The sequence below is a fragment of the Hippoglossus stenolepis genome, chromosome 10 (genome assembly GCF_022539355.2).
Source record: "Hippoglossus stenolepis isolate QCI-W04-F060 chromosome 10, HSTE1.2, whole genome shotgun sequence".
Classification (NCBI taxonomy): Eukaryota; Metazoa; Chordata; class Actinopteri; order Pleuronectiformes; family Pleuronectidae; genus Hippoglossus; species Hippoglossus stenolepis.
The window spans coordinates 19,904,179-19,973,926 of NC_061492.1; the positions used below are offsets into that span (position 1 = coordinate 19,904,179).

General features: G+C 41.9%; 3 protein-coding genes and 1 non-coding gene across 9 annotated transcripts in view; 2 read left to right on the forward strand and 2 right to left on the reverse strand.

Annotated features, from left to right (window-relative positions):
* Positions 1-825, forward strand: part of spdya (speedy/RINGO cell cycle regulator family member A) — a 7,740-nt gene extending 6,915 nt beyond the window's left edge. For all 6 annotated transcript variants that reach the window (XM_035168879.2, XM_035168882.2, XM_035168878.2 and 3 more), the window contains one exon: positions 252-825. In XM_035168879.2, the coding sequence (XP_035024770.2) occupies positions 252-313 (62 nt within the window). In that variant the 3' untranslated portion in view covers positions 314-825. The remainder of the gene's footprint in view (positions 1-251) is intronic.
* A 4-nt stretch (positions 826-829) lies between these two features.
* Positions 830-4,667, reverse strand: trmt61b (tRNA methyltransferase 61B). The gene is made up of 8 exons (XM_047341766.1): positions 4,513-4,667; positions 3,578-4,411; positions 3,356-3,458; positions 2,602-2,792; positions 2,403-2,494; positions 1,241-1,449; positions 1,072-1,155; positions 830-977 (listed from the first exon to the last, which is right to left on the reverse strand). The coding sequence occupies exons 2-8, from the start codon at positions 4,340-4,342 to the stop codon at positions 943-945; spliced, it is 1,479 nt and encodes a 492-aa protein (XP_047197722.1). The 5' UTR covers positions 4,343-4,411; positions 4,513-4,667; the 3' UTR covers positions 830-942.
* A 2,185-nt stretch (positions 4,668-6,852) lies between these two features.
* wdr43 (WD repeat domain 43) lies at positions 6,853-24,688 on the forward strand. The gene is made up of 18 exons (XM_035168142.2): positions 6,853-7,108; positions 7,936-8,070; positions 10,407-10,528; positions 14,298-14,418; positions 14,642-14,760; positions 14,883-14,985; positions 15,281-15,345; positions 15,812-15,971; positions 16,817-16,903; positions 17,050-17,175; positions 17,465-17,614; positions 17,918-18,004; positions 18,132-18,163; positions 19,578-19,641; positions 20,459-20,572; positions 21,929-21,998; positions 23,346-23,404; positions 23,686-24,688. The coding sequence occupies exons 1-18, from the start codon at positions 6,902-6,904 to the stop codon at positions 23,833-23,835; spliced, it is 1,971 nt and encodes a 656-aa protein (XP_035024033.1). The 5' UTR covers positions 6,853-6,901; the 3' UTR covers positions 23,836-24,688.
* Positions 24,689-58,140: 33,452 nt separating this feature from the next.
* On the reverse strand, positions 58,141-58,214 carry trnai-aau. Its single transcript has one exon. It is a non-coding gene; the product is annotated as a tRNA-Ile (tRNA).
* Positions 58,215-69,748: the final 11,534 nt, after the last annotated feature.

The window sequence follows — 69,748 nt, forward strand, 5'->3', positions numbered from 1 at the left end:
ATAGATCCCTCCAAGTTCAGTGAAATTCAGTATTGTCACCAGGTGTGAATCCAGTGACTCAAACACATTTAGGGTGTCGCTGAACAGGAGATTTGTAGCATAAATAAATGTGAAGCTGACAACTGCAGCAGTGACGTGATAGTCATGTCAACATGGAGCAGAATCTCAAACGACTTGTTGAGTCCATGCCACAAAGAACTGAGGCTGCGTGGTGTTCCTAACTACATGCGTCTGTCTTCCCTCTCCGTCAGGGGATGAGTCTTCCTGTGGATCTACTCTCGACACCTCTATGAACTGGATCAGTGAGGAGTAGAGCGTCGCCCCCGCCGCAGTTTTACTACGTCCCTCTTTATACCAACGAAGAAGTTGGGTGAATTATCTTCACTCCTCTTTAAGACTTAAGTAAAGGCCTGAATCACAAGTGTAACTTACCAGTTTGTGCTGAGTTCATCACAACTGCTCAGTACAAAGTTGACAGTTCAAGTAATAATAAGAGCCAGTGTAATTCCAGTCGTCATATTCTGCATTACTTGCAGTCAGATTAATGTAATACGCCAAAGAGTATTATTGTAAAGGTTTGTTCAACCTGCACTGAGTTTCTGCTATTTATTTATATTTATATACATATATATTTATTTGTTATTTATTTACCAAAGCACTTTTTTGGACAACCAGATTGGGGGGCTTTTGAATGAATTGAAGTTTCGCCACACAATGTCGCTCACTGTACTGGAATTCTGTTGGGTGTGTGTTTTGTGATGTTTGTGTTTCGCTTAAATGATACAACACTGTCTGTTGAGTTTTCAATAAAAGGTTGAACTGGAATGAGTCTTTTTGAGATTTGTTACTAACACATACACTGATGTCGCAACATTTGTTTTATTTTACAGATTATTTACAGTAGGGATAGAATATTAAATCATTCTCATCCAGGACTCCCAGCTACTGACCACACTTCCTCAGTTTCACCAGGAACGCTGAAAATAGAAAAGTAGACAATGATCATTTATGTGCGTCATCATCATTTATAACTCTTTACATTGGGACTGTGGAAGTGTAATAACATCTGACCTGTGTGGCTTAATTGTACAGGGTGAGGTCTGGCGATGTAAGGAACACTCCCGAAGGCTGGACGTCCACCTGTGGTCAACTCTTCTGTAACATCAGTTAAATGTCCAATTTAGGAAATGTTAAAAAACATCAGGGTCCACATCAAAATGCTGTGTTTTCTTAAAGTCACCTTTGTCAGTTTCATCTGTCGTCTCCTCGTCCTCCTCCTCACTGGGCTCTTCATCCAGGGGAGGAGGTTTCCTGGTGCAGAACTGGCCGTTTTTCTGCAGGGCCGGGGCCACCAGCCAGTGTCGCACTGGAACCTCCATGATGTGTTCACACAGCAAAGGGAGGTGCATACAGCGGAGGCCCTCCAGCAGGTCAATAACCTGTGTTATACTGGGTTACAGGGGAAAAGTCAGGAAACAGGTAAATGTTCTTCTGTTCCTGCAGATGTGAGACAATTAGCAACAAAAATGAACTATAATGTGTTGATTTGGCTTTAATTTTAAACAGGAAGCAAAGAAATGTATATTAATAATAAAACACACTTACACCTGTGCTACTAGACACTTGTAGAAAGTTATACTGTTTAAATCTGTTTCAAACTAAACTATGTTTATATCTGTACGGACTGAATATGTATTAAGATTATAAGGGAATGGTTTGTAGAGGACATTCAACTTAAATTGAAAAGTGGGAGACTCCTTTGGTTATTTCTTTTAAAAAGAAATCAATGCGATCACTCTTATGAACCTGGGCCTAGATTCCACATTCTTTAAAAGAGCAAAGCACAGAGGACATATAATATTGGATCAATAGAATCGCATAATGTGACGTCCATGTACTTTACTTTCTTGTTCATATTTCTACTCTGACAGCTAGAGTTCAAATCTACCTATAAAATAAGGTGGATTTTTACTGTTCATTTCCCAAAAGTAGAGCAGATAAAATTAGCTTCACTCCATGTACATTAGGATTTTTTTTGTTTGCCTTTTTAAAAGTCTGTACTTTCACATGTCATGGAGTATGATGAGTGTGGCACTGCTACTTTTAACCCAATCATATTAAAACTTCTTCAATCACTGGTAACTAGAGAAAATAATATAAGCAACAGTTAACCATAAAAACACACTGAAGAATCACTCTGTACACAAGTACATGATGTGTGGTATCAATCTACTCTGCTAACTCACAGGAGGAAAGATATTAAGTGTATTTCTTAAGATATTAAACGGTTTCTTAAAGGAACTTTGTATAAACTACATCGCGCAAGACGTGACTGCCTCGTGTCTTCCACCTTTTTTAGGCTCTATTCTTAGACCTGAAGAAAGACATGATGAGATACACACTTGGCGAGGTAGATGGCACATACAGCTCCAGGGTACAGATGTGGAATCACAGTGGGTAAAACCAGGTGAGGGTTCATCAGGTCCAGAGCCACCTGCAACAGACATAATCCATCAGCTGAGTGAGCCGGTGTCATTTAATGTAAATCCCACAGTTCATGCAATGCTCTATAGTTGATTACAATACTGTAAACATTCTGACCCCGTGGAATGCCTGACCAGCGAGCAGCGAGGAGGCCGTGCAGAGGTCAGCGGTGTGAAACCGGACGTTGTCGGGCCACTCCTCCCCCCGACGCAGGCTCCATGACGTCCTCCAGCGTTTGTAGTTTGTTACGGCTCTCTTATGGTGGTCCTCCCTGACCTCCACACTCAGCACGCTGCCCTTAGACCCAACTGGGGAAAACGAGAGCAAAGTGTGATCAAATCCATTCTGCACACTCCACACAGACATAGAATATGCTCCACATCCAGCAGCTTGACTGACAGAACTATGATAACCTTTTACTGGATGTGACAGTTAGTCAGCAGGAAACCGGAACTAGAGATAATGGGACATTTCACCTCAACCACTTGCCTTCATCACATATACTAAGTGATAAATTGTAATAAAAAAAACCTGCTTTTGAATAGAGCACGAAAATGATTTTAATAGTTTGTACTGAGGATTCTTTCTTCAATACAGGCACCTGGAAAAGCCTGAGAATAAGAACAATATTCTGACATTTATCGTGATAATCACCGATATAATATCAGTACACTATTTTTGGCCGCATCTCCCAGCCCTAACGTTACTTGTTTTTTAAAAATAATTCCTTTAATCCAACACAAGTTTCTCTTTCAGGAAACAGCAAAAACATCCTGGAAACATGAAACTTTCACTGTCATGCGTCAACCTCTTAAGGTGCTTCCACTTTAATGGTGGACAGACAAAAACAGATGGTTTAGCGAACACAGACCTGCTCTGGACAGAAACAGAGACATGGCCCCGGATCCAGAGCCTGACTCCAGCACACTGTCTCCCTCTGTGACGTCCATCATCAGCAGCATGGTGGATGCGTCCTGGTGGAAACAAGAAAGTTCAAATATTCCAGTGTCTTTGAGAGGAGCATTTTATTCGTGCAAACCCTGAAAACACAGACAAAATGGGACGTGCATTTTGAGAAAGACAACAAAAATACCTTTGGGTAGGCGATGGCAGGCCCCCTCCTCATATACAGCACATAATCCTCCAGGCTGGCACGCCGAATGAGGAAGGGAACGCCCAGGCTCGACTTCAGGAACAGACCCGCAGGCTGCCCGACCATGTCATCGTGCGGGATAAACCCCCAGCTGCTGTGCAGGCGAGTCCCAGTCTGAAGAGTGAACATCTTCCTGAACTCCACCCACCCTTTCTTGTAATACTCAGCGACGAGCAGCTCCCCAGACACAAGCATCTTCTCCCCTGGGAGAGAGGCTGGCGTGCACCTCTCTGAAGGGTTTGGTTCTGCAGCGGCACCAGATGCATGATGGTCATCTGATCCATCCTCTCTAGGTGCCGTCTCAGGATGTCCACTCTGCTCTTGTGGGCGGTGTGTGAGTGACGCCGGTGTGTTGGGGTTGTCCTCAGCTCCCTCCTGGTTCTGCTCTCTGAGCTGCGTCACCTCCGGGCTCAGAGCATCCTGAGGCAGCAGGCTGCTGATCCTCTCCAGAGGGGACAGGGGTCTCCTCCTGCCCAGCAGCGCTTGTCTGGGTGTCGGCTTGGTGCTCGGGCCTGAAGGGTCTGAGTCCTCGCTCCCCTTATCGTTATGTTTCACAGAACCAGTTGAAAAAGTTCTAATCCCACTTCTACTTTGAGTGAGTTTAACCAGTGAGTCCCTGTGTGTGACAAGTCTCTGACTGCCTGTGCAAACTCTCACCAGTCTGTGCACAAACAGAAATCCAGCACTGGGCATGTGTAGAGTCATAACTCCGGATTATAACAGAATGTATAACAGTAAAGGAAATGTCCTGAGATCCCGTTCAGAGAAATAAACCTAGAAAGCAGCTGCCGTTATTATAATCGAGATATATTTCACATTAATAATGATTCTGATTCTGATTCTGATAAACAGCTCCACTAAATACAAGAGCTTACCATGAAGAAAGTTCACCGACTCCTCTCACAGTGTGGTCGTGCACCTCTCATGGGTCTGCAGCTCAGCTGAACCCGGCAGCTTGCACAGACCACAAACTGTGTGGTACAGGCAGAAGGTCACCATGCTGGAAAACACACGCGATCCACGTCATCACTGAGCGACAGCTGTAGTGCATTGAGTCTACCAGCAGAGGGAGGTATTACAACTATGTTATACACAATGGATTAAATAGATTATATCGCCTGTATAAGATATCAATATATATGTGTTTGCAAGCAGAATATATTAATATAATTCTATATAGGCTATGTAATAATAATAATATTTTTTACAGCACGTTTTAAACCACCAACAGGAAAAACAACTTTAAGCTAAAATTAAATTAAATATCAAAATTTAAATTTATATATATAATGTTGAAACATTGTATATATATATATATATAATGTTGAAAAATTGTATTTGTCTACAGGTGTTTGGTTGACTCGTTTAAGATGTTATTCCCCGACTTATGCCAGTTTATGTTCATATTTAATGTATTTAAAGAACGTCTTAATATTTGAATTCTTCCATTTTTGGGGAATTTGAGGGAATAGGGAAAAAGGTGTATCTGCTACTGTGGGTGATATGAGCCTCAGTGTATTATTAAACACATTGTAGCTGGCACTGTCTGTTTCTGCTGCGTTTGTGACGACAGCTGGTAATACATGGTTCAGCAGCAGCACTAGAGCCACAGAACAATGTATTCAGATAATTCAAATGAAAAACACATCTATTACTCTCCATGAAACTGTTTGTTTTAAAGATGCCTGTTAACAGAAGCCCTACAATTTTTGAGGTATAAAACAACCTCAAATATCTCAATGAAAACATTTCTTCCGCTAGAAGAAATTTGACTTACTCCATAATTTGCATTTTACAATAATCATTCAGCTTCTGGTGTGTAAAATAAAAATATAAAGTTATTTTGACACCCAACGAGACTTAGCCAAGCCAAGTCTTAAAGGCAGAGAACAAAGTGAAATATCAGGGTCACATCATCAGGGATGATTTACATGATGATAATGTGTCAGTGCTGTAAACTGTATACACAAGCCAACATGCTGTCGCACAAGTTTTCTATGTGTACCTATGATGTTGAAATAGCCCTTTTTAGAGCCTACTGAACTCCCCTTTACACAGCACACTTGTGTTGTTTAGTCGTGCTAAACTAAAAAAGCTTCAGGTGGCACATGATGTCATGATGCATTCATTTATTTTGCCCAACCTTCCAACATGGCCAAGTGCAAGCCACATGTCCCCACCGTACATGCTCTGCTGAGGAATGTTAGGCATCATTTTATGGTTACATTAACTGACTCTAAAAATGTGATTATAAGGGTCTTAACTGAGACAACACTGAATGACACACATACTCTTTGGAAGCACTGGAATGAGAGTCTGTATGTGTTTAATCCCTAAGTAGGCAACTTGTTAAGTGTGATGTTGGTAATTGTGTGCTATACTTTAAAATGTATTTATTTTATTTTATTTTTGTACTCATAGCACTGGACCAAAGTATGTGTTTAATCCCTGTGCACAGATAAAGAGTTACGATTGTACTCAATATTTTATTTTTACACTGATATGGACCTAAGAGTCTGAAATGAAGCATGACTAACTGACTGACTAACCCACTCACTGACTAACTAACTAATCAACTAACTAAGTCACGACCTAACTCACTCACTCACTAACTAACTATCCCACTCACTAATTAACTAACTAATGCACCCACTCATTAACTCAATAACCAGCTCACTAACTAACGAATTCACCCACTAATTAACTAACTAACTCACTCACTCACCCACCCACTCACTAACAAACAAACTAATTCCCCCACTTACTAACACATCCCCTCACTCACCCACCCACTCAGTAACCAACAAACTAACTCACTCACTCACTAACTTAACCCATATAAAACAGGTTTGAAGCTATGGTTTGAAGTTGTTGTTGCTGCTGCGTTCACTTGCTGTCAAAAGTCGAGTGTACATTCAATGTGCACCTTTACAATCCATTGAGAAGTGATTTAGATGTAAATACGCTGGAGTCGTGACGCCTATTCAAAGAATTAATGAATGATTGAGTCCTGTCCGTGGTTATTGTGTAATGTCTCATATTACTTTTGTACATATCGTTTTCACCCGTTTTTAAGTGTAATATTTACCCATATTTACCGCCAGATCCGGTTGTTACGAGGGACAATGAAGCGGCTCGTTGTGCTGCAGCAGCCAATGGGAGCGGGCCTGCGCTGACGCGCTGATGCGCTAGTGCGCATGTGCACACGGAGCCGCACGTGGTTCGGTGTAAACGCGACACGCAGACGCACGCAGCGCTTCAGAAATGGCGGCCGACGCTGGCATTTCTCCGCTGCAGCTACCTTGTGCTTTTTCGCCCAAATCGCGGCAGTATCTAGCTCTGTGTGCCCAAGATGGCAGACTGCGCATCTGGAGCACGGACAGTAAAACGCTCCACCAAGAATACGTGCCTTCAGCCCACCTGAGTGCCACTTGTACCTGCATAGCCTGGGGACCATGCCGGACAGCCAAGGTATGTGAGGCGGAGGGCTGCCCCGCTGTTAGCATCAGGGGCTAGTGAGGCCTCTGGATCTGTGTGAGCGGTTTCTGGTTAAAACGTTCGCATGTTGAAGCCACAAAGATGTCGCTGTTTTTAGAGAACGTGCACACGAGGTCTGAACCCCCGTGCTGTGTGTCGGTACGGGCGCATCCATGTGTCTGACACACTCGGAGATAGCGGCGGAGCCACGTTAGCCGCTAGCTAGCTCAAACCAGCTGCGCAGGACGCACATGTTGCTCCCACATGGTAAACCGAGAAATCACGGACAACGTCCCACCTTTAGTTTTCTGGATGAACTACCTGTACTGACTGTTTAGTACAATCACGTTAATCGGAAAATGTGTTTCCTATTGTCTCAAGGCCGTAAGTACTAAGAATAAAGAAGTTCTTTAAGTTAGCATTAGCTCGCTAGGGGTTCAGCAGCGTGTGCCTCCATGACACCCGAGGAAAGAAAGGCTCAGAAAGTTTCACCTCGGTTTATCTCCTGTCAGATTGTAAACATCAGTCAGGGGGTTCAGCTTGTAAGTCAAATGAAAATATAACCTTGCGTGTAGTACTGTTTGCGATCTGTTAATCTTTTATATTAATAGTCCGCACGATTATCTAACCATTTGACTCTGACTTTGATTCAAAGACAGTTTTTGCCTTTATCGGCTGCCAATGTGTTGGATTAGAATTCAAACCAGTTCCTCTTAATATGATCAGAATTGTAATTAAGCCTCCAATTGTACAAACCTGTGAATACAGATGTCATAATTATTCATTTTAAGAGGGTGTCATCACTATGTGTCTTGTTTCAGGAGGGCCCAACGAGGAAGAAGAGGAAATCGGAGGCTGGGCATGTGGAGGAGAAGGCAGACTTGTTGGCGATGGGCACAGCAGCCGGTACAGTGCTTATCTACAGTGCAACGAAGGGAGCACTGCACTGTACCCTGGTGAGTTACACTGATTTGTGTGATATCTTATACTATGTCCCACAGAGGTGAAATAAAAGGAAGATAATACACGGCAAAGTAATTTTTTTCTGAGTGTAATGTGTTCATAGTTATCAGAGAACCTGTAAATTACAAATGTATTTGTATGTTGGACAAAGAATCCTGAAGCTGAAATTCATCCACACTATTTTCACTGAGCTGAAGATACAACATGCATCCTAACTTTAAGTAGCTTAAAACATTCGACTGTTGTAGAAACTGCCATACATGATCATTTTTGAGGCTGTAGTTACTGTTCGGGCTGTAACTAATATTAATTGGGGTTTCCAGCGGGTGAGGATTCAATATTGGGGGCTGCAAAGATGTTAACTGCAGTTTCCTGGTGATCTCCCAAACGTTTCTAGATTTCTCAACTTTTAGAAGTCGTGCACAGATAAAGTTTTTCAAACGTGTGACTTTTTTGACATGTTGCGACTGATGTCACTGTCCCACTGTCAATTATGGTAATATTAGGTGACAGCTGGCTCGTTTTAGCTTATACACCAGCCTGTATTTTTTATTGAACTTTATTTAATAGATATTACTGAATCATCCACACATCTAACCCATCTTCAAAACAAATGGACCAGGAAATTGAAACTGGTAAAAAAAAATATACTGAATAAAGCAGTTTCACGTTATAAATCATTTTCTTTGATGCTGTTCGATGGACACGGGGCATCAAGAGGAGCTGCCGGCAGTTAGCGGAGCTGCTCAGCTTATTCTCATTGCGTTGCCTGATTTTTGGTTCTGATTCCTTTAGTTTTCTTCACTCAGGAGGTTTTTATTTTGATCCAAATTATCCACAGAGGTCTCCTCCGCTTCAAAACAAACGGACCAGGTAATTAAAAGTCAAAAAATGATGATAAAAGCACTTTCAGGTTTTGGAAAAGTCAGGAAGGGCTGTGAGATGAGCTGTTGGTTCGGTTTGTTTTTTTATGATCCAGACGTACGTTGACTAAAATCCTTTATCCGAGTAAAAGTTATCAAACAGTGACGTGACTTGAAACTGTTGCAAAGTAGTCTGATGGAGACGTTAGAATGTTCAGCCGACAGCACGGGCATATAAAAAAACTGATGGTAGGTCTGGGCGATAATACGATTAAGATAATTATCTCAATATAACTTTTCCTCAATAGAAATATAAGACATGGTCAATACAACGTCGATAGAACTCATCCATCCATGAGAATATTGCGGCTCTGACCCAATCATGTGGCTGGATTAGAGATACATCCACATCAGGTTAGGTTGACACACACAGCACTGTGTGTAGGACTAGCAGACGCACACGTGTTAATGTTTGGGCTACTAAATAGAGGTGAACGACTCTGTATCGATGCAGAGACAGAATATTATCGATTTATGTTTTCCGCTACGTTCATTCAGGACAGGCGCACATTAAAGGTCCACTTGTCATGTCTCAGAGTCTCTGTTGGAGTCTGCTTCCTCCTCACTGCCCCGCTGACCTGTGCTCACTTTACACTACAACAATAAACACTGTACAGTACTGGTGTTTACTTTGTGCTTTGTTTTATTCGCTCTAGAGTTAATGAGACACGTGTTTAAACCTACTGCCCAACACGAGACATAACGTGACGCGAACAGACAGGACATCAGGGTAAAGTGAGCACAACGATATAGAGTCCTGATCCGAACACCGATAACTAAATACATGTGATTATCAGTTTGTGTGTGAAGAGGGACAGAGACGTGCGCACACACACACACACACACACACACTTCTGCAGACAGAAGACGTTCCTCCCGCAGATTATGACGCAACACTGTTTTAACTTCATGTTGCAGAAGAAGCAACGCCCCGAACATAAATAGGAATTCTGCCGTTTTTTTTAAGATAATTTGTACGTCTTGACTGATTAGAAAACATCAGAGGAGCAGAGTTACTTGTTGAACTGCGCAGAGTAATGCGCCTCAGTGCAGTGGCGCTGATTTGATTTATATCGCGTTATCTATTGATATCGACTATGAAAAAAATGATAGGGATATATTTTTTCCCGTATCGCCCAGCCCTATTTGAAAGTATTAAAAGTAGGTAAACACTGTAATATAATAACAACAATAGTCAGCAGCAGGACAAACTACAGCCTCTAAAATGTCCATAAATTGCCGTCAACACCTCAGACACGCAGTAACTTACATTAACAAATTTCCCGGGCCAAACCGTGGACTGCTCTGCAATAACTAGGTGATACATTACCAATACTTGAAGCCTTTACTGTTGAATAATAGGACAATTTGTTTTACCACTGCTAACTCTGATCTGTCTCTGCCAGGATGGAGGCCATAGTGGAGGGGTGAATTGTGTCCATTGGCACCCTGAAGACAACTTATTATACAGCGGCTCAGATGATTCAAACATTATCGAGTGGGATCTGCAGACGGGCAAGATGCGAAGGTCAGTATCAACCTGATTTGTTTTTTTTGTTTTTTTTAATCGGCATGGAAGAGAATAGGGGTGTCTCCTGATTACATCTGGATTGTTTTTAATAACTGACCAAATAACACATCAATCTTGAGTCACATTGTTTTGCTTAAAATCTAAATGGGGAATGTTGTTTCATTTGTTTTTAAAGAGTAACATCTGGTCTCTAGAGAGAGCTTAGACTGTACTATAGAGCCAGAGGACATTACAAGAAAAAGAATCATCAGTTTTTTTTGTGTAAAGTCTTCAGTCCAGTCTGCCACAGACTGTGAAGACATTTTGTATGACATTCTTCAAGTGAATACTGTTTCCAGAAACGGGCATCATCTCTCACAACTATTTCACATTTCATTGTCTCCAGCAGCATCTCAACAGCATCTTAGGAATTGCCAAAGACATGAGGCTTGATAGTTTACAGATTAACCATACATTTTATTACAAATAGCTATAAATGCATAAAATGAAACCAAATCTATGGAACTTGAATTAAATATTAACATTTTCTTGCATAAAAGTTTCCATGTCTGCAAAAATAGACATTGAAACCTATGTCTGTGAAAGGCTCATATCTACAGACTTTTATTAGCCAACCGATAAATCAGTCATGCTCTAGATAACAGCCAAGCTTCGTTTTAGTTTTCATAGAATTACCATCAGTTGGTAACTTTCAGTTTTTTACCACTCTACAAATCCTTTTGTTAGTTGAGCTCAATAGACTGTTTGGTGGCTGCAGGGAATGTTTGCTCTCCCACCTGATTTTGGCTGAGCCGTTTGCTTTACGTTTTCCACTCAATTTCAGCTTAGCAAATGTACAACGTGTTAGAAACTGCCGGCTGTTTTGTATGTGTTTCTGCTGCCCTGCAGTTCACTCATTCATAACACAGCTGTAGGTTGAACGTTGTGAAAATAAACCTGTTCGACATCGATGAATATCAGACATTCTGAAGTCATCGATAATTTGTCTCGTGAAAAGTGTGAGCTCATCAAGTTCAACAAACGTGTCATTTCTGAAAAGAGAAATCTCAAGCGGCCTCTCCTCACCAGTAAAAAATAACGTTCTCTTCAACTATTGGAAATTTCAGTTCTTTTGTCGGGGGCCATCAAGATTTTAGATGATCACAAGATATTTGATTCACATTTCAGCTGCTATTTTCCTACAGATATACATGGTAAACAACTTTTAAACACGTATATTTACCTTTTCATGTCAGACTGTTAGGTTTACAAAGGTGAAGGGTCACATATTCTTAAAGTGACTAAGTCTTCTCTTCTCCCTTAAGTCTTAAGGAGGTGAAATGTTGATCTGTGTTCAGTAGGGTTGGGTATCGTTAAAATTTGTATCGATTCCGATTCTTCTTATTGATTCCGGTTCTTATCGATTCCCCATTTCGATTCCAAAATGGTAATAAAAAGAGGTCAAATTTTTAGAAAACAAATATCTTTATTGGACTGGACCGATGCACGGTAGCTGTGCTTCATGTTACACCGGGGCAGCAGCAGTAACGCCTTGTGGTAGAAAGGCAACATTACAAAAGAAAACCCACGCAACTCATCTCAGAGCCTTATCAGACATGCTCAGTGTCTTTAATCCAACTTTGTAAATTAGTGGTAACTGAGATAAAAGGCAATGTTGAAACTTTTTGCCTTAAATACTGGTGTTTAAATGAACCAAACAACACATAGTTGTATTTGTGGATAATTATTAGAAGAAAATGTTGTCATTGTCCCTGTAAACAATGTTATATCAATAATTGTCAACTTAAAGATCTGTTAAGAATATTAATCTCTCATATATTCCATAACAACAGAGTGGAAATCAGTAGCAGTTGAACCATTTGTGGATAATAACGTTTTGAGCTGCTTTTTGTACGTCTTATTTATAGGAAACCTACTGACCTAATTCATACAAGTCATGTTAGTCAGCTTTCCCTTGAATGCCAGCGAGAACTGTGCGTCACTGCCGTCAAGCAAGGTGCTAGCGAGGTGCTACTAGCGCGAGCTGAATATCACACGCTTGGGCTCGGAGACTGAAGGACATTAAACGCTGTACAGTCTTTCAGATCGACGCCGTGGTGCCTTAAATGTTTGCTGAGCTTCCCACATGCATTGCACTTTGCCTTGTCGTCGTCTTTTTTTTAAAGTGAAACCACACTTCTGACCATTTATCGTGGCTTATCTTAGCCACGTTAGCCATATGCTAGGTCGAGTCTAAACAAATGGACAGGCTGTTGCGTAGTGCGTGACATGGTATCGTAGGCAGGTCCTGGCAGATACATACGGCGTCCATGCAGTTTTGGAACCGATAAGCACAACTGAAATTTTTTTTTTTTTTTTTTACGATCACCCGGTACTTTTGGATTCGGTTCTAATTTGGAACAGTTTCGGGTCCCAACCCTAGTGTTCAGGTCCAGTGAGTGACTTGACTTGTGACTTGCTGCATAAGGAAGCTCCTCCTGATTAGTTTACATGCATTTCTTAGTAAAGAGGCAGACAAAATGTGTGTGGACTTATGGAGAAACTCTGGACCCAATTCTCTGGAGTTGCTCTAGAGGAAATGTCTGGAAACGGCTTAGGTCAGTTTCAGGTTTTGCACAGCTCTGAGAACAGCATGTCCCAAGAATAAAGTCCCACAAGTCATTGATTGAGTTCACTTATTCTTTCACTCTGAAATATGTAGTTTAATCAGAAAAAAGCAATACCTCCACTAGAGGGCAGCGCAGAGTTGAATTTCTGATGACGACAAACATGGCAAATTTCCGCCATTGTTGAAATTTCTTCCCCGTGTCCTTTGATCATCTCACTTGAACTATTGGCTACACTGCCCCCCACTATTATTATTATTATGATTATTAGTTGGAACTGCTGTTTTGTCTCTCTGTATTGGTAAGCTGTCTGAAGTTGTGCACAAATACAGACGAAATGAATGCAGATTACAAACTGAAGGATCCGTCTGTTTCGGCCTTTATTCACAAGTATGACTAGCTTCCAGTAAATAATAACATCTTGCATCTTTATATAGCGCCTTTCAAGAGACCCAAGGACGCGTTACATATGTCCCTCAGGATAATTGGTACTCAATATAGTTTTGTTCTCATTGCTGCAAATTTTCTGCTGCTTTCAGGTGTGCTATGTGTTGTAAGAATGGTTATCTCAAAAGTAGTTAGAAGTCTCAGCTTTTTGTAATAATGGTCTTATGTAAGTAGACAGCTCTAACACTGGTCTTAGCACTTAAAACAATGTGCAAGGTGTGAACAGCACCAACAAGCCATATCATAAAAAGCTGTACCATCATGCATTAAGTATCGCTGTACTTCATCATGTAGACTACTCCTCTGGTGGCTGATACAGTATCTGCACAGCCAGTTGGTACAGTCATGACCTCTCATGCCACCATAAATCCTCGCTTGATGCTCTGTAAAGCCCATTCCTTGTCCACAAAATGCTTTTGGGGAGCGCTGAGTGCCCTGTATATCTCCTGCTGCTGTCAGGTGGAGTGCAACAGTAAACTGCTGAATGTAGCTGTAAAATCCCAGGTAAAAATACAGTGATGGGGAAACACAATAGAGGAAGTGCAATTTAGAGGTTGGCGGTAATGGAGAATAAAGCAGGCTCCTGGTCGTGTAGAATGTGAAATATAAAGGTTTATAGTCTGTCTGTTTTTGTTTGATCTTTTATTTTTCATTTATATAAAATGGATAAACATCTGTACCAACTACTGTCCGTCTCTTCATTGTTGACACAGCAAGTGGAAGGCAGACCGCGCAGCAGTGACCAGTCTGTGTGTGAGCCACGATGGGAAGCTGCTGCTTTCAGCTGGACAGACGATCAAGATGTGGGACCTGGACACCAAGGAGGTTTACAGGGTTAGTGAAGTTGCTTTAACATTTACTTTTGTTCATTTACATAAATTTCAGCTTCTGTTTTCATACAAATAGGAATGATGGACGCTGCTAAGGCAAAGTTTCCAACGCAGTTTTGTGTAACTACAGAGAGCTGATGAGCAATATAAACCAAGTGGGGCTCTGACCCTTTTTAAAGCAGGATTGACTCACCTGTCCATCTGTCTCTATTCTTGTTTCTGTGCAGAAATTCACAGGCCACTCCACAGCTGTGACGACCCTGCGCTTTGCCACCACACGACCCCCCGACAGCAACGGCCTCTATTTTCTGTCTGGTGCTGCACACGATCGGCTGCTCAGTGTATGGTGAGTACTCATCTGGAGTTGATGATGAGGCAAAGCCTTGACCACAGGCGTTATTGTTTGGCCACTTTCAGTTGATGACACTTAGATTATTGTTGAAATAATACGTGGTTCTCGCACTGCAGGCAAGTACGAGAAGACGGAAAGGACAAGAACTCAGTGGTGTCCTTCACGCTGACGGACGAGCCACAGCACATCGATCTTGTCACATCTAACAGCAAGGAAGAGGTCAGAGGGGAGACATCTCTAACTGTGGATATTAGGAGTGTAACTTTGCCTGTAGTTGTACTGACATGTTAAGCCATGCGAATCGACTTACTGCAGTCTGTCTTGACATGTGCAAATGTTTTTGCTGTGTGTGTGTAGTGTGTAGTGTGTAGTGTGTGTGTGTGTAGTGTGTGTAGTGTTATTTTGTTGATAATGAAAGACGTGTTAAACTGTAAAAAACTAAAATTATCATGGTCTGTTTTAATCACCTGTGGACTATGTGCAGATGTTAATGTGTGGTGTTTTGTTTGCACAGGCGGTGAGGCTGGCGGTGGTGTGCAAGGATGGACAGTTGCATCTCTTTGAGCACTTTTTAAATGGGTAAGTCCATAAAACACTGAATGCTGCCTGTGGAAGGTAACAAGACAAAAGCAATTGCATTCTGTCCCGTTGGAGAGTGTCTGTTTACTCTTTACGTTTAGATTTTTGTTCTCTTGTGTGTGTCTGTACCTAAAACCTCTGAAAGCCTCCAGCTATACCTCATCTCCTGAACAGCACAGTTTACAGATACACAGCTCCTCCATTGAGTCTTAAAGTCATTTTCATATTTGTTCACACTCGATGCTGGTGTGTTTGCTCCGTAATGGCTGCTAGGGGACATTGCACCACCAGCAAATGACACTCAATCTGATGAGAAATATTCCCTCCACCACCAAAGCAGTGGTTCTAAATTGTGTTCTGCTTCATGTGAAATTCTCTTGTTGCATATTAATTTACAACAAGGACATTTTAATCAGCATTGTACACTTCCTGTGGTCATGGCTCATATCAACATCTGTCCCCACAGACCCTGCAAGAAGCCCTTGTCCCCCATATGTACGGTGCAGATGTCAGACACAAAGGACTCACCGGTGCCCATCCCCCTGCTGGCAGCAGCCCTCGGAGCTGATAGCCGGACTGTGCTGCTGGCCTATGGCAACCACCTACAGCCTGTGATGGAGAGAGCAGTGAGTACACAGGAGGCTGTGAAAGTACATGTGCAGTCTGTTTATGCAGTCACCCACCTGTGTTTACACGTGTCAGTGAAATGATAACTTCAAGTTAAAGTTTTAAGTTTTACTTGTCATATGTAAGTTAACACAGGGTCAACAGTACAATGAAAAGTGTTGGCTGAGAAGAACAGATAAGCTCAGCAATGCAATTAGAGCAATGATTAAATTTAGATAAGATAAAAAAGAGCTCCATATAAAAGTCAAGTGATATACTATAATCATAGGAGGATGCAAGTGTAAAACCAAAGTGACAAGTATATACTGTAGGAATCTGTATGTTTAAGAATTTTTGCAGAGATGAGTAAGCAAAATGGGCAAGTAGTAGACATGTAGAGGAAATGAATTGAACGGGGTCCTTAGAGTCCTGTTGATTAAGTCTTGTGATGTGTGCAGTCCTGCTCCTGTACCGTCTGCCACACCTGCTGGTATCTTAAAACAAATATTTGAATCATTATCATGTTATAACTAATGTAAATGTATTTGTTTTTTGAGAACCTAGTAATTTTAACTTGTCTCATACCTTATATGTTGCTTATAAGCCTTTGCTATGTTAGATTGTTATGACTGTTTGCCGCCTTTTATGCAAGGCAACAGACAATCACGTCTGATCAACAATTAGCCTCTGGTGTAGACAGCTGATATCCAGTTCTTTTATTACATATAGTGATACTTTTTGTAGGTGTTTTTGCTGATTATCTCCACCTTTAGTAACTTCTGAGTACTCATGTTCTTGTCAGCCTTGAAGTATCTGTGTTGTTCAGACTCTGGATTTACCTCTTTCCACTTTTCCACCTTTACAGGAGATTAACACATCAGAGAGACATGTGTGTTTGACCCGGGATGTTCTGACCACCCTGTCCCTTTCCATGGAAACCATCGTTTCCAAGGTAACCAGGTGGTTTCTTATATACTGTAGAAGTCAAGACTAACATCATCTCAGCTTGTTCTTCAGACATTATATGATGATCCATGATCACTTCTGAAAAATTCAAACTGTACCTTAAGTTAAAATAGGAAATTTTGTCCCTTTCAGGTTAAAACCCCGATTGTCAATGCCAAGAGCAAAGTGTTGGTCCCAGGGCTTCCTGGTCACCAAGCCCCAGTAAAGGGAACCACACAGGGATCAGAGAAGAGGAAAAAGGACTCTGACACCAAAGAGGTAAGATCAGTGTCAATGATGAAAGCACCAGTCTGTAGCTCATGGCATCTTTCTCTTTCATTCTTTGACTCCAAAACACTTTTTTGGTAATCTCCTGCTGCATTGTTCATATTTGAAAGGCCAACTCTAGAGAAAGTCTTTCTTCAGAGTTCTTGTCTTAACACAGCCGATGTCGTCACTGTACAAATTCCATTAAAAACTTTAAAATATTGAACCGTAGAACCTGAGTAAAATTGATAAATCTAGCACTTAAATTGCGCTAATTCCTGTTGACTTTTCTTTCTTTTAGATGTCAATAGCAGAGCGACTTGGTGAAATCGATCTGTCTACAGTCTCCACTGAGAAGGGAGCTCCTAAAGGGACGGCCTCTCTACTGACGGACAATTTTGCAGTGCTGCTGGTGCAGGGCCTGGAGAGCAACGACGCCAACATCCTAAATGTGAGTTCTCCTCTCACAGCCCAGCATCTGAAATAAAACATTCAGTCTAGTTTGGTTTTTCATCTAAGTTTGTTTTGCCAGAAGACTCGGCTCATAATGTATTCAAAGAGTTACAAGCTAAATGTTTGATTTTTGTTATTAAAATTTAAACTCACCCCCCAACAAATTTCAGAGGAAGTCTAAATGTTAAGGCGCAAACTTTTCTACAGTCAAACAAGTTGGCATGAAACATCCTGAATATTCATGTGTACTAGGTGTAAACCTTGCATCTTAATAACTTTTTTCTCTTTTGGTCCTGTGCAGAAAGTATTCCAAACTCGCAAAGACATGGTAATAAAGAAAACGGTTGCTCGGTTACCCCTCCCTGCTGTTTTACCATTGGTGGAAGAGGTGAGTGTTTGTCTCTGAGACATCAGTCTGCTCAGGTCTTTTGTCACACCATTAGGATTTCTAAGTAAAGTTGTGCTGCCTCTTGTTATTGTAGTTTAATTCATCCTTTTTATTTCCTTCTCTATAGATCACAAAGAGGCTCCAGGGGCATCCATTTATGTAAGTGAAAACTTAACAATCACCTTATAATTGGTCTACGCTCAGCGTTTCTTAACATTAAAGACTGCAGACAATACAGATAATGATGTTTGTTCTGCTCTTACTTTCCACCTGATTTTCATTTAGGTTCAGTCTATAGCTAAAATGGTTTAAGTGATCAAATCATTTGATTTTTATTCAACAAAAACTAGAAACGTTGTAGTCGAGTTCTTGTTGACATGTTTGTCTCAATTTCACCATTAAATCTGTAATTTTATTTTTCTGCTACTTTACACTTGTAGCCATATTTGTGTGCAATTTCCATGGTTACAGGTGTCTTTCGCAAGGTGTCAATATCACTCTGCTCTATATAATTGATCGACTGATGTGGCTTTCATGAAAAAACCATGGGAGATGTAGCTGGACCTCTGAGACCACGGACCACTGACTGTCTTGTAACAGTCGATATGGTGCCTGTGTGTCTTGATGGTGTGTCAAAGCTGATTTGTTTGATTCAGTTTGTGGTGGTAGCATGGGATCACCTAAACACAGACTAGAGAGGCTACGGTCTTGCACTAATGGGGCTGGCTGTCTCCGTGGACAGTTAAAACTTTATGGACAATAGCACGAGAGCACACAACAACTGCTGCAGACAGCTCTACAAGGAATCTCATGTTATGAGAAGTGAAACTTTTATTTGGTTCATTATGAAACTGGCAGGACAAATTTGAGGGTTATTCATTACCAGGTTGAGTTTTATTTGAAGAGTGTCATTCAAGCTGCTTTCAGAAATGCACTGACCTCCGCAGATACTCTGTATTTTTTTATGGGGGGGGCGCATGTGTGAGCGCAAATGTCTGAGTGAGAGGCTCCGCAGTTTTTGCGGACTGTCTGACTGGCCTCCCAGTATAAAGTCAGTAGAAATTCATGAGAATTCGGTGTGTGAACCCAGCAACGTGTGGGGTGGTTCACAACTTTTCTAACTCGCGACAGACACAGAAATAGAAAAATACACCAGTGAAAAAGTGGTGTCATACACGTTGGGGCTGCACAACGGCTTAAACTGTCATAAATAGTATGTGCCATGCATTCACGCTCTGCATGCCGGTATCAGTTAGAGCCCTTCTGCCCTAGGTAATAAATTAAAGATATCTCCTGAATTATGCGGAGGATTTGCTGCTGGTGTGAGCGCCTCTGTGCAGATCACCTCCTGCTGTGTTGTCCATATGTGAAAAGCAAATTCTGGGTAAACTCAGTAGCCAATTCTCCGGAGTTTACCCGCTGGTCATGTCTGAATACGGGTTAAGTAATTTAGTTGTTTCCATGACTGAATTATTACCATTGTTGCTGTATAAAAACAGAGTGCCTTGTGAGTAAATGCAATCAAGAAGCAAGTTTCCCTCTTGACAGCATATGCATTTTTTCCCTCCAACAGGGCGGCTCTAATGGTACGGTGGCTCAAGGCTGTAATCATGCACCACACATCATACCTGGCATCGGTAAGTCTGTTTCTTTGTGCCTGTACTGTTCATGAAGCCACCAGGCTCCAGTTGGTTGCTGTTGCCTTGTGATCTACTGAAGCTTTCTTCTCTTTTATGGTGCAAATTCAAAATGGAAGTGATTGAGATGAAAATTTGAGAAATATATTTTAACCTTTTTTGCTCGGTCCACGTCCCATCCACTAACATAAGGAGGTAGAATTTATAAACAATATTGGAGCAGCGACGGACACGCTTTGGCTTCACTTTTGGCAGTTATGGTGTCCATCTTTATGTACAGTGTGTGATCCAAACTTTATGTTGTGATTCGCCCAAAGCATTACGCAAAGCTATTTAAATAAAACACAGGCACACACCCTGTGCATCTTATTTACATCTACAGTCGTTGCCTCCACCACACAGCAGAGATAAAAGGACTTTGACGGTCTGTACGATGGTGTGACTGCAACCAAGATATCTCCATAACCAGTATTTACTAAACACGTTAATGATATTCATTTGAGGATAACCCTGTGACCTGTAGCATAGCACCATCAGCCAACTAACATTTTGATGATTTCAAATGACATATCCCCTGACCTGTGAAGAGGTACATACAGACCGAACATTTACAGTTATCGGTCTTAACAAGACAAACCCTTTTAGTGACCGCGGCATTTACCCTTAACCCTCGCATCAAGTGGTGACTTGAATGTGTTTACTATATGAAAGCAGTGGTGAGCTGGAGAAATGAGTCCTTGACCAAGGTCTCATCGATTGCGTTCTTGTTTGTGTGTTTCCTGCTTCTGAAATGTTTTTACTTTTCTGTAATCCACAGCTGCCAGACCTGGTTACCCAGCTGGGAGTGCTCTATCACATGATCGAGAGCAGAGTGAAGATGTTCCACAAGCTAACGAAGCTGCACGGGAAACTGTATCTCGTCATGACGCAGGTGAGTGTCGTCATCTACAGAAAACATGTCCAGTATCTTGAAGAGTTAAAAAAACAGATGGACTCTGCTGTGTTTGAGGCAGGAGTTGGATGTTAGGAATCACACTCTGCCCCGGATACGCCTGGTGTCCATGCTACTCTAGAGCACTGTTGTGCAGTTAAATTCAGCTTTTTACAATTATACAACTGCTTACATGTGTAGAAGCCATTATCCACTTGTATACTCGTTTTGACTCGCTCTTTCTGCAACTAACAGCCAAATGCTTTCTTCGTACACTGGCATGCGCATGCCCAGTGTACGAGAATGCTCATGTAAGGTGCGTTAGTATGGGCAGGGAGTAAAACTGATGCTAAGCCTAAACCTAATTGTTTTAGTTTGAAAATGCTGTAGTATGGATGTAGCCTTGGATGCCCTTTACTGATGAGGGTGCAGAGTCAGTCACCTGTTGCCTGGTCATCTCATTGTGACTGTGTGATGGTACGGAGAATCAATACGCGTCTTTGAAAGCTCTTTGTAAGCTTGGATATATTTCTAAAGTTGCATTTAAACTCCCTCCTCTAGACCACATCCTCATGCGCACATCCCTCCCACATGGACTATTATCAGTTCAAAAAAAATGCCACGTAGACATTTGTGACCTTGTGAAGAAAGCGCTGGAGCGATCTGCTCATGAAAGTGAACAGCGCTTCTTTCTCCCACGTTTCTGCTACGTTCCTCACATAAGCATCACAATAAATTCCGATGACGATGCATTTTACAAGAAGGATTGGGTCTCAGAAATGGAAAGTTTCTGCTCCTGACCTTGATGAGGGGGTAGTGAGTGGGCACTCTGCTTGTGAACACACTGCTTCACTTGAAGGGTCAGATCACTGTGTTTGTGTGCGACATTAACATTATTATTTCAGTCTCATATTTAAATAGTCCTATTGCAATAATTTCAAACGGCTGTAAAACACCACAGAGCATCATGTGATGGATTTTTGCTCCAATGAAGTCAGTGTTTGAGGAACGTCTGTTTGGGATGTTTTTGCTCCACGGGTGCTCTTACAAACCTAATCCAATAACGTTGTCATGTAAACATGCAGCCACTAAGTGGATCAGGTGTGAAGTGAGGACACTGGGGGGGTCCTGTGGGTCTTGACAGGGCTGATGAAATATGAACTACATGGAAGTCCCTGCTCTGTTTTGCCAACTGTTCCAATAGTACAAGATTCAGTGTCTGTTAAGAAAATTTAAGATAATATGCTCTTGTAAAACTAATCATGGCTTCATATGTCTTAATATGTGGGAAAAATAATAATGTGCACAAATCCAAATCATTGGAACACTAATGCCTGTCTCCCTTTTGACCACTAGGTGGCGACAAATGACAGCAGTAAGACAGTTACAGATGTTGACCGCACAGCTAAGCTGGTGTATGAAGAGGGTAAGTGCTGTACTTATAGAGTCTTCTTTTGTGTTCTGTGCCACTGAATAAAATTCAAATGTAAGTAAACATGGTGTGGTGTATATGTCAGTGTTCGCTTCCTGACTGGTCTCCTTGTTCCTTAAATCCTTCCTCCTTGGTGACGTCACAGTTCCCAAAGCCCTTCAAATCGCATGTGTAGTATATTAACCTGGATGTGTCTGCGATGAGTCAGTGTGGTGAGCGGCAGCTGACGGGAGTAGAAAGATTATCTTGTTTTAACCCCGTAACCGCTCAGTTGCACGTTTCAGAAGCATGGCGGCCAGCAGTGATGCCCTAAACATGCTGTCGTGCAACAGGTCACTCTGTTGCTCTGCTGGAACGTATCGTTTCTCATTTTTTTTCAAACTCATTTAGTTTCATGTCGGTTCACCCTCACTCGTGCAGGACTTTCGATGATAACCACGTTGAATCAGCAGTTTTTTTCGTTTTTTTTATGAAGGCAATGTTGCCCATCACTCAGCCATTCTTGGCGATGCACTGCACGCAAACATGACTCCTGTTGCCTGGCAACCTGTCGGGCAGTGTTCAGATCCTCCCTCTTTGAGCAGGAACAACAAGGCCCGATTCTGTTTATTCTCATTTCTCATTACCACACTGTAGAAACCGCTTTATTGAGCCACATAGAAAATTGGCTTTCATGAAATAATTAAGCAGCGCCTTGAGTTGCAGCACCTCTGTCAGTGGTCCAGGATGTGAAGGCAAACAAAACGCTGTTAAAGGGGAGCTGATGAGCAGGAGGTTGTTGCAGTCCTGTGCGGATGCTGCTGCGCTCGGGGCTTATTATGGCTCCAACATTGGAATCCGACAGAAAGCCTCAGACTTGTCGCACTAGTTAGTGAGTCCTAGTTTGTTCAGGTTGTGTTGACAGGGTTAGAATCATTTCCCTGTTCTGCAGCATCTTAACTTATTTACAGTGAAGATATTTACTGTGGATCTGTATCAGTTTCTACTGGTCAGTGTGTCTGCAGCAGATGGCGACCGGCTGAACTAATGGTGCAGATATTCTTAGCAAATCATATTGACATTTCTCCTGCTGCAACACACTAAGTATTGTTGTCATAACCAAATGACCCTGCTCTGGCATTGAGATGCAAATACCTGCAATCCCTCCGCAGGAAATTTATAAACAAGTGAAAGCACCTCTTTCTCTATGTTGCTTCAGTTTCTCTCTCTCTCTCTCTCTATCTGTCTTTGTGTGTGTGTGTGTGTGTGTGTGTGTGGTGGGATTGTGCAGGTATTTATGTAATCTAAACAGTTTTGCAGCTTCAGCTGATGGATTTGTTTTTCTTTACTTGCCCCTCACAGAATCATCAGATGAAGATGAGGCCTCTGGTGATGAAGGTCTTCCTGATGACGACTCTGATGTAAGTATGAAACAGTCAGAAAAGGGTTGTGTATCGTTTGGGTTTTTGTCCCTCATACCTGGGGAGGGGGGGCGATCACAATGTTGGGTCAATGTGGTGATAGCTTACAGTAATTTTTGATGGAAGATGGCTTCATCTATTAGCCCCACGCTAACAATACAAAAATGGAGAGAATTGTCACCCAAGTGTCCAGGTCAGCAACAATAGTACTAGAAGAGGAAGAACTGGCTCACCTAGTATTGTTACTACTGAGATGCTAATTTTTTGCTTCCATGTGTCAGAACTGGGAGGAGGAGGAGGCAAAGGAGGAGACGATGGAAGAAGACAAGGAAGAACAAGCAGCAGATGAGGAAGATGAGAATCCGGACAGCAGAACAGAATCCAAAGCTAACGGAGAGGAAGACATGGAGAACGAGAGCGAAGAAGAATGAACACCAATCACAAAAAATGGACCTGAAAGAGTTATATAAACTTTCATTTTATTTTCCTGCTTTTGATTTTATTATCAGAAAAGAGTCTGGTTTTACAAAATCATGGGGCCCCTTGTTGAAACGCGGGCAGGTCAGTGACGTCCTGCTCCCGGTCTGTCTTTCTCCCCATCTGATGAACAGATGCTACATTTCAGGGAGGAGAGCCAAACTGATGCATGTTCTCCTCCTGCTCTGTCAGATCAAGTCTGTATACCAACTCTGCAGCCTGAGTTTTTTTGGTGGCGTTCCAGTTTGTCTTCACTGCAGGCTGCATTCCAAATGCAATGTTATATAATAAATAGTATTAGAACATTGTATATCCCCGCATAGTGGTAGACGAGACAGCGCTCTGTCTCTAATTGGTTTATTCTAACCCGTCTTTGTGGGTGATCTAGAACGCTGCTAGTTGTTGAGCTCAGGTGTGGAGTCGGTATGCAGGACCACCGGATCTTTGTTGGACAGAAAACTGCTTGAACCGGAGGTGGGTTCACCAGCCGAGACCATATAACATGTCCCCCCATAATGTAAATCTTATGTACAGTGAAGTGTTTGTATGAGCTCTTCCCTCTACAGTTATCCCCCAGAAATCCTTGGGATTAAATGGACTCATGTAAAGTCTCCTGGATGCTGTATTTTTCTTTTCTTTTGAAATTGTTTCCAGATTTTTTTGCTTGTTTTAATTGTTCTTTTTGTGCGTTTAGTTTCGGTGCATGTCCTCATGTCCACCACCTTTAACCCATAGTCGCAAGGGAGCGACTGAGAAGAAAATGTGAACTTTTCCAAAAATAGGTGAATAAATGGGTTTACAAAATGGCTTAATGTGTGTGGTCAGGGGTGAGACGTGCTGCTTTTTCAAAATGTGCCTCATTTAGGCACAGAAATAATCTTTAAATGAAATCATTTGTATTGTCATGGATGTTTGTAATTGTTCCCATGCAGCCGAAGAAAAACTAAAGGTGGGAGGGGTTCTGGTCAGGTAGGCAAAGTGGATGAAATGTTAGTTCCTATCGAGATGTTAATACACTTGTACACAATGACATTTATTGATGACTAAATAACATTAGAACATTCAAGTAACCCAATAAAGGCTGGGTTCAAAATCGCACTGAAAATCAAAAGGGAAATTTTGAGATCACAGGCTGATCCAACTTGTGTGAATTTCATCACTCATAATGTTCATCAGAGCGTATGGCCGCCACAGGTCTGTATGTTTGGGCGTCATGTTCCTCATGAGACGGCAGATGGTGTCCTTGGGTGGGGGAGACCTGGTTCAGGGCATCAGTGAGCTCGTGGGCCGCCTGTGAGGCTACGTTTTGGTGTCGGATGCACAGATACATCATGTTCCAGACACTCGGACTGGCCACATAAGGCTGGGCATTGACCTGCACCAGGAGGGGTCCAGCAGTTCTAGTGACTAGGAAACAGCAAATCTTGCTGCTGGCAGAGGTCCCGCCTCATGCCACCAGTAGTGAGTAGGGTCAGTCAGGAAAGATGAGGACCACCAACCAATCTCTTTTTGGGTGTCGTCTTGCTTTTGCCTCTTCTGTCAATTGGTTAACAATCACTTACATTTCCTAAAGCTCCTATAGTCACAGTATATTGATGTAGCACATCTTCCCAAAAATCTATTGAGAAACCGTACTAATGACCAGAGAACAGCCAAATGTCTGGTAAAGTGCAGTTACATCAAAATGTAGAAATAGCTATGACTCCGAAAGGCAAGCGGGTCATCTAATCAGAAGGTTGGTGGTTCAATACCCGGCTCATCTAGTCTGCATGTTGAAGTGTCCTTGGGCTAGACACGGAACCTAGTTGAACACTGAATAGGACGTGATGCAGAAGCACTGTACGAGTGTGTGAATGTATTGTAAAGCACGTTGATTGGTCGTTAGGACTTGGAAGAGTGCCAAATAAATACAGTCCATTTACCAAAGAGAAAGCAGTTCTGCTCAAGGGCTTTGAGTCATTGCCCGCTCTGGGTGCAAATTACAGGATAAATGGTCTGGCAAAATCTCTTTGATGGTTGACGGCCTTCATATTGTCTCAGAACGCATTGTCATCACTCGACTCTCTGACTTCATTTGAGTTCATCCACGTTCACAAAGTCTCGATACTAAATACTAAAAAATATAATTAAAATACTGAAAACAGTAGATACGCTTCAAGTAGATACAAACTAGGCACTTCTGAAAGCAGCCACTTACTGCTCATGCTTTTCAAATGTGAAGCAAAAAATATAGTTTGAAATCACCTCTCCCACTGGAGAGAAAATCCAGGAGGAAATCTTTGAAAGTGTGAATTGGAGAAGAAAAATCAATCACAAATGTCTCATTGAAGGTGCTCGAATGTACATATTTTCCACTCGTGTTGCTCCTCAGCTCTGCAACTTTGTAGAAGTCTGTCGCTCAGCGTACACCACACATTGTGCTGTGCCACATCAGTCTGCATCACTGTTCCACAGCACAAGTGAGCAGTGTTCAAACAATCGAGCCCCTCTCTCTCTTTAAATGGGAGCTTCTGTAAAGCTGCCGGCTCGTATAAAAGGTCTTGAGTGTTGAATCAGTAATTAGTGTGGGTGATTTCCTGGTCTGTTATTCTTCATCTTTCAGGATATTTAACTTAAGATTGTCAGTTTCCAGCTACCACATATGTTTACATACTGTAATAGGTCAAACAGCTACCACAATAGCTTTTAAATACGAGTTAACTTAATTTGCTTGATTTTCATCCTTGCCCAGGAGGTTTCGTTTCCTCCTGTTCGATGGTTTGTTTGAAAGTAAGATTGCACAACTAACTTCCTGAGAGATTATCATGAAACCTTGTTCGGATTAGGGGGCGAACTCATTCAATTTTGGTGCGGATCACGTTCTTTAATATTGTGTTTTTCAGCATATTCAGTGTTTTCTCAGAGTAATTCATGGATCGTGTGTTTGTGTGTCTGTGTGTGTGAGAGAGAGAGAGAGCGCAATGTGGTGCAGCTTGATTGGATTTAAGGAGACACTTTCTACTGAGTGATTTTCTTTCTGAAAATGTGTTCGTTTTCCATGTTTTGTTGCTGGAGGTCAACTTTGATGATGAGCAGGGTGCATGCTTCTTGAAGAATTCTTCTATTGTTTGGAAATGTGTTGCTTTTCTAATTGCGGCAATACTAAGCCCGAGTCGAGGCACAGGGAGGTACTAGACCGTTATCATCATCCCACCTTCATCACCAAGTAGAACACCAATAAACTGAAAAAACAAACATAAAAAAATCTTTATACATAGACTTCATGATAGACACTAGTTCTAATTATTAGTGTTTTAATGCTGACCGCAGTCGCACAGTATTTATAATTTTTTGGGGGATTATATGATGGGTGTCTGTGGGAGGCTTCAAGAGCGGGGACAGGACATGGTGACGTGTCCAAAATCACCCACTCATTCACAAACCCCTTCTTTACTATATACTGTAGTGACGTCTATATAGAAGACTATATAATGAGCTCATCGGCAGAAGGAAAAAAAGCTTTCGGACATGGCTCTCGCATTTCCTCTGCGCTGGTAATTATGTCATTATCGCAGGATTAATTGTTTATTTTACACTTAGCTTTTAACCTAAAAGTTTTAGTACTAATTGAATGACCATGTTTATATGTAGAAATAAACTCATTTGACTTTTACATTATTACGACAGGTTGAGCTGTTCCTGCTGCCCTCTGTCCTCTCTGCTCTCCCTTTCCTGATGCATTGTGGGAAACAATGAGTCCGCTGTACAGGGTATAAATATTTCACTTAACATTCGGACACTACTACAAAATGTTGAACTCACCACAAAGTGATTAGTGAGTGATTTTGGATTCAGCCGCTCCTATCTCGGCCTCCACATTTGACCACCATCCGTTCTCAGCTTGACTCACAGCAAAGCAGCTCAGCATTCACATCGCATCTTCAGCAGGAAATGCACATTCTAGTTAACCTTGATGTGTGTGTGTGTGAGTTGGGTCCTTTAATTTGAGGGAATTGGGCTCAGAGAGTCCTTGAATTCGATCTTTAGAAACCCTTTTTTCCTATCATTTTTATAACCCTCCTTTGGGGGGCCATACTAAATGATTGAACATACAGTATATATCACACTAACCTCTAATGTGATGGCTCGACCTGCTGCTGTTTGGTGAGGCGTCCGCTGTCAGATGATGACGATGATCATCCTTCCACCTGGTTTCAGCCAAAACAACTTGTTCCAACAAATCCTCCCTTTTTGGTAGTTTCGTGAACGGCTTGTGAAGACAGTAATTCCTCCCTCATTTCAAACTCAGCAGTGATCCCATGTACAGAAACAGCTAGTGCTATCTGTTGTCTCATCGCAGCCCCCCCAGACAACAACTAGACACCGACATTCTGAAGCCCAGTGACAGAAGGATGAAATAAGGCCTTTTAAAATAAACAGAGTAAAAGTAGAAACTTTGAAAAATAAAAATACAGCAGTAATCCTGATATGATAATAAATAGTGTGATTTATGTCCAGACAGTGTAATAAAGAGCAATTTCAATGTTCAGAATGTGCAAACTGTGAGTTGTGCAAATGAGCTTATCGTGGCAGAATCCAGTGGAGTGTGAAAGTAGCAGCTTTGATTGTTCATCACTCGCTCTTCATTGCCCTGATAGCTTGTGGCAGAAGCAAAAAAAAAGATGTCTCTCAAACTGGTGGTGCGGGCGGAGCGTGCTGCTGCAGTGTTTACCCCGAGGAGGAGTAGGGCACGAGCTGGGGAGTTTCATGCCCTCGTCAGGCAGGGTGGAGAGGAAATGTGAGGGGAGCGCTGCACTAATGATCTTTGTGGTGTCACAGAGAGTCATTTGCACCAGATTGTAGTCAGTGGCAATCCGGTCACACTGATGCTTCCTGTAATAAAGCGCTCTCTGTTGTGCAGCGGTAGAAGCTGACCAGACAGAGTTCCCAGTCCAAAGCCCTTGTGCCTCCCCAGAGAGAGAGGTCTTTGCTGAGCCTTTTGGAGGATGCAGCCGGAGTTGAGGGGACCCGGAGGTTTGGGTTGGGTACCGAACTCTGTACTTTTAATGGTACAGAGCAATTACGTTGGTACAACCAAGCATCGATTCACATTTATTCAACCAGTGAGAGAGGGAGTAGAATCTGTGGAAAGTCTACGCAAGTGGCCTAAGCATTTATACTCGTGCACTTCAGCGTAGCAAGTGATGTTACATTTCTTTCGAAGGTGGTCATCAGCCTATGGTGTCGAGCTGAAAACATGTGGTCGCTCAAGTGTGGTCGCACTTTTAAAAAGTTGACAAAGACGACACTGTCTGCAGCATTTGTATTTCGAAATGCAAAGCTGGCTGTGACAACACATCTTACCTGATCAGACACATGGTCAAACATAAAAGCTGAGCAGCGTACCTTTGCCGCGTTAGCTGCGCGCCTGCAGCCAGCATTGAAGACGTCGAACCCTCAATAGACGACAAAACTTAACGTGAAGCATCAACGGCTTAATTAAATCACCAGCTCATTAAATGACCAGTTGGAGAAGTTGGAGAAAGCGCTCTTGTTCACTGTTGGTTAACATTTTCTCTCTCTCGGTTTTCTGGCGGATCCTAAACAATTTTCCGGTGCATTCCACCACCTACTGTTTGTTCAGCATGTGTTTCCCTCTTGCCCCGTGAAATTACATTTTCTAGTATAACAGAGAGCTGAGTACTGACAAAAAGTACCAGTGGTCATCAAAAATTAATTGTTGGTACCGGAACTGGAGAAGGTGTTGGATACCCAGGAACCTGGTGGCGTCAGGTCAAGTGAGCTGGAATGTGCAGCAGGAAGTGAGAGCCTTTGTTCTCTTAGACGTTGACATTGATGTCCTTTGTCCTATCGATGCTGAGAGAAAGGTTGTCGGCCTGGCCCCATGTGGCGAGGTCAGCCACCGCTCTCCTGTATGATGACACATCGCCGTACCTGATGAGAATGCGATCGCGGTTGTGTTGCCCCCGAACGTCCCCGCACGCCATCATGTAGGTATTCAGGCTGTGTGCAGCAAGGGGACTGAGGCGGCAGCTCTGCGGGGAGGAGGCGCTGATGAGGTCAGTGAGGATGATGTTCAGCTGCTGATCCTCAATGTCTGGGGGCCTGTCGGAGAGGAAGTCAAACACCAGGCCACAGATGTAGCTGCAAGGGCGGATGGCACAGTGCTGGAAGCTGAGCTGTGTCCTGGCATAGGTGTCCCAGGACCATGTGGAGGTCAGGGTTAGGGCATCATCGACAGAGCCAGGCCTGAGCGGGGAGGGAGAAACTGATGTGGTCCAATGTTAGTTTTTCCTGGCACTTCATTACAACTGATGTTAAGGCTATATATAGGACCGCAGTCACTGAGGCAGCTGGCAGTGTTTCTGGCACAGTGGATGCTGGGTGGGTTCACACTAATGTGCCCTATTACAGAGGGTCCTTAGTAATCAGATATTTGATTTTCCGTTAAAAATCTGCTGAGAATTGAACTTAATTATATCCTAGAACTTGTTTGTTTTTTTTAATGGACCAATTTTATGTTCAGATTGGATGAGGACACTCGGCTGTCCAGGCCTTAATAACATTAACTGCTGCATTCCACTGTACTGTGCATTTTGTGTGGAGCCATCATTAGTGTTTCTATACTTCCACCAGTGCTTTTTCTGCTTTCACAAGTCAAAACGTCTGCTTTGAAAAAACAACTGCTCCACAAAGAGGAAACACAAGGATGTAGTTTGAAGATTTATGTTTAAAAATGTTACTCATTGTTAAACTAATGTATATTAGGACATTAAATTAATCAAAAGTGAGGAGTTTCAAGGTGACTCGAAGAAAGACAAATATGAATAAGTGTCAAAACGTGTACCTAGAAATCAGGTTTATTTATCTTTTTTTTTTCTTAACTCCTAAATTTTACCGAAGTGTCGTAAGCTGTCAGTGATCATATAAACAATATCAGACATTAATTTGGAAAATGGAGGGGATTTATGACGTCTGAATCAGAGGGGAGGAGGACACGCTCCACTTTGTGATTTAGGCTGACAGGACAGGTGGGAGGCTCTGAATGTCCTGCAAAGTGCCTCTTTTGTCTTGGTCCTTTTCTACAGCGGAGGACAAGTATCCATCCTGCCTTCACCCGCTGTTCTTCTTTTGTTCCTCTCCCAGGGAGCCTCGGCTGCATACCAACCACCTCATGTCAGGCGGGCACTTGTCAAACAGAGAATATGGGGAAGTGCAGTCATGTGTCGCCTTGGATATAGTTTGGTATCTTCCTTTTAGTGGAGCAGCACTTGATTTAGCAGGAATCCACATTATATTATTTATATAAGGAATTTTAAGTGTAACTTTACCCCAGGATTTTGGCTTAATTGTCTTTCATTGGAAATTCCAAAAAAATGCCTTTAGAGCGCAGCATGGAGCTAAGACACGCCTAACTTTCCTGAAGGTCAAGACTACGGTCGTCCCAAGCAGTTTACTTCCGGTGCTGAGACAGCCGGCGGCTAAACCGCATCTGGGAAGCGTGGTGGTCCAGAGCCATTCCAAACACCGGCACAGGTTCTGGACCGCCACGCTCCTCAGATGCATACTACAAACTATGTGTGTGAGTGAGACTCCTGAGGGGCTTGAGAGGATGGGGGACGTCTCTGAACGGTGGACAATTTAATGGATTAAGGGGTTTAGTTTCAGCATAGATTTGAAAATGAGGGCAGCTTTCCAGATTCCCACTAATGAAGGTTCCCTGGTGGAAGGTTCCCTGGTGGAAGGATCCCGTCCACCTTTGGTTAAAAACCACAGCCATGACACACGACACACACAAACACACACACTTTTTAGAGTCTCACTTTAATATCAGCAAAATCCCGTTGTGAGACGCTGTACGTGGATCAGTGTATTTAAAATGCTCGTCTGGTCACAGCAGCAGGTTTTTAGGCAGCATCAAGTCATTTTCAGCAAAATGTTGTTTCATAAAGGAGAACTGTGGAAGTCTGACCCAAGTTGCCATGGTAACCCATCCCTCCAGACTGGACTGCTCCTGGTCTGACTCGACTTCAGGATCAGTGTCACCTCAGGCTGAACCTGTGCTTACGATCACATCCTCCCTGTGGGTTCCTCTGTACCGTGGGCACGAATCACCGGTTCACTGCAGGTCAAACTGATGCGCTTCCTGTGAACTGGGAAATTATTTCCACTCAACATAAACAGCATGTGCTGCAATTACAATGAAACAAATTATCAATTTCAAGTCGTGGCTGTAACCTCAGTCTAAGAAGTGTATTGATTAGTGTCACCAAGAACAAACAAAGCAAAACAAAATATTCATACTTAAACATTATTGAGCGAGCCAAGTATTAAAATCCAATTGACTTCCTAGGGAAAAAAAATTAAAAAAATTACTATATCACTATAATAACAATAATAATAATAATATATCAACGATGGAGAAGAGGCCCGACACATATGTCCATGATGTTGACAATGTCAACGACAGATTAGAACAACAAAACATTACCCATCCCTGGCCTCCTCTAAATTAAGATACTTAATTCAAAACATTGTACACATTTCCTCCTGTACAAGTATCTGCATGGTAAATATCTTGTGCATTAACTTTCAGCAGGTAAAACTTGTGACTTGGCTTGTTTTTGTTTGTCTCTAAATGTTTATTTTGGACTGGTAGCATCGGTTTTATCTGTTCTTACGCTCTGAGTCTGGTTTGCTCTGACAGCCTCACTTCACTGAGCCTTTATGAAACAACTTTCCCTGGTCAGCAACAACAGGTTTTCACTGGCTTTGCTTAAACCCGCAGCGCCACACTTTTGGATCAAACTGCAGTAACTTCACTTCGATGGAAACAACCACGCCACTTGTCTGTTGCCCGATTTCCAGGCCTAAATGTCACATTTGCTTTGTCCTTGGATTTGCCCTCCGGGTCTGAGATGACGGAGCGCTGCCCAAAGCGCTCATTAAAGCCCCCACGGGAGACGTCCTCCTGTCATGCTATTGACACCACTTCCTGCTCCATGGCTGTGGAAGAGAGACGATGTTAGCTCATTAACAGCTCGTGCCTGAACCTCAATCAGACGTGTTCAGCCGAGGGAAGAGGAAACTGTGTCGTTTTCCAAATGATTGGTGGTGACTGGTTACCCGGAGACACCAGTATTGATGGTTAACCGTTCATGAACTGTTATATAAAATGTCAGTGTTCCACTAAAGCTATAATTGTGTGAATGAACATCAGAGTTTTTGCACATTGAATAATGCATTTATGAGTGTGCATGAATAATGAATGTCATGCATAATTCAATGCTCAGCTATGATAGTTCAAACTTTTTAACATTGCAACATTTTGTACTTTTAAATCCCGAAAAACCACAGAGTTTGTCCTGGCACTCTCTCCCTGCCATGGCAGACAGGTGGATGGAGAACAGCTACTGAAGCTCACTGGAAAAATAAAACCTGAAACTTTGAGAAGCAAAGTGTGATGTGACCTGGGGACCTGGCTGGACACGGTGCTGGTGTTATGCAGGAGGTCGGTGTACTCAAAGAGGGAGAGGATCAGTCTGTGGTGCATGAGGATGAGTTACATACACCAGCCTCATAACAAGGCAACAGCTGAGGGGCTGGTTGTACACTGCAGCTCACACACTGCATGCAGATACGCAGGGAAAGTCTGAGACCTCTGAATAACCCTGAGGAACAGGAAAGAAATATGAAATATAGAATGAAATATGTGCTGTGAACTGGCTTTTAAACATATATTGTTGTTGTACTTTAAAAGTAAAACATTGCTGTTGTAAAACAAGAGAAACTAGAGGGTCGGTCTAAGTGTACTGTATACTTCAGCCAAGGCTAATACCCTATCTAGCCATGTTAAAGGTTCAGTGTGTAGGATTTAGCGACATCTTGTGGTGAAGTTGCATGTTGCAGATGATTACCCCTCACCCAGTTTGGGCTACTCTAACAAACATGGCGGCCTCTGTAGAGAGGACCCAATGTAAATATAAAGTATTTAAATATAAAGGGCCCATTCTAGGATAATGAAAACAAAAAATTCGTACAATTTAGATGAAACACACCAGTGAAATCCTGAATATGATTATTTTATATTCAGTTTCTGCCAATAGATCCCTTTCACCTACATCTTACACACTGAACCTTTAAAGCAGAGTTTACCTAGACGGTTGCGACCTGCCATATTTGTCCCGCCACTGTTTCATAATGAACCCAAAACATTTTCTACACTTCTCATGAATACATAAGAGATCTCTAACTTGGTGTTATAGCTGTGTGCAGCACTACTTGTCGTTTGCTCGTGCAGCGCAGTTCTCTCTCTCTCATGCGGTAACTTGTCTTTCACTACTTAGTCTGTGTACCTGTCACTCGGAATCTGTTGCACGTGAGAGGGTTCGTGCTCATGCACCCCGCCACTGCCATAGATTGAAGTAATTCTGGAAAAGCTGTTGTAGAGAATAAAAAATATCCCTGCATCTTCCCACTTTTTTTATTTAGTTTACTTCTCTAACCCATACAGCATCTTTTCACCAAGTTGTGTCGTGATCCATCGAGTCGTTTTATTGTTATCCAACTAACTAACAAAACGAAAAGATAACCTCCAGGGCGGAGCTAATTATCCCCAAGCCCCAACCAGATGCCTGGTTAATGACTTTATCTGCTGAGCAACTTTCATACAGGGAATGAAGCTCTACGTGATTCAATTAGTTTATTATCCCATGAGGGGGAAATTCACACAGCGTAAACACTGTACGTTCACATTCCCCCCGACAAACCACGTCCCAAGAGATTAGTGAAAATATTTTCATTGTTGAGTTATTTTGCACACACACACACACACACACACACACACACACACACACACACACACACACACACACACACACACACACACACACACACACACACACAGGAGTGAAAACAGGTATTAGTTACACCGGCGCACAGTATAGTAATTTAAATAAAATGTCAAATATACAAACCTGAGGAAATAACCACCCTAGATTTGTCCACTCGAGAGCTTGTAGCTCAGCTATGTGAGCTGCTAATGGCAGGAAGAAGGTAAAGAGGACTCAGTTGAGAAGCTGCTTTAACAAGCTGCAGCTACAACCAATTCACACTTTGCATGAATTTGACACGGTTTGTCCCGACTGCAGCAACAAAGCTTTCATGAGTTCTGTACTGCTGTGAGTCCTGCCTCTGAATGGCTTCTTCTCCATAGCAACCAGGCTCATTCATGTTGTTGTAATCAGTCCCAATTCAGCACGCCATGAATATATCCCAGAAAGAAATTGTTATTATTGAAGCATTACTCAGCCTCCCATGTTGTTATGTTAAATATTAAAGATAATGAAATAAAATACTAGAACAGTGAGAAGGTTCTGGTTCTGGTGCAGCCGGGGCCTTTCCTAACCCCCCCCCCCCTGTCAACTGTCACCAGGATGGCCTGTGTGGCAGCACATTACATATCTGAGATAAACCAACTAGAATAGTAATTAGTGGAGCGCCAACCTCTGCCTGTAGGGCCACTACAGTCCCCATATAAAAACACATTTAAATTCACTAGAACTGGACTTTTACTTAGATCAGCACCAAACCCCAGCACACACAATCCCAGAAGTCTCTGTCTGTCTCTATGTGGAACGGACATTTCAGAACTGGTCCATGTTCCGCTTCACGCTTGGCTTGTGTATTGTTAAGAGTACAAGGAGGTGCAGTGTTGATTATGATGGGATTTTGACATGTGATACGTTCAATATTAAAAAGAGGTGACCACCGGCGGCGGCGGCTCGGACTCATCAGTGTAAGTGAGGTTGTTGATCTCAACAACATGTAAAGGTCTGCACGTTGGCTGCCCCTCCCTCCTCTTTGTATTTGTGAATGTGTGTGTGTGTGTGTGTGTGTGTGTGTGTGTGTGTGTGTGTGTGAGAGTGATTGATTGACATGGCAGGTTTTAGGCAGGGGCGTGGTTTTCAATCTGCATGACTCTGCAGCTTAGTCCCACTAATCACCCGCTGCAGTATAAGAACCCAGGTCTTCCTTCCACTCGTCGGCAGATTATGCAGTTTAATACCCAGTAGTATTGACCAGTACAGGCTCCAGTATTTTCTTCTTTTTTTGCTTTTTGCCTCTTGTTCATATCCTGTGTTTTTGGCTGCGTCAGGTATCTAGCTGCCAGCCTGTTAGTTATCCTGCCTGTCCGTCCTGCCAGTATCCTGTCTGCCTGTCTGCCTGTCTCCTGTCTGATCGTTCGCCCTGCCGATCTGTCCATCGGTGGAGCTGCCCTGCCTGAGAACTACAGCTACTCGTTCTCTGCCAGTCACGGGCTGATCCTTCAGCGAGAGGTCACCAAACATCACCTTGTCACTCGGGAATCTGTTTTGCACGTGAGAGGGACGTTTATCCTTGTGCACCCATACAACTGTCATAGATTGAATGACTTCCGTGGGAAACAGAGAAAGCCAAACAAAAACTTGGATCCGCCCCCTAATCTGCATCCACACCAAAATGAAGTGGATTCTTCCTGACCCGTACTACTTCATTCTGCTAGGTTTCTTGGTAATCTGTCCAGTAGTTGCAGTTTCCAGTGCGTAATTATGTTTAAAAACAAACCAAACAACCAAAAAACAAAGAACAGGATGAAAACGGAGGTAATGGGACCAGTGTTGGGTCATTATCTGGTTCAAGTCATTGTCTTTCATTCAGTTGTTTTCAGATTTGTAGTCTGTATTGTCAGACATATTCTTTCCAAAGCCAATTTGATGATGCTTTATATCCTCAATGTCACCCCCACACTTTATAAATACATTATTTTGTGACAGCGGGCATTGCAGTTATTTTGATGAAATCTATACAGTTGGAATCGGTTGTGTTATCCCTGCAGCTGTGAACATCAGAGTCTCACTGTGCAGGTAAACTGCAGCCCTGCAGGCAGTGGGAAAGGTGAACACAGTAAAACCAGTGCTAATAAGAGAAAATAGATCCGGTTATTGGAAAACATTCATCCTGATCAATAATAAAGAGCAGGAAAGCATAGATCCATACGATCCTCAGCGAGCACCGCCGACTACAGCTTTTGATTTTCTCACCTCCCGCCGTGCACGCTACAGAGGCGTGGAGACGTTTTAACTCGCCTGCTGGCTTCACGCAACATTATCTTCATGCTTCCACTTCCTGTGTAAATGTATGTAACAAGGTGATCTGCCGGTCCCACAATACCACGGCACATCTGTCAGAAAAGGCGCCGCACAGGGGTCCCCTGTGAATATCTATAAGCCCCCGCAAGCTTTGTCCCATTTCAGCTGAGCAAACCACAGGAGATGAAGGGGGCAGAGGGCACCGCTAGATGTGCTTCAACTGCCAATAGGAAATGTCAGCCCCCTCTCGCAGACGAAGAATAACAAATAGCCCCTTGAGTGTCTTGACAAGCGTTGGTGGCTGCAGCAAACTTCCTCACCCCCCCCCCGTCCGCAGAGAATTACGCATGACAAGAGAAATAACCGCCCCCCCGCTGCCTGGGAAATGTATCTCATCTGCTGCTTGAAGACATTTTGACGGGAGTATCGTACATATTTCATCACTTGTCTCAGGTAGTGCTCGTCAGTACCGTCATCAAGAGTCGTAAACAGGAAGGGTTTGACATTATTTACCTTCGGTGTGAAAGCTGAACCCGGGATTATTATTTATGTCGAAGCGCATCAGCAGAAAGAAGAATCATTTCTTCTCATTTAATTCCACATTTCACATTGTCGTCAGAAATCCCGTCCTTTTTTTGGGAAACTGTTCAAAAACCGGGCTCAATTTATTTGATTTTTCTACAGCTGCTTGAATGATGCCAACAGTCATTTCCTGCAACTGCACTATCAGAAGCTTTCAGACACACACACACACACACACACAGACACACACATATACACACACACACACACACAGACACACACATACACACACAGCGGGTTGGTCCGTTTGACACTTTAAAGTTGGAGCATCTTGGTGACACAGAAGTGACATTGATTTTACAGGACAGCCAACTCTGCGACCGCTCTCCTGCTCTCCGTGTTTGTCAGCGCCCCGTCTGCCTGGAAGCTGCCAAAGAGAATATCTGATCATTTTCATTTAGAAACACAGCATTCAAAATGGAACCTGACGGCCATTGATCACTGCTAAAGTAGATGTACCCCAGCACCTAAATTTGACCTCTTCACTTATATATACCATCTATCATCCTGTGAGAAGAGACGGGTCGTATTGTGTATGTGTTCTTTTATTGAAACTTCTTATTGATATACAATATATGTCCCTCACACTGCGTCCTGGGCTCAGACGTATCAGTTCGTCCAATTTATTTCATCCAGGTTTTAGCTCAGTGTCAGACTGCACACAGTGTCTGTTCATCGGATGTGGTGGTCTGACATACAAACTGTTTCATTTAGCTCAAAGCACTTAACATAGGTGTAGACTTGCACCGCAGGGTGCAGCATTGAGGGGAGGCGCAGTCGCCTAAATCCTGGCACAGTGGATGCTATTATATTTTTGGAATGCTCATACGGGTGCGGGTCCCTAAATTGGAGAAAGTTATTCTTTCAGGAAGGTGAGTCAAGCATAAGTGTGAATTAGAATGAAATCAGAGCCAATCCGTGTATCTCTAACATGGAAGTAATTGCAATTCTCTTTCAGTATTATTTGTGATTTATGTCTCCATGGAATTGAAAGAGTTTTTGCATTGCATTACATTAAACAATAAACAATTTGGTTTTAAATGTGTACAATTTCCCTGGAACTCAGCAGAGTAAATCAAGGGAAATGCTGTTTTATAAGGAATTTGAGATCTGTGGAACATTATGTGACAGTCACACCGCAAATACCTAAGGCCACTGTCTGCAAATAAAAAACAGCTGCCACGACGCAGAAGGTCAAGTAACACAGTGACCAGAATGAAAAGATTCTGTGCAGGAGCTGCTCGAGGAGCAACGTGTCACTCTTTTGATGTGTGTGTGTGTGTGTGTGTGCATGCTCATCACTTAGAGACAAGGACAATGGTTTTCAATGCGTGCTGATGTGATTCTGAGCATCAGTGTCTTACAGTAATGCTGATGGCGACCACTTTTCCCAACCACTGAAGCCACTAAAGCGTCGGTTACACGCTGAGCAGGAGGGCGCTGGATGGAATGTAAACCTCTGCGATGTCCTCAGCTGACCAGACCACAGGCGACATTGTGCTGAGTCAGGGTCAGGGAAGATACAGTTTGGCCTGGTGGTGGCGCTGAAGGAGACGTCACAGGGACCAGAATCAAGTTTCTTCTTCACGGCACTGCGACTGTGCACACACAATATTTTAGTCATTTCAAATGGGAGATAACTATTTATGAATATTATAGTAGCCTACTGTGTGTATCTGTGTGTGTGTGTGTGGTCAAGGAATTACTTTTAAAGGTGTAGTACGATGTTAGATTTATTAAAAAAGGAAATAAATTATAGCTACTTTCCATTTTATTTCTAATTAGTCATTCATTTAAAAACAATCTTCAACTTGTTACAAAAACATGATACATTTTTTTCAAAATGTTTAGTTGAGAATTATTTTTAATTTGGCTTACTTCTTTTATTCATCCATGGTGAAATGTGATTATCGCTCCATGAGATCATTTGGCAGCCAACAGTGGACTCCCACAGTTTCAAACAGTACTTTTTTTGGGAATAAAAAAACAAATGATTCTCTGATAAGTGTAAACTGAGCCCACAAGTATAGTCCAAAAATTAAATACTTATAGCATGTTTTATCCCTGATGGCTGCTATCTGGGTCACATCATGATTTAAATGTATTGGTGACAAACCACTCCACAGTCTCTTAGTCAGTGGCTCTCAGATTGGTCTCCAACCTCCTCTGTACGAGTCTTCCAGTGTCCCCAGTCTTCACCTGGCTGGCCAAGTCCTTTCTGGCCGTTGACAAACTTGACTGCACCATGAGAGCAGCATTTTGTGGAGCCAGCTCCACATTCTCCCCCTCTGACTCCTGAAGTCCTCAGTGGAGGGCACAGTCGGGGCACAGTGGGCAGTACAGTTAGATGAGGTGGGCAGTTGTGTGTTTGGTCTGGACTCTTTTTGACAGAAGCTGCTTGTCATATCTGAGGATGACGAGCTGTGAGTGGGGGGCCATGGTCATCAGGGAGTGTGTGTGTGTGTGTGTGTGTGTGTGTGTGTGTGTGTGTGTGTGTGTGTGTGTGTGTGTGTGTGTGTGTGTGTGTGTGTGTGTTTAAGCGAGTGTGTGTGTGTGTGGCTAAATCTCCAGATGGAGGTGTAAACCTGTGCTAGCTACCTTTTGGGGAAAATAACAGATTTCAGAGCCATCACTTTGTCAGACTAATGGAAAAATAATTGTGAGTGTTAAATGAGCAGACAATGCTGAAGTGACTCAACATCTGCACTAATGATTTTTTTTAAAACTTTTTCTTGTTGTTGTTGTGTAGTAACAGATTAGTTCCACGCTGAAATAAACCCCTTCCCCTCCCCCAGAGCCCAGACTCAGTATTTCATTTTCATATTCCAAAGTCATAATGTCACATCTTTGTCTCGCCCCTGTTCCAGTAGCTTCTCTAATTCAATGTGAGCTCTTACTCAGAGTGGAATTTCCCTGCAAGCTACAGGTGCTTGGAGCAGCTCAAAACAAAGAACACAAATGTTCATACTTTTTCCTCTTTGGATGCTCCAAGCACGTGTATCATAACACCTCAGATAGACAAGCATCAACATTTAAGCAGTGGCCTGACTGGGTTTCCTCAAACGATGGCTCACTTGACCACAGACACTACGATTGTGGTTCTTCTTCCGTTGTTTGGCTTTTGGTAGTTAAGTTGTATCTTTAGCATTCGTGTTTTCTGTTAATGCGCCTGTGAGAGACAGCTCAGCCAATGTTGAGCTATTAGTGATTTTAGTTTGGTAAAACATTAACAACTTTATACACAGCCAAAGTCATAATGTCACATTCTCGCCTCTGCTCCAGAAGCTTCTCTAATTCAATGTGATCTCTCATTCAGTGCTTCTTTCATCAGTTTCTGGAGTTTCATTTTCATATTCTTTGATGAAGAATCAGCCTCCTCTTTGAGGCCTTCGTGGTTTTAAGAAAGTTTCATAATGATTACCTTGCGTGACAAGAATAGTGAATAGATTCATATCATTTTTCAAAAAGCTTCCATTCGCATCTACACATGTGAAGGAGGCCAAAGAACTCACTGTAGAAAGACACCGTGTTCCAAAACTGCATTTAAGTTACTAGTGTTGGTAAAAATATCAGTGGGTTTCAGAGATTTTCTTACATCTGAAGTAAAACTTTTAAGTTCACTGCGGCAGTCTAAGGCTACATCCACATCGTCATTTGAAAATGTATCAACTCTGGCGTCCACACTACTCTGCAGATTTAGAGCCGCTAAAACGGAGAGTAGTGTTTTTAGTTTGAAAACTCCGGTGCTACATATTTGTCTAGACGAGCAGAAACTGAGATGTTAGGAAATGATGTCGCAGACACTCACAACCACTTGCTGTTTGGGTCGTTGCGGTTAGGACAGTGGTTCTCAAACTTTTTCTGTCATGCCCCACTTTGGAGCTAGAATATTTTTCATGCCCCACCCGCTCCCCTGCCCCAACAAAATGATGACAAAGTTTACAAGTTTAACATGTGTATTTACATAAAATACACATGAACATTAAATTCACATTCCTTTCAGGAATTTCTGATGTGCAAATAAAAAACCTTTTTCAAACAACCTTTTGTGACATTTGCCACTTTTTTCAAAGAATAGTGCAATAACTTTGCTTAAATTCAACTTAATTGAAGTACTTTTGGTGACATTTATCACTACATTCCTCCATCAGTCTGTACTTTTTCAAAAATAGAGAAAAAATAAATTAAATTATAATCACTTGTTACAACGATGATAAAGCTCAACCAAAAAGAACACATGCATGTGACTGGGGTGTAATGTTTCTAAGTGTCTTCTTAATTTGTTGGGTCTCATACTGTCAGCTGCCAGAGTTTTCAGACCTAAAATACACACTGGTCTCTCCTCATGTCCTCCTTCATTCACTGGGAACCCAAGAGCAAGACAGGCTTCATCGTACTTTCTTTTCAACTTGGTTTGTGAACACTGTGTCTTGTTTGTCACTGACCGGCTGCTTCACGTGAACGAGCTCTGATCTCACTGTGTGTGTCTCTGAGCGAATGAGTGGGGGCGGAGCCCCGGGTCCTGTGTGTGTGCGCGCTGTCTGGGGGCACTCACACACACACATTCGCCCGCTCCTGGTATTTCATGCTGGCCTGATACGATGATGATTTAACAAATTAACGTTAACGTGAGTTCACTGTTCGCGAAAAATATGCGCGACATACACAACACTGTACAGGAGCCGCTGCAGAGCCGCGGGTTGCGACCCCTGGCTCCGGCGAAAGAACGATTTGTTTACTGTTCCACCGTTAGAGAGATGCGGACGTTAAACATTAGTTCCGCCCATAGGTTCCGCCTCACATTTCCCCCTCCCGGTCGCGCGCCCCACCTGTTATGCCTCTGCGCCCCACAGTTTGAGAATCACTGGGTTAGGACAAAGCCTTCGTTGATTTGTCGGGCTCCGATCACATCACACCTTCTCAGAAGAAAACCACTTGAAGTATCCTCAACTAATAGTGTAAAATACAACATGGATAATCAATTAAAAGTGTTGCTGACCTTGTTTTCTTTTCTAACAGGTGATGTGCACTTAAATTCTGCGTTTTATTATACAACTGCTTACATGCGTAGGAGACAAGTTGCCTTGGTCTTTCTGCAATTAACAACCGAATGCTTCCTGTCTACACCAGCATTTTCAGGCGTGTTAGTATGGACGGAGATTAAAATCGATTCAGAGCCAAAACGCTCATATGGACAAGATCCAACTTTTAATCAAACAAAAACGCAGCTTATATGTAGTTTCATGAACTTGGGGAAGTGAACATATGGAAGGTGGGTCAGCAGAAGGTTATGTCCAAATTAAGTCATATTACTTAATATAAGGACTAATTAGCTCTACACCACAATGCTAGAATAATGCTGATTCTTTATCTGCTCTTCGTCTGCAGGGAGTAGACAGTTAGGTTGCTGACTTTATTACCTGACATGTGGTGCTTTAAACGTTTAAAGTCTCGAAGCGTGATATCATGTACAGTATGTGGCCATCAAGTGCATATTTAACCTTTAAAATGTTCTTGTTTTGAAATGAGTCACCTCGAAGCATTCAAGTCAGTGTTGTACTGTTCTGGCACTCACAGTAGTTTAATGATGTAGCTTCAGTGTAGCTGCAGCAGTCACAGTTTCTTCTCATTAAACAGTCACCAGATGTTTTGTCTGCCGCTAACATCTGAATTAAAGGGCCTGATCTAAAAAAATTAAAAAAAACACTGAAAACTTTGACTTGTAAATGTGTCACAGTTATTATTTTGAAACCATGCAAGATGGAAAGCTTGACGAGCCTAGCAACAGTAACTCAGAGGGATCGGGCTTCGGCTGGAACCCAACAAGCAAATATCATAGAGGAAGAAAAAGAACATGAATAGAACTCTCAGTGACAGCAGCTTGTCAGTGATCAGCCAGCTCTGTGTCAAATGCATGAGTACAAACCACACCTTAACAAGAACTTAGTCAGATCATTTATTAAAGAATAAAGATGCAGATGGGGGGGGCGGGCTGGTAGAAAAACTCTGTGATCCTCCGAGATCTGGCATCTTACAATCGGGTCTGCTTGAAGTTCTCGTCCCCGTTCCCACAGGAGAGAGGAGACATCAGGGAAGGAGTTGAGTGACGAGGCGAGGGTGGAGCGAGTGTAAATAAATCACACACAGAGACTTATTGAATTGCATTAGTGAATATACATGTTTGTAGATGTAGATTATTTACATGGTACCAGTGTGGTTCTTCTGCTGAACTCGAGTTATGAAAATACCATTTGAAGCTGTCATCTGAGTTCTCTCACAGACAGACAGGGCGGGCAGATGTTGTCTTCCGGGGAAACAGGAATCTGGTATTTCTCAGAGGCAGAGCTGTCGGGAGTCAGAAATTGGTTCAGGTGAAAGCTCAGTGGGCAGGGAAACCAGTTTTCAAGTCGGCCACAGGATGATGAATTGATAAGTGTCTGGTTCACTGGAACAAAAACAAAAAAAAGATTTGTGATTTTATTACGCATTGCTTTCATTCATCCGGAGCGTTCCACAGTCTTGGTCAGTGGCTTTTTGGTCCACAGCCCTGTCAGGTGATACTCCTTCACTACCTGGCTCTGACTTTAAACTAATTTCTATAAACAGATTCTTCATGGGAATATGTAGAATCCGTAGATGAGGGACAAGATTCTGGGGCGGGTCTTTTGATATTTTCCGCATTCATATTCAGATAGCTGTTAAGATTATAGCCAAACTATTGTCGGGACCTAAAACACGTACAAAAAGTATCACTGTTCGACTCTTCTGACTCGGATTGTAAACAGCGGACTGCAAACGGAACACAGAGTAAACAGTGTTCGCTTGATAGCTAGCTCTATTTTTCAGCGGCTGTCCTTTTTGCAGAAAGATCTCACATCTCGTGATGGTTAAGTTGACATTTTGGTCGGCATTTATAGGACATCTCTTTTTTCAGAAGTTGTATTCTTTTAGTTCATTCGCCCTTTGTGTGTGCTGCCTGTTAGAAACGTCACTGACTCGCCCACTCGCTCTCTGTACATTTTCCTGCTGTATTCTCACATTTTCCAGTCAAGAAAAGTTCCGGAAAACGTCAGGAGCAACTGATTTTGACAGTTGCATTCTCACATTCAGCACCTTGGAAAATTGACCAGTCATCAGTGCACATCTGACAGAAACACAACATACACATATACTGTAACCAGCCCTAAAATGAACCATGCAAACATACAAACCTTTGAAACTTAACTGATTATTTGAAATAGGTATAATGTACCTTTATTCTGGCTGGTTGCTTATGAAGAAGACCAATGCCTGAAATTGCACAACATCGTTGCAATAATATTTACAGAGGAAGACAACTGAGAAGTTAGATTCATATGAAATAAAGGGCTTGGTGTGTCGCCCCTTTTTCAGAAAAAAAAAAAAGTCATATGCAATTATTCACATCACATCTAAACTTTATTAGATCTTCAATATTCATTTTCAAACACAATCCATCATCCCTAAATGAAGGATATGTGCAGTAAAGTTGCTTATTTTACCAGCTGCCATTTGAGCATGAACATTATTATCAGACACCTGTAGCGGTAAGTAGCATTTAGTATTTTTCAAGGTATTTCACTCTCTACCAATTTACGTGATGGACCAACTGACAGAATGACAGTGCCATCTCTATTGTGACACGGCACAACAACATCGACCAAGGTTATTGGATCCACATGATAGAATAAGAGAGAAAATGTTTGTCTCGTTGGTTGGATGACTCAGTCGAACACGAGTTTGTCTAATTGGATAACAGAGGAAAACAGGAAGAAGAAAAAGAGCTTGAGGCATAAGTGACAACTGAAAAAAGAGAATGTAAATGTAATCACCTTCCGATTAACTTTAGGCTCCATTAACTTAACATGGCTACATTCTCTGTTTCTGTAATGAGGACAGATGCATGTTTTATATACAAGAGAGAAAGAATAAGGTTTCCCAGCCAGTGTCTGCTTTGTACTTGTTGAGTGTTCGGGCCTCAATTAGCGTAGCAACAATTTTCTTTTTGACATTGGAAACAATCCATCCAAAAAGAAAATGGCAAAATAATTTCCCACTGTTGGAAACAGATTGGAAACGCAGAACTTTTAGAAAATGGCAATAGCCCGACTGGAAATAAAACCTCAACACTGTTTTACCACTTTAAAAAATCATTTGGGATGCTGGGTTGACTTTAAAGCAACAGCAGCGCATCTTCACACTTTAACACCAATGTGTAATTTTAGCCCAAACTTCCTTTCCCTCCGATGGTCATGTTCACACCTCAACACTCGTCACTCGTCTTGATGAGCTGTCTGCTGTGGAATGGCATTGTGCCCGAGGCTGAGAGATAACCAGCAACCATAAAGTCCAAACAGAGAGGACGCAGATGGTGAACACAGCCAATGTGCAATAAAAAAAAAACGATATTTGCAGTGTTTTGGTTGGATGTTATTTTCCGCATTGTTTAGTCTCTCCCTTCTTTTTGGTTCCACCCGTTTTTTATAAATACTTAATGTTACGACGATCTTATACAACCCAACAAGTCCAGGTCAAATGGTTAACAGCCGAAAACGTGATAACTATGAACACACATAAGTACATACTTAAAATTCATATCCAACTTTTGTCTATCACCCCAATTCATACTGATTCATGCATAACGACTAAGACTGTTTGGCTCTTCCTTGCTTCCTCTTACAGTTTGACTCAACCATTGACATTTTCCCCCCAGAGAAAACATCCGTTTACTGCCAAACACGTCTGGAAATGGATGTGTTCACTCAGCAGTGGGTGATACTTTAAGACCTTTAATAAAAAAGGAAGGTTTGTTTGTGTAAAACCAAAAATAAGAATGGCCCTGAACTTAAACTTCGTATGAGTCAAAACATCTTGAAGGACTCTCAATTTGACAGAATAGAGAAGATGCTCCACTGCTGACTGCAATGTCAAATGTTATAAAATATGATGTCTAAATAATGCGCTCTCCAAAGATCAGTGTCACCCTCCACAGGAGACGTATCAGGCGGGAATCACATCACTCCACAGTTTCATACACTGCTTTGCTGTGACTGTAATCCCTTGGTCTCTCACTCACTGCTTCCTAGTAAACACTCTGTAGATAGATAGTAGTAGCTTTGAAACTGAAAGTCACAGAGGTGTAAATTGTATATGGATTGTGGGATTGTAGTAATTTTGCTCCATTGTTGAGGGCCTACATTTACACATTTAGATTGGATGGCCTAAAATAGTGGCAGGTAAATAAAGTGCACTACATACTAATTGCACACATCATGCTCACAGGCATTAGTGATGTGTAGGTCAAGGATTATTAAAGGAGACATATTTTTCCCTTGTGTGTTACATATATTTTTTTTTGAGAATGTAAAAGTAATGCAAAGTTAAAAAGCCCAAAGTCCTTGGTAACATGCACTGGAAGAAGTTGACCAATCTCAACAGAGTGGACCAGCTGGCCAATGAAAGCAGGGGGTGGGACTAAAAGGAGAAGCTGCAGCTATGGACAGGTTGAGCAAAGTGATGCGTTTCCTGAACATTAGAGCATTTAAACCTTTTCAAGTAATAACACAAATTAGAATGATGAACCTGAATATTAGCATAATATATCTCCTTCAAGAGCCACACCCACCCGGCCAGTCAATGTGCACCATGTGACCCAAACACATGTGAATCAGTCGAGTATGGAGGAGCACAAGTGCAAGAAAATAGTAATAAAGAAGTTGATTACTTAATCTTTAAACCTTTTTAAACCGCATTTAAAAATAGATGACCATTATGTATTTATGGATTCATTAATTTATTTCAAATGTATGTGTATACAATTTTATGTTGTTTTTGTAAACCCATTCTTAATTTGAACTATGTATTAATTAATTTGTATTTCACTGGTAAATCCCTTTATAATGCCTGTTTTATTAGGAGAGGGGGGGGGGGTGTTTGCTGCAGAACTACATCTATGTGTGATATTACTTTGCTGGCACTTCACTGATTTAATCAACAACAGCAAAATAAACAATGGAAACAACACAATAATGCTTAGAATATACTTATAAGCATATTCAATCACTCCAGATGCATTTCAAATTGCATAAAAATTCAAATCTGAATGGGGTTGAAGCGGTAAATTAGTCTGCTTTGATTTGTAATATAATATGATTGATTGTGACTAAATCTGTTGTCCACAGCTGAAGCTCCTCCTTCAGGTCATCGCTTCCCTGCAGCCATATGACGGCAGCAGGACACATATTGTGTGTTAATTAGTGTGCAGCCCCGGGCCTACACTTCTTGTGCATCGTCAATCCTCTTTCCAACTTTGTCTGCAGTTCCTCAGCTGTGCTTTATTCTCGAAATGCCCCCACACTGCCGACACTGTTGCATAACAGTCTGTGATCTGATGTGACAACATGAGAGGGTAGAATCAAGGCTGGAAAAAAAAAAATGATTGATGCGATCATGTAAATAGCTTCATCAAAGAACTTTTTCATTATTTATTTGCCTATTTAATTAATAGAAACATGTCGTGTTTTCATTGTTCTGCTCTTTAACACCCAGACAACCAAACAAGAATAAACACTGGTGTTGTTTTCCGGCTGGAGACGGCTAGAAAAGAATTAAGTTTGATGCTGAAATCTTATGCCTCAACTCTTCTGCTTGACTGGTAAGCAAACAACTGCTTGATGCTTATGGTGGCTATGTCCCAACGCACAAACATTTTACACTGAGTTGTTGTGTTTTCTTTATTGTCTATCTACTAATTCCAGAAATCTCTTGTTTGTCTCTCTTTATGTGGAACGCATATAAGAACCATTCGTCTTATCGGCTTCACACTTGGCTTGTGTATTATCAAGGGCCTAAAGAAGTGCAGTGTCGAATTTGAAAGCTTGTACTTTAAAAGGTTGTGAACTTTATATGAAAGACATAACTGGTTAAGTAAATCATTCAAACTTGCACATAAACCACATATGTGAAAAGTAATAAAGCAAATACAGTTTCATTTTATGATGAAATCGCTCAAAAAAACCAAATCCAGTTGATCATGGAGGCACGACTCAGTGCAGATAAACCAGGTAGGATGAACACAAAGTTATCTAACTTCACTCTGCACCACAGTGTTTATAAAAAAAGCTCTGCACACAACATCTGGCTCAAAAACAATGAAAAGTGACAGTTTATTGTGGAACTTTGAGGAGGACTCACTTATGACAAGGACTAATTCTGTAGCAGCAGCAGCAGCATTACCACAGATGAAGCAAATAGTCAGGTTTAGAATGGACACTGCACTATTATTTATTAATACACAAAACCCTGAATATTACATTTAGCCACTTAATCATACAAGCATCTTTTCAGGCTTACGGAATCAAATATTCTTTTTCATTGTTCCCCAAATGTTCCTTTCACTACGGCCCAGAACATGTGTTCAAATCAAATGCAATTAGAACAGGAGTAGCTTTCAAAAATAAATCCCAGTCGTCAAAGTTAGACTCCAGCTTTGGTGCCTGTCTTTCATATCACATTAAAAGTAATGCGGCACGGTGACGCGACGGCATAACTGCTGATTAGAACGGTGTCTCTCCAGACAAGCGCGGCAGGAAGCGCACGCTGGCAGTTTTCAGTCCGTCGCGTGGGATTGCAGGAATGAACTACTTGCTGCGGATGAAAATTGAGGTAAATCAATTTACCATTTTCTTGTAGGACTTCGCTTCTATCTGGTGTCAAGCTAATGACAGTGTGAGCCGCTGGGACAGGAGTCATTCATCAGAGGCATTTATAAGCAAACGCCGAGTCGGCTCCTCGCTCACTGCTCATTAGTTTAAACAAAATTACCTCAGAGGGGAGCTGCTTGCCGCTATCATGCTCCGCTTGTTCGGGGAAGAGAAGAATGAATGAATGAATTGCATGAAAACGGCCGCCTCCTGGTTTGACGTAATGATTTTTTTATCAATAATTATCCCAATGCTAACAGAAGTCAACATTCAGGAGCGATATTTAAGTAGGGGTCAGGGTGTAATAGTTACCCAAGGCAGTGTGTGTGTGCATGTCACTCTTTTCAATGCATATATAAAATCATCTGCACACTTGATAGTGGCAAGTGAATGGTTTGGTGGAATATGATAAATTGTGAATAATGCAATAATGTATATTATTCATATTTCAGCCTTATTATTATCTTCACAGTCACTAGATTTCAGCCCAGCAGGTAAAATGTCAGGGTGTATCCTACCTCTCTTCCAATGTCAGCTGGGATGGGACTCTCCCATGACCATCAAAGAACGATAAGAGGTGTAGCATGATGGATGGATGGACATTGGATATTTTGACTTGACATGTTTGACAGAGACATTTCCACTGACAGACTGTTAATGAGCACTGAAGCTTCCTAACTAAGACATAGGGTTGAGCCGAATACTCGGATGAAACGAGTATCCGGTAAGGGTATTGTACTTCTACGAGCACGAGGACCATCCGAGTAAAATGTGTCAATATCAGTACTCGTGCTGAATGAAAATCCTCATTGGACAGCTGTGTCCACATCCTATCTTGATAGGCCAGCCACACACAGAGCTCTTCCACTACACAGAGCCTAAGGAAGTTCACTGCTGCTGTGCAAGCAGCGCCACACAACACAGTCTTGTCATCGTCACAGCCACTCTGTCCACAGGGATAATAATGTGTAACATCGTTATCTATGATCATATATTCTCAGCGTCCATTGGCCGAGCCGCGGTGGGAAAAGGCCGCCTGGACGCAGACGGAGCGAGTGCTCCTCTCCACCAGCCGAGTGAGTGAGCGCTCCTCTCTCTCACTCACTCACACACACACCAACACCACATAATTTACATTGTGTTTTACTTTGTGTAGAAATACAAAATACAGACCCCCCACAAAAAAAACTACGACAAGAAGTAAAAAACGCCCTGTGATCAGTCACACACACAAACATCACACTGTTTTAAAAAGTAAAAAAATAATAATAATCAATAAAAATGTTGAGTATGTTTATGAAAACCTGCATTTGACTTAAGACTTCTTAATACTGCATGTGTTGTGTTCATTGATTCACTGAAGTTTATAAAAAAAACTTGCTCTGAATAGTTCTCTTACTATTGTGATCAAAAACATTGATCTGAAGCTCAATTCTAAGGCTGTTCTGTAAATAGTTTTCTAATAAACTATAAATATAGCAACTTCTGAACAACCCATATCCATGTCAGGCTTAAAATACAAACCTCCGGTTTAAGTCCCGCCCACTTCCGGGTTCAGTCCAAGTACGGATACGGAGAATTTAGTTAGCTGAACAGATACAGATAATGATTTACTCGCTCATCCCTACTAAGACATCTGCATCTCTGAATTCCGATGTCTAGTTATAACAATTTTAGATAAAAAATGGTGGGCCATAGACTGTATACAAAGTGTCTCCACTTCCTCCCACTATTCACTAATGAAGCTAAAATATCCCGGTTACCACTGCCACCATCTTGAGCATTTGGAGCCAGGGTGAGTTAGTGCAGTAGTAGGAAGGAGCTTTGTCCGCACGGTAACATTGATACGCCGGGAGAGTCTGGTTCTGTGTACTTTGCCTTATCCCAGAATGCAAAGCAAACCAGGCTACAGGAGTGTTTAGCTCATTCCCACCACAAACAAACTGTTCACATCCACTCAAAAGGAACTGCACCATGGGAAAACTCACCATGCAGAGTCTGTAGTAACTCCATTTAAAAGGGCCTGAAAGGTTTTTTTTCTTGAAGACCTGACAAATGACAGCCACAGTCCGTTCATACATAAACAGTCTGATTACAGCAATGTTTTTAAGATTGTAAAATACAAACCTTGGTATTGACTGGATCCATCTCAGTTGTGTCCTCAAACCCCGATAGTGCACACACCTCTCAAGCAACACAACCCCAGGTTATAACAGGTTTTGTTTTATAGATTTTCAGTAAGGCTTCAACTGAGGCTTATTTCCATAATCAATGAATCTGATAATTATGTGCGTGTATAACTGCTCAATCGTTTTGCATATAAAATGACATACATTAGATTTAGAAGTGCAGAGCCCCTTCTTAGAGCTCAAGCTGATATCGTCTTATTCTTTTTTTATTCAACCAACAGTCCAAAACCCCCAAATAGTTTGTATAATGTTGTATAAGACAAAGAAAAGCTACAACTCCTCTTGTGGAGTGGATAATGTTTGACTCAAATTAATTATGAAAATAATAATTCTCAATCTGAATTAACACTCATCACATGAAGGACATTAAACTGTTTTCTCCTCATGATGAGTAAACTGATTTCTTTTGTCTAAAAGTGGTGGATTCGCCCTTTAAAGCAAGGGTGGAGGGTCAAGCTTTTAAAAAGAAGAGCGAGTATAGTTTCCATAAAGACGAGTCTCCATCATATTAAACATCAGGTCCAGGATAAAAGGTCACAGTCCGGCTGAGGTAACTTAAAGCTGAGCCATCAAATCATTTAATGAGAGTCTAATGTATATGAGATCTGTGTGTGATGGAGTATATGAGGACAGTCTGAGAGCAGGAAGAGGACTGTCAGGGACATGTTGGAAATACATCATGTTTCTACATAATGGCATCGCCTCCTGGGTCAAAACGAGGTCATATCTGACTGACAGTGAACAGCATGGTACTGCCATGTTCAATTTAGGTTCAGGCCTCTCTGTGCAGCACTTAACAAGCGAGGCTATTAAATAAAAGCCCCATTGAACAATGGTAGAAGCTCTCATTTAAACAAACAAGTAGATGGGTTTAGGCAGTGGGAGTCAGGGGGTAAATTATACACATACAGTGCCTTGCATAAGTATTCACCCCCCTTGGACTTTTTCCCATTATGTACTGTTACTAACTGGAATTCAAATAGACTTAAATAAACTTTTTCCCGTTTGATCAACAAAACATGCATAGTACTTTGGAGGTGCAAAATAAATTTTATTGTGACACAAACAATAATGAGAACAAAAAGTTGACATCTGTTGGGTGCATAAGTATTCACCCCTGTGTCAATACTTGGTAGAACCCCCTTTCGCTGCAATTACAGCTGCAAGTCTTTTGGGGTATGTCTCTACCAGCTTTGCACATCTAGAGATGGAAAGGTTTGTCCATTCTTCTTGGCAAAAAAGATGAAGCTCAGTCAGATTGGATGGAGACCGTCTGTGAACCGCAATCTTCAAGTCTTGCCATAGATTCTCTATTGGATTGAGGTCTGGGCTTTGACTGGGCCATTTTAAGACATTAACATTCTTTAATCCAAACCATTCCTTTGTAGCTCTGGCTGTATGTTTAGGTCATTGTCCTGCTGGAAGATGAACCTCCGCCCCAGTCTCAAGCTTTTGCAGACTGCATCAGATTTTCTTCAAGGATTTCCCTGTATTTGGCTCCATCCATCTTTCCCTCTATTCTGACCAGTTTCCCTGTACCTGCTGAAGAGAAGCATCCCCACAGCATGATGCTACCACCACCATATTTCACTGTTGGGATGGTGTGCTCAGGGTGATGGGCAGTGTTGGGTTTTCGCCACACATAGCGTTTTGCATTGAGGCCAAAAAGTTCAATTTTGGTCTCATCTGACCAGAGCACCTTCTTCCACATGTTTGCTGTGTCTCCCACATGGCTTCTGGCAAACTCCAAACGGGATTTTTTATGGATCCCTTTCAACAATGGCTTTCTTCTTGCCACTCTTCCATAAAGGCCAGATTTGTGGAGTAGACGACTAATAGTTGTCCTGTGGACAGATTCTCCCACCTCAGCTGTGGATCTCTGCAACTCCTCCAGAGTAACCATGGGCCTCCTGGTTGCTTCTCTGATTAATTTTCTCCTTGTCCGACTCTTCAGTTTGGGTGGACGGCCTCCTCTTGGTAGGTTTGCGGTTGTGCCATATTCTTTCCATTTTCTTATGATGGATTTTATGGTGCTCAGAGAGATGTTCAAAGCTCTGGATATTTTTTATAACCTAACCCTGCTTCATATTTCTCCACAACTTTATCCCTGACCTGTTTGGTGAGCTCCTTGGTCTTCATGATGCTGTTTGTTCAGTAATGATCTCCAACAAACTCTGAGTCTGTCACAGAACAGGTGTATTTATACTGAGATTAAATTGCAGACAGGTGGACCCTATTTACTAATTATGTGACTTGCAAATGTGACTTGTGAATGCAATTGGTCGCACCAGATCTTTGTTAGGGGTTTCACAGTAAAGGGGTGAATACATATGCACTCAACACTTTTCAGATTGTTATTTGTAAATAATTGTGAAATCCATGTAATATTTCCCCACTTCCAAATGATGCACTATTTTGTGTTGGTCCATTACATAAACTCACGATGAAATAAATTTTAATCTGTGGTTATACCATGACAAAATGTAGAAAAGTCCAAAGGGGGTGAATACTTATGCAAGGCACTGTATATTCATCAAGGTTTTGTAGCTACTTTATTGTCTTTAGACTAGACTCCAGAACCAAGCCTGTAAACTAAATCTGACAAGGACCCGTGTAGAGCAGCAGGAGCGGGAGTAATCCTCTCACTGCTCATCCCTCCTTGAACTGCCGGGAACCTTCTGGATCACAACAACAGCAAGTACAACACATAGGAGCTGATATGGAGATCAGCTCCCAGGGAGGTTAAACAGTGGGTAACCACATAACTCTCCGCAGCTGTGGGTGGGTAGTTTGAAAAGGAAAATCCATCTCGAAGTAGAACAAAGCACATATACACGTATTTCTGTCTAGGTTTTGTCAGTCAGGACAGTGTGATACAGTCGTGACTGGGAGACAGACTGTTAGCTTCATTAGTGATCATTGATTAGTAATCACGAAACTTGAATGGCTTCAAACGAGGCTGGTTCTCCTTCAAATGTTCCTCAGGACAAACAACATTTCTAAATACTTACCAAAAGGAAAGATGACCGATCATAAACTCCCATAGAAATCAGGGTTTACAACCTATTGGCCAAATTAATGCCTCATCATTAATGTGATCTGGCCAGGGGCCCACTTGTCAGAGAGTCCAGTTCCATTAATGCAACAACCGAGTCATGTCATACTCACCATTCTGCTTCTATGGGGTTTGTCTCTACAGCATACGTACTGGTTTCATCCATGAATTCTCTACATTTAGCTGTTGCCAATTTAACTCCACAATTCCTGTTCAGGTTGTTTCACCTTGAAAGCTTCCCTGCTTCTCTAAAGCTTTTGATTTGAAAATGTTCCAGGGTGTTTTGAGTTTCCCACAGGAAGGTGGCTAGAGGCAGATTCAAAGACGCTGTCAAAGTCAATGATACAAGACTTGAAAAAAAAACAACATCTGCAATGGTAGAACTGGGGAAAACTCAACTCAACTTGAGATATCCTGATGTTGGTGCTTTTGACCCTGTTCAGACCTGGAATTAACATTCGTCCTGACAGGTCCAATCAAAACAGTAAGTACAGATGTGAACGCATCTCAATACATCTTAAGAAACGATCACTCACTACATTTGGAAGTGGGACGCATGTGGTCACATTCTTTCCCATGTGCAAACGCAAATGCTTCCTGGACCAAACGTGAAGCGCTGCCTACTCAGCTGATGACCTCTTTTAATGCCTCTCACTGTCCATATGTTGATTTATATGTGGTCACAATAACGACTGATGCTTTTCTTAAATTGGTCAAATCTTTCTTCATAGCAGCTCATTTATTCACTCAGCCCCTCTTGACTCCTCCAATTCTCTCTCTCTTGCTTGTGGCGACACCGACACACACCGACACACACAAACACACACAAACACACGGAAATGTCTGTAAACTCTGATAGGATAAAACCAACATCATTTGGTCTTTGCATACAGAAATGGCGTACTTGTTTATTTCATATAGAGCAAGGAAGCACAGGAGACACATTCGTGTTAATACCAGGTCTGAACAGGGCCTGTGTCTCGTTGAAGGTAACTTAACAGTACTTCCAAAAAGTAGAAGAGAGTGTAAATAAATAGTTTGAAGTTAGTTTGAGTCCTGCCACCCCTAGGGCCAACGGCAATATCATTTGAACCAACTTTTATTTGATATATTCAGTTTGTGCGAGTGTGTTCTGTTTTGATCTCCTGTTACGGTGATACTGGGGGCTTTAAAATGGTGTACACAGACAGAGCTTCGAGGCTTTTTGATTTCAAAGGACTCCGGGTTTGTAAGGTTGACTGAGGATCCAACTGGATGCCTGTTTCAATGAGGTGAATTCTACCAAAAGCATGAAGCACACTCCACTTTCACAGCCTTCAATGGGAAAACTTTAACCACTGTGATAGGTGATTGTATTTTCTGTTTCGGCTTTTTGCTCTGGCATACAGGCCACCTTGCTCCCCTTTGCAATGTTGTGCACAACGCAAACAGGTGATCTTGAATATGCATGATGAAGTCAAATCATCCCAAACTAAACTGCCTCCCTCCCCATCTGACAAATCAGTCAGCGACAGGTGCAGTCACCACCACCGTTTCCCCCAAATCAGAATGAGCCAGTGTATGTGCACAAACTGAACACTGAATTGGTTTTTGTGCAGCTTCACTGACCTTGAGGTTCCAAAATTTAGTATGAAATGATAATAAATCCATTTTTAGCAGTTGGTCGGGTCCATTTTTAAGGCGTTGGCAGTGGAAACTGTTGCAGCTGCTTCTTGAAAATGACTCCCTAGTATTGACATGCAAGTGCTTCTCAATTATTGAGGCTCTTCACATGTTTTTTCTCTGTACAAATTAGAAATTATGCACAGCAATTAAAGCATTAAAATAATTTTAAAAACAGAAGCACCCCGATCATTTATTTATCGCTGTTCCACTCTTGGGGAGACACTTCTCCGGGGAAAAGTGCAGGATTCATTCATTCTTTGGAGGAGCTCCCTGAATGGGATACAGTATATGAAAGGCTGTGTATCTCACCACAGTCACTAAACCAGAAGTGCTCACTGTATTCAAGTGTGACGGCCCAAGAGCTATGGTGCTGTGCACTGTGTGTGTCTTCTCTTGCAGGTCCTTGATTGGCTGGAGCAGCATTACCATTAAGTTAACTGGAAGCACCTGGCCAGTGTTCCCAGTTACTTGGGCCCGCCTACCCATACGCCAGTGGGCTGGTGCCAGTGCCTGAGCCCTGCACGCTGCACCCAGCCTGTGTGCTGCTTCTCTTTTGTGTTGGATTATTTTTTGTTCACCCACAACATGCACGACACCATGACCATTCCAACCACACACCTGCACGCTCACTAATGATTCCCCAATACCACATCCTTAATTGATTTATGACAGTTTCTTTTTATAAATTTCAGTTTGTTAGACAGATTTTCGAATACATCTCCCTCCTTTGTTGTGGCCCACAAGCCGGTTGAAACAAATTTGGGGGCTCACCAGACGTACCGAGATCTTTGGTTTGTTTTCACCTTTTCTCTTCTCTGAGTGAGTAAAATCTTTCTTACGTTGTATTCAGTGAATTTGCTTTACTTGAGCGCTTTGTGCAGAGCACTTGTCAGTCCAGTTTAATTGGCCGTGCGTTGGGATTCCCACCTGTCATTGATGATCACAATAATGGTTCCGTATTGCATCAAACAGTGACAAAGAGCGAGTCAGGGTGCAGCAGAGTCACGTTAGCTCATTTAGTCCCAGAAAGTATTCCACAGGTCCTATCTTCTGCTGAGCACATTCAGAAGTATCTGTCTGAGTGAATAAATTCTCTCCCCGATGAAGATCAACAAATCATCCCACAAGTCCAGGCAGGCAAACAAAGGCCTTCTCTTCACAGTGAAAGTGGCCTCAGAGCTGGACCTAACTGCGAGGATTGATGAAGTCGTATAACAGGGAAGACAGAAGCTGTCCGGAGGGAAGCGGCTCTCCACACGACTGTGGCTAAATACCATGCAGCCAGCTGTGCATCATGCAGAAGCCTCCCAGACAGGCCATGTGTTATTCCTACAGTCAGCCAGATCAGTGTGTTGTCATTTAGTAAGTTAATTAATCAGTCAGACACTGCCTCCACACGTCACATGGATTAGATGAATTTAAGCTTGCGAAGCAGGGTGTCCTGCTATTCTTATGACAAAATGGCTGAAAGAGTCATTTTACTCCACAGTAGATTATTCAGTTTGACTGATGATCCCTGTCTGATATATACAATATAAAACCACATTTTGGAGCTTTGCCATTATTTTTCATCAGCTGTTATAACATTGCACTGGTTGAATATTAACTTAAATCTGGAGAGACAATGACACATTTACATTAGATTACATATCATTTAGTTGTTGCATTTATCCAAAGCAATTGACAATTAAAGCCTTCAAAAAGCCAATTCATTTGCCTGAAAAAAAAAAAAAAAATTGTAATAATTATCCTTACAATTTCAATAAGGCCTCCCACTGTTTGGTGCTCGGGCCCTAATAAGTGAATTCAACAGAGTTTCTGTAGGATTCCATCGTATTAGGAATAGCACTTAACAGGATAACCGTTACATACAGTTTAATTCTAATGTCCTCAGTTCACAGTCTCTACTCAAAACCATTGGCCAGTACGGGGATCGAACCCGCGACCTTGGCGTTATTAGCACCACGCTCTAACCAGCTGAGCTAACCGGCCTTGTTGACATAGGCTGCTGGGGTTCATAATGTTGGGATCACATTCACATATTCATTAATTCACTTACTCTTCATTTTAACCTGGGAGCACAGTGAGGTAGAGACCTCATTTACAATAAAGCAGACTATATTAAAAACACTAAAACGTTCCAAGTCACCAAGACAACACAAAAAAGTAAAATTTGCCAAATATGAAAAGTACAAACCTAAGGAATAGATGCAATACATCAAATTTAATTCAAAGCAACTGAATCGATTAAAACAAATGAATCAACTAAAACAAGAATAGCTGGAGGTTAAAATAAGGTGAAATAAAAAAATTGAAACCGTGATAAAAATGTGTTGAGCTTTAGATTGTCGTGTATGTTATTCCATGTTGCAGGTGGACGATGAGAACAACTGTATTTGCCGAGCTCAGTAAACCTCACTGAACAGGGAAAATGTGTGTGTACCACAACAACAAGAAAAGCAGCCAATGGTGAAGCAGGAATCCATAAAACGTGACATATGTATACAGTGGACAGCTGGGTAATATCTGATATAATAAATAATAATAACTGTTCTGTTTAAGTTCAGATTCAGTGGCCAAAGTGAGGTTGAGATGTGCCTGTGTCATCTGTATCCTAAACTTCACTCGTTTTGAGTTCAGTTTTTAATCCATGACATTTGTTACTACTGCAGCAAACTCTTAATTAAGTCCTTCCTAAATTGATGTCTATGTTGTTGTTGATTAACTTACTAAAAAAGCAGAGCAACATTGATAGTCAGTTGCAGTTGTGTTTTTGGTCACTTTACAATTGTAAGTGCAACATTGTTCACTTTTAGCTCTGTTTTGGTCTCCACCATCTCCTCGGTCTCTCTGGCTCTTTAGCTGCTAAACGGTGCTGCTGTTTGGTCATGGGCAGGCGGTACACAGTGATTTAATCAAAGGGTTTTTGCTGAAAACAGTCTTCAACTGTCTCCTGTCAGTCTGGGTGTTAACGAACCTCAAGCCATGAAGGCCCATTGTGTGAGGTCAGGGATGGAGGAGGGTGGAGGAGTTTTGAAGGGGAGGTTATTAAAGGATGGGTGTAGCCAGACAAGTCTCTTTGTTTTAGACCATGCGGCCACCGGGAGCTTGTTTGATTTCATTGTGCCGATTGTTGTGAGAATTTATTTTCTATCCTTATTATGTCTATCTCACCTTTTTCTTGATTTTTACTGGTTCCTCCCAGCCCATTACATTTGGTGGTGATATATGAGAGAAATGTGTGTTCCTGATGAAGAATTCAGATGCTTTTGGTGACTTAGTGGCTCCATAATTTATGTAAGTAACTTCATGTTTATGTAAATGAGATGAGTTTATTATCCAGACAAATCATCCATCCAATAAAACTTCATCCATCCATTCATCCTTCTCTTCCGTCCATCAACCTAAATGGCTCTTGGATCAATGTGTTTAAATTTGCACACTACCTGAAGATCTCTGTCCCAGAGCTGAAGTTTATTCAGTTAATTCAGGAAGTTTACAAATTGATAGTCTTTTTCACTGGAGGTTGGGAGTGTAAGCGTGGGCCGTAAAAACCAAAGCAATGATTTACAACATGCTGAAAAGCTCCACATCTCTGTGGGTTTGTCTCCACCACAAAGAGTTTGCTTCTCTCCACTGTTGCCAAGTACTAGCTCTCGGTTGGTCCTGTTGCGTTTATCTCTAAATTGTGAGGTATTGACCTTGTTTTGTTTAGCGTTCAACTTGGTTTAGAGAGAACAGTGTAATCACAACCGTTTAAAAATAGCAAACCTTTGAAAATCAGATCTGAGCTGCAATAATTATCCTTTAAATACCACACTGTGGGTGTCACAATTACATGTGTAACTATTGTTATTCCACGACCTGTGATGAACATAATTAACTGTTTCATGCTTTAACAATTTTCAATAGAGATTTTAAGTATTATTTACGACCTATTCGTTAGTAGGTGACAGTTGCTGGAGTAAAAGGATAATTACTTTGCTTGGTTTAATATGAATGAAAAATGCAATTGCACTGTGATGTCATGACTTAGGTACATACATACACAAGTGTCATAAAGGACTAGAATAGATAACCCAACTATTTGCGGAACATCTACGCACATAATGCAAAAGTTTACTAGAGCCTAATGAAGCCCCTGGGTCATGAGTTATGCACAGTAGAAATAAACTGTGATGAATCATTGATCTCCTGATGGTCCTTGTTGGAAATTCTAATGTTTCCCTTGTAGTCTGCCACTGTGGTTGAGAGGAAGCCCATTTTCTTCAGTCAAGCTCCCATGTGGCTGAGAATAATGTCACAAAGCTTGTAGCACTGGTAGAGCAAAGCTCCCAGGAGCTCTGTGACCTACATAGCAAAACGGCTAATTTGGATCTTATAACTGTGTTGGAGGGTGGTCACAACAATCAAGTACATATGAGTATACAGGATGGTTACATACTGCACTGGTATATGTTTGTGTGAAAAAAAAAACATCTAACAATTGCTGTTTGGAATCAGGATCAAAGGAAATGAAATGTCAAAGATGTTATTTTGGCAGCTGTCCCCCTTCTGGAAGCTTTTGCCAAAATGGACATAAGCCCTCCACTTTTCCACATTTCATCCGGTTCATTCCACTCTGTTGACATTTTATTTACATTTAACACCATGGCATCATCAGATATAATGTTCATAGGGGGGTGTGGGTGGTTTTGAGAGTTTATTGACATGCATGAACTAAACTACTTGACATCCCATGTGGGAAGTATTGCAGGCTTATTAGTGAAATCTATGTTTTTACAGTGGTTTTTACCTGTTGAAATTCTACTCACCCGAGAGTGTAAATACAGTAAAGCGTTAGGAATTGATGAAGCAGATAAGACGTGCAATACTTCCCATTAGCATACTCAAGATATATATCATTATCTGTGTATATCTCGGGTAATAAATTATGAATGGAGCCGTCCCCCTCAATATCACTGCAAACATAACTACATGATTTTAAATAGTATAATAATATGCATTAAAGGCCCTTGTGCTAATTAGAGATGGAAAATAAACTGTTTTGAAGTATTGAACGATTCCACCCCCGGTCAGATGCATTACAGTCGGGTTGTACACAGAAGTATTTGTAATACATTTAGACTCTTAATTATGTGTTTTATGTTCTTGTAAAGTTCTCATAGCAGAATAAGAGATGAGACCATGATATGTATTAAATGACTACATTAACGCACCAAAGACTTTTGTATGGCTGCGTCTACCTATACTTGACATCGACTGGTTGGTCGATGGGCGTACGTCAGTGGGAGAAAATGAATAACCCAGATCATTTCAATGACACTGTAATATCGTCATGGCATTACCAGTAGCATCATCAACTTCAGGCCAAGTACGCAACACTAGTTTGAATGTGCCAAATGAACCTCCCTGTCATTCAACGTTATATTGTTGGAGCCCCGGGGCCTGTGTGTGTGTGCGCTGTCTGGGGGCACACACACACACACACACACACACACACACACACACACACACACACACACACACACACACACACACACACTCGCCCGCCCGCCCGCTCCTGGTATTTCATGCTGGCCTCTATACGATGATGATTTAACAAATAAACGTGAACGTGAGTTCACTGTTCGCGAAAAATATGCGCGACATACACAACACTGTACAGGAGCCGCTGCAGAGCCGCGGGTTGCGACCCCTGGCTACGGCGAAAGAAGGATTTGTTTACTGTTCCACCGTTAGAGAGATGCGGACGTCAAAACATTAGTTCCGCCTCACATTTCTCCCTCCCGGTCGCGCGCCCCACAGTTTGAGAATCACTGCCATAAATCATTATACATAATGTTGAATCCCAAAAGATGTGTTTCCTTATATACAGTACGCTATGTGTGCAGCACAAGTTCCTGTCATTATGGTTTACGCATGAACACACTCAACTGATCATGTATGTGGTCCTTTATTATTAAATTAGCTTGGTGTGTTGGTGTTTCAGAGACAATGACAGTTGCCGTTTGACCACAAGGTTCTCTGTTTGGGAAATGCATAAACCTTTTGAGGGTTTTCATGAATATAGAAACATTTTAAAGGATCTACTCTTGAGTTTCAGTGCACAATTAAGTATATGGGTATACAATACATAGTGTCATCTATAAATATAATCTCCCCTACATCTTTTGCTCCGATGCAGCAATATGCAGTCACTCGTCCTGCCAAACAATGTGCTTACACCATTTACAGGCCTCTTTCTATGTCCTTTGGCAAAGTTAATCTTTTAATTTGACCCTGTTTTATGAGCAGTGGGTCTTGGACACCCCCTTGTAGAGATTGACTTCATGCAATGTTGTTCATACTGTCTGATCAGTCACTGAATTACAGCTTATCTTTTTGTCCATTCAAATGCACTAATACATCGGTTTTTCAATGCAAGAATGTGTACATAATGAATTGTAGGAGAAACCTACCAAAGTCCGTGAACTTTTTTCTCTACCGTAATACAATGGAGTACAATAACTCATTTGTGCTGTTCAAACCAATTTAAAAAAGTTATTTCAAAAAAACATTTCAGGAACGGTATTGGCTAATAAAACGCAACTAACTACCAGACTAGTATACGTCTAAATGACGTGTGAATCAACTGTGCACATGTTTATGTATAGTGTGTTTATATGGGCCATTATCTTTTATTGATTTCACTTGTTATATCAATCTATATGGAGTTAATTAGATAGTTATTTAAAACATTCAGCGAGTAGTAAGGATTTTAAGCTTTGAGACAATCGAGGGGATTATGCAAAATGCATAAATTCTGACGGCAGCTCAATACCAGGAACAATGCCTTTATATTCGAGTAATCACACTGATTATACGAATGCATAAAGCTTAAGGTAAACCACAGTGATTAAATAAGAGTGCAACTTGTTTTCCCACTGAACCTCTTACTTTTATTTGCTTATGTGTTAATTCAAAGCACAAGTTTAGCCACAGTCTGCTTCACTCGCTGGCAGTTTGTGTCGCTCGCATGAAAAGAGGTGCAGCGACAACAAAAAGGTTTCTCTGCCGACTAAAGCTAATCTTTCTGAAAAGCTGTGATTGCATGGCTCGAACACCAAGATGACTCCCTCTCATGGGAAATTTCAAAGATTCTCAGTGATGACTTGCCGAAAAGCAAAAACCGACCTAAACTCCAACAGCAGGCGTTTTGATCACATTTAATTCAAATGTCTTGAGTTCACCCCACACATGTACGTTCTGCCCAAGCATACTTCAACGTGACTGAAAAACACTTCTTTAAAGGCAGATGGTCTTGAAAACAGAGGCCACGCGATGAAGACTTCACTCTGGTCTTCACACAAAGTTAGCTCCACGAAATGCACTCGATGCGCCTCTTCCTCCGTCTCTCGCGCCATGACTCAGTTTTTATGTCCCTTATCTTGTTGTCTGAGGCACTCTCCTTGCCTTTAAATCAATTTCCTCCATAGGGATTAATAAAGTTGTATTGAATTGAACGGAATTGAACATGAGCTGAAGCAGATATGAAGATGCAAAGGCAGTGTGGCATCTCTTTTCACGTATTGAAATGAAATATAATGTGCTTATCCTAAATGCCTCTGACGGGATTAACCGCGTCGATTTAAGGTTTTTCCCCAAGGAGTTCAGCGCGAAACCACCCTGCCACACACACACACACACACACACACACACACACACACACATTCCACACACACTGTGTGTAATTGCCTCGGTCGGGGCGGTGAAAGCTGAGGAGCACACAGCAGTAACTCACTGATTCACAAGTCTTATTTATGCACAACTGAGTCTGCTGCTAGCTCTCGGCAACAACGCTACTGTCTCTGTCAGCACTGTCTGTTGCTCCGAATGAAAATGTAATAACATGCTCTGAGCTGCTGTTGTTTTGCCAGACGACTAACACTATTTGGGACGAGGACGAATACCTGAGGCGGTGCTGTTACTGCTGCTGGTAAATATGTCTGTACCACGGTTTCCTATTGATAGCGTCAGCGGGGGGGTTGTATCATGGCAAGAGGAGGATAATAGTTACAAATAAAGACGTAATTCCCTTATGTAACAACATATAATAATCATATGGATAACCGGGCTCATATGCAAATTTCTCATTAAGCCCACTCACAGTAATGATACTGGCAGTGAAAGTCATAACCAGCCAACAGCATCATCACAGAGACAACATGCAGTGACACCGACAGTGACAGCCCTCATGGTGTAATTACAGCGATTGGACTCCCCCTTCCACAAACACCCCAAACAATACATCTGGAGCAAAATTTCCAGCCATACTCTTCTACAGAACAGGCATGTTTTTCCAGAGCAGCTGGTCTCTGCAGGTTGTATCCCCAAAGGGTCACAACTGACCCGACCACAACGTGCGGAGCTGCTGTAATAGACAGGCGCCCCGGCCTACATCAAAGCGCTCGCCAGGCTGAGATTGAATCTCTCTCCACCCACTGTTTCTGTCCCGAGCTGACATTCTGAACGAGCGCTCGGGCTACAGCCATGTCTTGATCACAGAGATGTGGTAGATATCTGTGTGACATGGCTAAACCGCTGTAGTCCCGGCCAACGTGTTTCCTCCGCTGGCAAGGAACGGCGTTTTGTCACCGTTCATGCAAATGAAAAAAAGTTATTATTCTCGGTTATGGAAATGGTTTTCCAAGGAAACAGTTGTTTTCACAATAGAGTATCAACGCCCCCCACACTACATTCTGTAGTGCAGCTCTAGAACTTGTCCTTAACATGAAAACTCATCTTTTATTCATTACCTACAGCAGCACCACCTTAGCTGTGATCCCAATTTACATTTTAAATGACAATCCTTACAAAAACGAATTATGCTACAGTAGAAGAGTGGGGAATCCCTTTGGTGCTGCACATAAAAAAAGCAAACGTAACATAGGGGAATTTCTCTCTTCTCATTAAGAGGAGAGAGTCACATTTTACACCTTAGGTCACACTGAGCCTAGTTAACAGATGAAATCTACAGAACCAAGTGCTTTGATCCATATCATACTGTTTTCTTATCGCCATTTAAAATAATTTAAATGAGTACTTGTGATGATCAAAATGATATCGTGAGACATTAGCAGTTTTCAATGAGAGTTGTTAAAATAACCCGTAAACCTCAAGCTGGTGAGTGGCCTTTGTGGACAGCTGAATGGATCAAAATGGGAGAATCTGTCCTGTCGGATGTGTTACATAAAAAAACCACATGTTTGGATACTAGGCTAGTTATGTTAGTTATCACTGGGATGAGTCATTATGATCATGAACATTGACGTGAACTTTGTTTGACCTAGTGACGGCTGCATTTCTTCAAGGTGAAGACCCACAGGTCAATGTGAAATACAGTTGACCATATATTTATCCTGTCATTGTTTTGTGTGTCCTAACTCCCATACCTTCGGACACAATGGTGACATCTTTGCAGTCTTGTGTGGATCGGCACATTCTATTCTATTCAATTCCACTCTATTTATATTTGTATAGGAAACCGAAACATTCATTAAAACAAGGTACTTTACAGCATTGCGAGAGATAGAAACCAAGCAGTTCTTACAATGAGCAGGCACTTGACCACTCTGGAGAGGAAAGACTCCATTTTACACCACAGACAGAACCAGACTGGAGGTTGCCTCACTGTTGCCTCGACCAGTTGATGTTTGACAGCTGAACCTTAAGTTTCTCAGTGTGCCCTTTGAGTGCTTAGACTGGTCAGTGTGAGCTGCACTAAAGCCAAAACATGAGTTGCGCTGTTCGCAGTGTTTTTTTTCTTCGTGTTTTGACTCTTATTACACAGGGATTCACTGGTATTCTCAGTGAGGTAAAATTCATACCAAATAAAGAGCAATACAAATGAGTCATACCCACGTGTGTGTGTGATAATTCTAGCAGAAGATTTTCTTGGGGAAAAAGCACTCTAAAGTTTTGGGGTGGTTGAGAGACAACCAGGGGCAATGAACTTATCCGATACTTGAATGTGCCTTAATTGATTTTTGGGCCACTTTGAGAGCAGCCCAGCAGGCTGAAACACACTTAGCAGGCAGTTGCCTATTCGCAGATCCAGAGAGAGTATTCACTTTTATTTGCAATTTGGTTTGTGTCCACCTGACAAAAGTATGTTCAATATTCACTCTCCACCAAGCTCTGTTTTGTTTTCAACCAAGGTCTTGATCTGATGTCCATAGTCGCTATCTATTTTGCTTATCTAATCAAGGTTACAAAGTGCTTCACAGAAAAATCCATGGCAAAAAGATTAATGAATTAAAATAAAACGTATTCAATTCAGTTCAAGGCCAAATCAAAACAAACCTTTAAATTTGTATAGAAACTCCTCCGTTCGCACAAGAAAACTGAAAAAACTCCCTCATGAGCTGGAAGAAACCTCTAGCAGAACCAGACTCAGTGTGGGTGGTCATCTGACTCGACCGGTTGGGATGAGCAGAGAAAAATGGGGAAGAGGGGAGAGGTGGGTGGCAAAGAGGGGAGAGAAGAGAGAGAGATAGGGGGGGAGACCAGGAACAGTCATCAGGCGTCATCAGTTGTTTCAGCCTTTTAATCGCACTAACGTTAAAAGCCGAACCTGAGGGTAAATCAGACGTCATTACCTCTATTCCCTTTTTTAAACTAAACTCAATACCTACTCTCATAGGCAGCAGAGTACAAAATCTGTCCTATTTAAGAAACTACATAAAATGTGATTGCAATGAAAGTAAGGAATAAGGAATAAAGGAGTTAAAACCACACAGTATTACCAGAATTACAAATCGCGTGTTAAAAATGCTTCCCTGTAAAAAATATGTTTTGAGTGGTGATTTAAAGATAGGTAGTGACTTGGCGAGCCTAATCCCGTCAGGCAGGAAGTTCCAGAGCCTTGGGGCCCTAAGAGAGAAAGCCCGCTCACCTTGACCTAGGGACCGCTAACAAGGACATGCTGGCCGATCTCAGGTAACCAGTGATGGGGTTGCAAGGATTGGCGTGATATGAGACCTACTGCTTGTTTTAGTTAAAATACGAGCAAATACGAGCATTATGAACGAGCTGCAAACGAGTTACTAAGGTTTGACTAAGGCTTGTGTAAAGGGCGTTGCAGTAGTCCAGACGGGAAAAGACAAAGGCATGGATTATCTTTTCTGTGTCGGGGAGCGGCAGAACTGATTTTAATTTTGGAAATATTGCGTAAATGGAAGTAGAAGGATTTGATGATTTCATTAATGTGTGTTTTAGACTATCTCAGGACTATTGCACACTGGATGAGTTCCTCTATCCACATCTTCTCCATCTCATTGAGAAAAGCCAACTGAAGCTCTCAGAGTTCCCAAGGATAAGTGAGAAGTTATATGCAGAATGTATAACATATGAACATGTGGAGATGCTCTGACTAACACAATTGCTAGGCTAAGTGGGTGTTGTGTTGGCTTTAGCGAACATGAGAGGGAATCAATCTTCTCATCTGACTATTAGCAAGATATAAAGTCAATCTATTCCTGTAAACTTACCATAACTTTTGTCGGCCACTTTGGTTCAGCAGAAACAAACTAGTGACATATGACTTGCTTATTTATACATCCAGCAGTAACAGTACTCAGTTTCTTTCTGAGACTGGAAAAGTGACCTGCAGTAACTGATCCGAGGCAAGTAAAGACCAGACAGGGGACTCGTGAAGCCAATTAGATTAACAGCTATTGAGATGTGTGAGCCACAGACAGACATAGATTTCAGGAATTATTTGACAGATTTCTCATGGTTGCTTTACTGAAATCTGAAAAACTGAATTTTTGTTGTGTCAAACATAGGATAAGAATAAAGTTTTAACATTTTAAATAATGTCCTGCATCTGGTATGTATTTGCATTGTATGCCACCTCCTCAAACAAGGAAAGGAGATGAAGAATATGAAAAAACTACCGCAAATGTATGGTTTCCCAGTAATATGTATTATTCGGAAAAGATCAATACTGTGGCTGTAACAGTGACTACAATGCGTATCTGTTGACCGTACTTCATTATCTTTTATCAGCCTGAGTAGAAACCCATATTTTGGTCCTTTTTTCCCTGCACTTACGACAAAGAAGAACCAGACTGCCCAAAGCGACAAGAAGGCATTAAGACTTTCATTATGCAATTGATTGATGACAGGAAGCAGCATTTGTAGTATAAACTTCAGAACTAATGAGGAGAGTTGTGCAGATTTGTCGGCTTTGAAGTGAGGAGCTGAAACCCAAGTGGTCGGCTTTCACACCCACTGGCTGATTTAAGCGCATTATCTGCCATGATTGGTCCAACTTAGCTCCCCCATTTCTGCCTTTAGTGAGAGAGTGGCAGCTGAAAGCATACGCTTGATTAAAGAGCGGTGTCAGAACAAACGGCACCGCGGAGACACCGACTGGATGGAGGACTAATGCATAACATGCTGCTCTGCTCACGCACTGCTTGATGGACTCGTCTCTAGTCAAGGACGGCCCAGTTTGGACTGACAGTGCGTCAGATCCTGCCATGAGTGACAGGCCGGTGCTACGCGTAACAGAAGATCTCATTTCAAGCATTTCTTTGGTCAAAGCATGACAATTCCAGCTGATTATCATGGAGGCTTTGGATATAAAATTGGCCCTTGTCTTTCTTTTTCTCATACTTTCTTTATGCAAATGTGGTTTCATAGATTGACTCAACTTTTTTTTCTCAAATTTGAGTCATCGCCATGTTAATATCCTGTCATGATTGCCTCGAGTGTCGTGAAACAACACTGTAGCGGTGTTTGGAAAATAATTAAGGAAATGATGAACATGGCGTCGTAATCTTCGGTTAGATCAGTCACATCTCTCGTGGTTATGTGGAGACAGGAAGCATAAGAGAAATAAATGACGGTTAGAGCCAACACAGAGGATGCAATTACAGAAACTAAAACGGTGAAGTATTTCCACGGGCTTAACAGTGCAGAAGATAATTAGATTGGTGCAGAACATCACCAGCTCCAACGCAACTGAGGAGGTTACTCTGTATTTCCACTGTTCCGGTGAGCACAGGCCTCAGTTATACTCCATTGCAGATGTGAACAGGGACAGCTACAGATGCTACAGACGTAGTCATTTGCATTATGACTGTTTGGAGAATGCATTCCATATATGCACAGTAGATCAGCATCTATAGATTCCAATGCGAAGGATCGGCTTCGTCTGCTCTAACACGCTCTTTGTATTCTTTTAAAGATGACACAACAAATTGGTGGGTACACATTTGCACAGAGGGGGCTTGAAGTTTACAATTTATTTTTTTGATAGCAAGGAGCACATGTCTTCCAAAGTTGAAAAGTTCAGGAGCTCAAAAAGAACATGAGTACAGCAGCTTTTGTAAGCAGGTCGTCTGGCTTGCTCTGGGCTCCTTGTGGGAGCGTGTTGCACGGCTTGCACAACTGCTCTCCTGCTCAGTTGTGGCAGTGAAGAGAGCTCTCCAACCTTCCCTGTACCCTTAAAAAACGTTGGAACATTTGCTCCCTTG

Coding starts and splice junctions, on each gene's coding strand:
- trmt61b (XM_047341766.1), bottom strand. CDS start 4,342: ATGACTCTACACATGCCCAGTGCTGGATTTCTGTTTGTGCACAGACTG. Junction 1,156..1,240: donor GACAGATGAAACTGACAAAG/GTGACTTTAAGA, acceptor CTGATGTTACAG/AAGAGTTGACCACAGGTGGA. Junction 978..1,071: donor TGTACAATTAAGCCACACAG/GTCAGATGTTAT, acceptor TTCTATTTTCAG/CGTTCCTGGTGAAACTGAGG.
- wdr43 (XM_035168142.2), top strand. CDS start 6,902: ATGGCGGCCGACGCTGGCATTTCTCCGCTGCAGCTACCTTGTGCTTTT. Junction 15,972..16,816: donor AGCCTGTGATGGAGAGAGCA/GTGAGTACACAG, acceptor CCACCTTTACAG/GAGATTAACACATCAGAGAG. Junction 19,642..20,458: donor ACACATCATACCTGGCATCG/GTAAGTCTGTTT, acceptor TGTAATCCACAG/CTGCCAGACCTGGTTACCCA.